This window comes from Sander lucioperca, chromosome 4, assembly GCF_008315115.2.
Source record: "Sander lucioperca isolate FBNREF2018 chromosome 4, SLUC_FBN_1.2, whole genome shotgun sequence".
NCBI classification, from domain to species: domain Eukaryota; kingdom Metazoa; phylum Chordata; class Actinopteri; order Perciformes; family Percidae; genus Sander; species Sander lucioperca.
The window spans coordinates 35435312-35507400 of NC_050176.1; the positions used below are offsets into that span (position 1 = coordinate 35435312).

General features: G+C 41.2%; 4 protein-coding genes across 4 annotated transcripts in view; all 4 read right to left on the reverse strand.

Moving 5' to 3' along the window:
• LOC116059208 (ras-related protein ORAB-1) overlaps window positions 1-6408 on the reverse strand; it is a 9361-nt gene extending 2953 nt beyond the window's left edge. The window contains exons 1-5 of the mRNA XM_031312161.2: window positions 6190-6408; window positions 4160-4232; window positions 3097-3192; window positions 2903-2998; window positions 483-614 (exon numbers count right to left, since the gene is read on the reverse strand). Of these exons, the coding sequence (XP_031168021.1) occupies window positions 483-614; window positions 2903-2998; window positions 3097-3192; window positions 4160-4232; window positions 6190-6203 (411 nt within the window). The 5' untranslated portion in view covers window positions 6204-6408. The remainder of the gene's footprint in view (window positions 1-482; window positions 615-2902; window positions 2999-3096; window positions 3193-4159; window positions 4233-6189) is intronic.
• Window positions 6409-16559: 10151 nt separating this feature from the next.
• On the reverse strand, window positions 16560-20135 carry LOC116059210 (E3 ubiquitin-protein ligase TRIM39-like). Its single transcript, XM_031312163.2, has 2 exons — window positions 20012-20135; window positions 16560-18506 (listed from the first exon to the last, which is right to left on the reverse strand). Exon 2 carries the CDS (start codon window positions 18495-18497, stop codon window positions 16833-16835), a length of 1665 nt encoding a protein of 554 aa, XP_031168023.1. The 5' UTR covers window positions 18498-18506; window positions 20012-20135; the 3' UTR covers window positions 16560-16832.
• Window positions 20136-28889: 8754 nt separating this feature from the next.
• LOC116059211 (E3 ubiquitin-protein ligase TRIM39-like) lies at window positions 28890-34792 on the reverse strand. Its single transcript, XM_031312164.2, has 2 exons — window positions 34654-34792; window positions 28890-30767 (listed from the first exon to the last, which is right to left on the reverse strand). The coding sequence occupies exon 2, from the start codon at window positions 30756-30758 to the stop codon at window positions 29103-29105; it is 1656 nt and encodes a 551-aa protein (XP_031168024.1). The 5' UTR covers window positions 30759-30767; window positions 34654-34792; the 3' UTR covers window positions 28890-29102.
• Window positions 34793-42792: 8000 nt separating this feature from the next.
• Window positions 42793-47698, reverse strand: LOC116059215 (nuclear factor 7, ovary-like). The gene is made up of 2 exons (XM_031312168.2): window positions 47545-47698; window positions 42793-44553 (listed from the first exon to the last, which is right to left on the reverse strand). Exon 2 carries the CDS (start codon window positions 44542-44544, stop codon window positions 42913-42915), a length of 1632 nt encoding a protein of 543 aa, XP_031168028.1. The 5' UTR covers window positions 44545-44553; window positions 47545-47698; the 3' UTR covers window positions 42793-42912.
• Between the last annotated feature and the right edge of the window lie 24391 nt (window positions 47699-72089).

The following is a 72089-nucleotide window of genomic DNA, read 5'->3' on the forward strand; positions in this document are numbered from 1 at the left end:
ATTAATAAATGACATGTTGAAAAAAATAAAAAAATAATAAATAATTATTGATTTTCAAATATTGCACCACCTGTCAATACAGAACGAAATATTCTGTAGCCTATTTTGCCATCAGATCAGTATATATTTATGTTTAACGTGAAGTATACTCCTGCTTTTATCAATAGGAAACGTGTCAAGACACGTTTCTGGTGTGCAAAGACATAGAAAACGCCACGCAGCCGCCATGCGACAGAAACGCCACGCTCACGCCGCGCAGCCAGTGAGCAGGCGGCCTTACACTTAGGAATGCGTGTAAATGCAAGCACAGCTCTGGCCATGCTTACGAACGCAGCGCTGTGGAGGAAGGTCTGGCAAAGCGAGACTAGCTAATGCTCAACTCATTATCCTTTTAGATAATAATATATATATATAATAATTCAGATATTTGAATACTAAAGTGAGACCAGTGGATTTTGCGTCTCACCGCTGTGTGTTAGTACCTTAGCCGTGGTGTAATCCACAACCTTCTTTGTTGTGAGGTCACACTTGTTGCCTACTAGCAGCTTGTTGACGTTCTCGCTGGCGTAGCGGTCGATCTCCTGCAGCCACTGTTTGACATTGTTGAAGGACTCCTGAGGGACACGGAGAAGAAAGACAACAGATATTAAAAACCAAATGCTAGAGCTGCAAAGACAAATCGATAAGTTGTCGTCTATTAAATTAATCCCCAACTACTTTGATAATTGATAAATTGGTGCGAGTAATTTAAAACTTGTGTGATGTTGTTCTAGTTTCTTCTCTCCTCTGTGACAGTAAACTGAATATCTTTGAGTTTGTCTGTACAGTCATATGTGCCCTTCCTTTATGTCCTAAGATGCTCTGTTGATCTCATGTTGCTTATATGTTGATTTTAAACCCAGTTCAGACCAAAGATTTGTGACGAGACGAGTTGAAAGCTGCCAGTTCACACCAATGACACAAACTCATTTCTGACTTCCAGGCTTTTTGTAGCTGGACATATCATTTGTTGCATCTATATATGAATGTGGGTAACGTTTGTGATTAGAGCTGAACGATTAATTGCATTTGCGATAATATCGCGATATGTTAAAACGCGATTTCCTAATCGCAAAGGCTGCTCCTCTCTGTGCACTGTAAAAAAAAAATACACTGTTGTGTGTGTGTGTGTGTATACTATATTTTTACTTTTTTAACTGTCTAGTGTGTAATTGTGTGTTGTTCATACTATAAAATGATTTATTGTTTGTCTTTGTTGAATAATACAGAAGACAAAGAGCTTAAAAAAATAATCAAACCGAAATCGCAATATTTGGGGAAAAAAATCGCAATTAGATTATTTTCAAAAATCGTTCAGCCCTGTTTGTGATAGTGAGATGCTCGCTACGGTTACATTGCTAGTGATGAATCGGCGAAAATACGTTTTTGTTTCTCTTTGTCCGAGGCACTCCCTCTCTTCAGTCGCCATCTAGTAGGGCTGCACAATATATCGCTTTTGTACCGCCATCGCAATATCAACTGCCGCAATACACACATCGCGAAAGGCTGCGACGTATCGCGAACAGACACCGCGTTAGTTAAAAGAAAATGACATTTTTTTAACGCTGCCTTTTATATTCAATTCAGTGTTCAATTTGTTCAATAAAAGAAAGTTGGAAATGATTTCCTTTCGTTCATTTGTTGCATTTTAGCAAAATACTGAAAGTAATAAGTAAGCAAAATGCAGAACACTTTAATATCTGTTTATTTATCGCAAGTAATATCGTTATCGCAATACTCAATGTTATCGCATTGTGCATATTCTCCCCATATCGTGCAGCCCTACTCGCTAGCTCGCTCCACCGTTCGTGCTCGTGGGCGCTCTCTGAATTCTGTTTATGGCTTTTTCTACTTAGTTTAGAAAGAATATATATATATATATTTCACCTCCTTGGCTCTGTTTTCTTCCTTTTTGAATCTTTATCTGGTCTATTTCTTGACCAATTAAATTCATCTTTGAGTGATCTGAAATCGATTAATTAAAATTCCGAAATCTCTTCAAGTCTTTATCTGCCTTTTCAATAACTGTCCTGTTAGTCTTCATCTTAGTTCAGTGACTGAAAATATCTTTTATAGCCAAGCTAAACTGGTATTGTAACTGAAATTCCCCCAAAAGCTAACTAATAGATATCAAATAGAATCGGAAATGTAATGTAATCGGAATCAAATCAATTTGGGAAATCATTGGCGATACCCAGCCCTAATAAAGAGTGTTATCAAACCTATTTAAATAATCGTTAGCTTCACTGTGTGTGTGACTTTCTGTGTGTGTGTGTGTGTGTGTGTGTGTGTGTGTGTGTGTGTGTGTGTGTGTGTGTGTGAGAGACTGTGTTCTGGTTTAACAATATTCGTGGGGATCAAAAACCGGGAGTCCAGTATGCTTGTGGGGTCCCGACAGCTTTGTGAGCCCAAAATGCTGGACCCCACAAATTTAAAGGTCTGTTTGAGGGGTTAAGACTTGGTTTTAGGATTAGGGTTAGAATTAGGTTATGGTTAGGGTGAGGGTAAGGGTTAAGGTTAGGCATTTAGTTGTGATGGTTAAGGTTAGGGTAAGGGGCTAGGGAATGCATTATGTCAATGACGGTTCCCCACAAAGATAGTGCCACGCACTTATGTGTACAAACATACACACAGCCATATCAGGACTGTGACACCACATCTGTGGGATTTGAATTTGACCCCACCACATGTGGGACACAGTGATTAGGTCATTAAAACAACCAGACTGTGTGTGTGTGTGTGTGTGTGTGTGTGTGTGTGTGTGTGTGTGACTCTGTGTGGCAGTTTTATTTAAAGAACGTGGGGGAATAAAGAAGCCATACAGCAGTAAGACAAACGGTATTCTTCGCGGAGAAGCACTGACCTGATCCGTCACATCGTAAACTACTATAATGCCGTGAGCTCCTCTGTAGTAACTGGACGTGATGGTGCGGAACCGCTCCTGACCGGCCGTGTCCCACTGAGAAACAAAGCAGAGGCGTCGTCAGGCCACAACTGACACAAAGTTCATGGCTTCTTATCTGTTTACGGCCCCCGATTACGCTGCGTTCTCCTTACAATCTGAAGTTTTATGGTCTTCCCGTCCAGCTCGATGGTCCTGATCTTGAAGTCCACACCGATGGTACTAATGTAGCTCTCTGTGTACGTGTCATCCTAAGATTAAACACACACACCGAGTCACACACACACACACACACACACACACACACAGAATCACACACAGACACACACACACAGAGTCACACACACACACACACACACACACACACACACACACACACACAAAATACATTAGAACAGTAAATATCAGATTCCTTAAGACTTTAACTCAAGTAATATTCTAAAAAGGTGACTTTCACTTCTACAAAAAGCAATTTTCTGGTAAGATACTTGCACTTTTACTCAAGTATTGCTTTCAAGTACTTATAAAAGACTGGTGTATCGTTACATCTCCACTAACAGAGCAGTAACAGTAGTAACAGAGTAGTAACAGAGTAGTAACAGAGTAGTAACAGTAACAGTAGTAACAGAATAGTAGCAGAGTAGTAGCGGTAGTAACAGAGTAGTAACAGAGTAGTAACAGAGTAGTAACAGTAGTAACAGTAGTAACAGAGTAGTAGCAGTAGTAACAGAGTAGTAACAGAGTAGTAACAGAGTAGTAACAGAGTAGTAACAGAGTAGTAGCAGTAGTAACAGAGTAGTAACAGAGTAGTAACAGAGTAGTAACAGAGTAGTAACAGAGTAGTAACAGAGTAGTAACAGTAGTAACAGTAGTAACAGTAGTAACAGTAGTAACAGAGTAGTAGCAGTAGTAACAGAGTAGTAACAGTAGTAACAGAGTAGTAACAGAGTAGTAGCAGTAGTAACAGAGTAGTAACAGTAGTAACAGAGTAGTAGTAGTAGTAACAGAGTAGTAGTAGTAGTAACAGAGTAGTAACAGTAGTAACAGAGTAGTAGTAGTAGTAACAGAGTAGTAGCAGTAGTAACAGAGTAGTAGCAGTAGTAACAGAGTAGTAGTAGTAGTAACAGAGTAGTAGCAGTAGTAACAGAGTAGTAGCAGTAGTAACAGAGTAGTAGTAGTAGTAACAGAGTAGTAACCGAGGCTTTAACAGACACTTACTGCAAACCGGAGGAGGAGACAAGACTTTCCGACACCAGAATCACCGATCAGGAGCAGTTTGAATAAATAGTCACTGTGAGAATAAACACAATATTACAATTAAAACACCTACATGGCATTAAACATCCCATAATATTAGGCCTTTCACTAGCAGAGTTTTTTAAACAAGAACTTTATTAGTCAACTAATGTTTGCACTGATTGTTTCGTCGGACTCTTAATCCTGTTAACTGTGATCTGATTTTGTTTTTATTTAAATAATATAAGTTTTATAATGTGCAAAGCAAAAGTCCAAAATATTGTGTGTGTGTGTCTGTGTGTGTGAGAGTGAGAGTGTGACTGTGTGTGTGTGCGTCTGTGTCCACGTGTGTGTATCTGTGTCTCTGTGTGTGTTTGTGTGTGTCTGTCTGTGTCTGTGTGTGTGTCCATGTGTGTGTGTCTGTGTCCATGTGTGTGTATCTGTGTCTCTGTGTGTGTTTGTGTGTGTGTGTCTGTCTGTGTCCGTGTGTGTGTGTCCATGTGTGTGTGTATCTGTGTCTCTGTGTGTGTTTGTGTGTGTCTGTCTGTGTCTGTGTGTGTGTCCATGTGTGTGTGGCTGTGTCCAAGTGTGTGTGTATCTGTGTCTGTCTGTGTGTGTGTGTGTCTGTGTGTGTGTGTGTGTGTCCATGTGTGTGTGTGTCTGTGTGTGTGTCTGTGTGTCCGTGTGTCCGTGTGTGTGTGTGTGTGTGTGTGTGTGTGTCTGTGTCCATGTGTGTGTCTGTGTGTGTGTGTGTGTGTGTGTGTGTGTGTGTGTCCATGTGTGTGTGTACATGTGTGTGTGTGTGTGTGTGTGTGTGTGTGTGTGTGTGTGTGTGTGTGTGTGTGTGTGTGTGTGCGTGTTGCAATTGCAATAAGATATTTTCCTTATATCGTTCAGCCCTACTAATTAAAACATGGTTAATAAACTCATAAAAACATCAAAGTAATCAATAAACTACTTGTTAGTTATAACCCTTGTTCTAACAACTTATGACAAGCCAAGTAGTGTAGTAATGTTTAACTATGTTGATAAAAACGTTTATTCATTCACAAAACACCAAAAAACATTCTTAGGTTGAGTTTCTCAAAGATCTGAAGTTTTTCCTTTAATTTTATATAATTGTGAACTGAATATATTCGGGTTTTGGACTGTTGGCCGGTCGAAACAGCCATTTTATGGAGTCAACGACTAATCTATTATTCCAAACAATCCATATATTGACCCATACTACATGTGTTAGCTGCTAGCTAGCCTTTACTTAAGTAAAATATATATTTATACTTTTTCGGCTGCTGGTTAAACGACTAATGTATTCATCGAAACAATCGATATACTGACTTATACTATAAATACACGTTAGTTGCAGCCCTGTTGTTGTGAAACAACACTGACGTTACCTAACCACTTAACGTTACTCCACATCATCAGGAGCAAATTCAGTAACTTCCTGTTTGCGTTGGATAGCTAACACCGAAATTACCGATACACCTACAGCAGATCAGTAAAGACATATCGATTAGCTTCGTGATTATTGACAGGACTGTAAACCATCAAACTGTTACGTATTTGCCTAACTATCTCAATAACAAAACCCCCCCAACAGTGTCCGGTAACGCTACGTAACGTTAGCTATTCGGTCAGCTAGCCTACTAGCGTTAGCTGCTAATGCTACTTCCATTCCAGTTGCCATAGTGAGCGCACAAACTCTTGTCGACGGGACATTGAATAATTTGTCGTTTTCATCGGTGTAATATTGACCAGAAAATGTTCACAAACGTGAGTTTAGAGATAAATATCAACGCTGTCATTTGATGGTGCGTACACGCTACCACAGCCCTTTAGCTCCCCGCTAGCTTAGCACCCAAGACAAAGCAGCTGACGTTCATTTTGTACACAGTCGAGCTAACGTTCGCTTAGCTTCCCTGGCTAAGCTAACGTTAGCTTAGCTTCCCCCGGCTAAGCTGACAGCTCAACCGGACCTGTCATTATCGACTTTAAAAATTCACACTTACTATTCAGGATTCATCGTTGACTACGGGTTATAAACTGTTGTTACTGTGAATGCAGCTGGATATCGTCGCAGATTAACCTTAAAGCTGGCTGCGTAGTGAAGAAAATACACCGTTTTGGGTTTTTTTGTCAGGAACTGGCTATACTGGTTGTCGCAGCCAGAACAGCATAATCGAATCAAATATGGCTGTCAGCAGTACATACCCGGACATACCAGACGCTATGAATCATGGGTAGTGTAGTCTTGTAGCAATGGGCGTTAACACAGCAGTCAGGTAAAATAATATTATGAATACGTTTATTTAATATACCAAATGTTTACAGAACAAAGTCACAAAAAGAGTAAAATATAAAATTTATAAAAAAATAAGGCCAAATAGTTTAAGAAGAGCAAGCAATAAGAAACAGTAAAATAAAAACAGAAAAAAAAATAAATGATCGTAAAATGAAGATAAATTATCGTAAAATGAAGTAAACTAAAACTTGAAATGACTATATGTAACTTTTAAATGTTTCGGAAACTGTATAATTTTTCATCCAATGACCATAAATTACCTGTAACAGCAAACTAGTCTAACAGTGAAAAGAACGTTATTTTTATATACTTGTTTAAAATTCATCTGTCCGCTCCAATTCCTTCTGTGTAGACTTAAACAGGGCTGTCCGACAGCAAAGTAAAACTGTGAACATATTCTAAATATAATGTAAATGTAAACTGATATTGTTCTTTTTAGGTGGTCCTTTTTTACCTGTAGACTGTCATCTACTGTAGCTAAAAGGCAGCATGCCTATGTTCCCACAGCCCTATGTTCCCATATTTCTACGATTATTTTCAAAATTAGGCCCTATGTTTCAACATTTCCTTTTTCATAAATTTGTATCAGAGTTTATCCCCCTAACCCAAACCCTAACCCTATAGGGCCTAATTTTAAGAACAATCTTAGAAATGTGGGAACATAGAGCCTAATTTTAAGAAAAATCTTAGAAATTTGGGACCATAGGGCTGTGGGAACGTAGGGCTGTGGGAACATTGGGCTGTGGGAACGTAGGGCTGTGGGAACATTGGGCTGTGGGAACATAGGGCTGTGGGACCATTGGGCTGTGGAAACATAGGGCTGTGGGACCATTGGGCTGTGGGACCATTGGGCTGTGGGACCATAGGGCTGTGGGACCATAGGGCTGTGGGAACATTGGGCTGTGGGAACATAGGGCTGTGGGAACATAGGGCTGTGGGACCATTGGGCTGTGGGACCATTGGGCTGTGGGACCATTGGGCTGTGGGAACATAGGGCTGTTGGAACATTGGGCTGTGGGACCATTGGGCTGTGGGACCATAGGGCTGTGGGACCATAGGGCTGTGGGAACATAGGGCTGTGGGACCATTGGGCTGTGGGAACATAGGGCTGTGGGACCATTGGGCTGTGGGACCATTGGGCTGTGGAAACATAGGGCTGTGGGAACATAGGGCTGTGGGAACATAGGGCTGTGGGACCATAGGGCTGTGGGAACATAGGGCTGTGGGACCATTGGGCTGTGGGACCATTGGGCTGTGGAAACATAGGGCTGTGGGACCATAGAGCTGTGGGACCATTGGGCGGTGGGAACATAGGGCTGTGGGACCATTGGGCTGTGGGACCATTGGGCTGTGGGACCATAGAGCTGTGAGACCATTGGGCTGTGGGAACATAGAGCTGTGGGACCATTGGGCTGTGGGAACATAGGGCTGTGGGACCATTGGGCTGTGGGAACATAGGACTGTGGGAATATTTCATCTACCCAACCGCTGGGTTATGAAATGTTTTACCCATTATGGGTTATTTATATGGAATTTTGGTTATTTTGTGCAACTCATGCACTCATGCGAGTCAAAATCCATCAACCCAACATACATCGGTTGACCCAGCACGTGGGTTGTTTGTGCTTCGAACGTCATCACATCATCACCAGAGTCCACACACCGAGCGCTCGTCACAGCAGAGAACCTGACTGGTCATCCAGCGAGGCAAATAAATAATAAAAGGCTTGTGTACACTAGCTACATGTCTAATTCACATTGTCTGTGTTGCGTTACCTATTAAAGTAGTATCTTTATATTGTCGAGGCTAGTTGGTTGGTTTGGCTAACAACGTAGCTAACGTTAGCCATTTAGCCGTCATCATGGAAGCACGGATAGCCTACAGCTTATCCGTTTGGTCTGAATTATATTAATGAATTAATGAAACAAGTTCATAATGCCCATGGGCATATGGTCATGTTTATTGAGTTCGCCAGGCTAATTTGCCAGCTAGTTTCAAGCTAGCCAGGTGATTCACCAGTTAACTAGTTTACTAGCCAACAGGCTGTCAGTTAGTTGCTTTGCTAGCTATAATATTTTAACTGGCTATAAATGAACGCGCTTGTTTTTCCTGAAGCTTTTAATGTGAAATGTGAAGGCATAAGACAGTGTTTGACTGATTAAAGTATGTAAAAACTGTGAGATAACCTGATATGTTTGACTAAATGTATCTATGTGCATTTATTTAAGTAATGTGGTGACCCACAATAGATAAGAACAAATTCTTATTTAAAATGGCGGCCTGGCAAACGACAAGGGCCACTTGAGTGAAGGGTTAAGAAATATTCAATTCAATTCAATTCAATTCAATTTTATTTATAGTATCAAATCATAACAAGAGTTATCTCGAGACACTTTACAGATAGAGTAGGTCTAGACCACACTCTATAAAGCCCCAACAATTCCAATAGTTCCCCCAAGAGCAAGCATTAGCAGTGGCTATTGCGACAGTGGCGAGGAAAAACTCCCTTTTAGGAAGAAACCTCGGCAGACCCAGACTCTTGGTGGGCGGTGTCTGACGGTTGGGGTTATGACGGTACAGGATGTAGCGTGGCACAGCAGAGCATGGGTGGACGCGGTGGACGCAGCAGGACGTAGCCGAGCTTTGCAGGGAATCGCAGAGCGTAGCAGGGTGTAGCAGGTCCATAGCCACAGCTGCACCCAAGACCCAGGTCTTGGTGTCGCCCTAATCCGAGGCGATGTTCTGGGCGAAGAAGAAACATAAGGACTCCGGGGAGTAAACTCCCCAGAGCTAGGTGAGTAACAAGCACTTCTGGGACAGGATGTGCATAAAAGGAAACAAAAGAAAAGAGCGTGTCATAAGAAGGAACTTCCTCGGCAGTCTAGAATTATAACAGCATAACTAGGAGAGGCACTATATTATTGATTATACGATAGGTAAATCTGATGACTGTAAAGAGAAGCAGAGAAAAGCAGGGGTGCTGTGTCTGCAGCTATACACCCTGCCCCGCCGGTCTAGGCGTTCACTGCAACTCCTCACTCCCTAACTATAAGCTTTATCAAGCTTATTATATATGCAATATATAATAAAAAGTTTGGGAACCACTGCTGTAGACTGTTATACTGACAGTCGTGCCCTGAAGGCTGCTGTGAGAAGCCAGAAATATTCTTGTGAAGTAAAAACATGGACAATTTACATGTATGCAATTTGTCATATGAATTGTATAGGGAGAGAGGGAGGATAGTTTTCTCTATATTTTGTGATGCTAAATAAAATGGCTGTTATCTTCACATTGGATTCCATTCTGCTGCTAGTGTGTATTGCTTTTGCATGGTGTCATCTGAATAGTTAATACAATAGTTATTGTATTTTTGCTTAAGCTCTTTTTGTGTTTGTTTCAGATCGATGGACAGCTTTGTCATTAACACTTTGACAGAGTGGCAGCTGACAGACCTTGTCGAAAATTTAAAGGTAAGAAATATTTGTTTTCCCATCCACAGCATAGCTGAGCTAGTTACTCTACTATGAGGCTGCGGGGTGGCTGTGTGTGTTTGTGTGTGTGTGTGTACGTGCGTAGCTCTGCTGTTGTCATGTTAACATTGTCAGCCTTGAATATCTTGTACAACTCTGAATATAGCACGGTTAGTTAAGGGTGTGTGTGACATGTTTACTGCCACAGAAGCGCAGTGACTGTACTCCGGTACTCTTTTAAATACTTAGATCTCTGCCGCCTTCCGGCCCAATAATAGGAGGATCAACTAAACTACAAACTAACCAGCTGCAGGGCGGGAATTAACTGCACGTAACAGTTAGCATGGGTTTTATTTTAGTTTGATATTGAATGACAAAATCACAGGTATGCCATTCCACATCTTATTGACACCTATGTCTTCCTACAGATGGCGTTGGGGAACTCGCCCTGAGGCAGCTGCCAGCCTTGCTTCCACCTTCAACTTACAAAGATGGCCGTGGCCGCGGTGCGAAAGTGGTTCGCCACACCATTCAGGAATGCAGCTTGGCCTTCATCGACCATAAGCCTGTAAGTCCTCAAGTACATCTAAAGGGGAAACTTTATTCATTTTATCAACATATCTGAGCTCAAGAATGTGTGCACGCACACATGCATATCCAGGTTTGTTTTACTATACTTTTGGGGACAGGCATCAAATATAGCCTGAAAGTATTCGGAAAATAGCCGTTCTACAAGCTTACAACGCGTTGGTCACTATCAAAGCATCCAGCAGTGCCACAGGCTGATTACCTCTGTACCACACCGCACTGATGCAGTCATTTGTTCTAAAACAGGCACCAACAAAGTATTGAGTGCAGAAATTAACATATTTATCAGAAGGTTGACACTTTTGTATTTTAACCCATTAAATCTACATAGCATTTGCAGCCCACCTATCGGACCACCTAACCTGGCTGCCTATCAGCCAGATAGGATAGTCAAATAGGTGGGCCGCACACATTTTCTGAGCATGTTTGTGATGGTTTGGACATTTCAGTTGCCTTGTTTGTAAATGTTTGTATGTATATTTCTGTTGTGTATATTTCTGTTTAGTTATCTCCCTGTTTTTTTCTGTAGGTTCTGTTCCCTGTCTTGTAAATGTATTTTGTGTATTGTGGTCTGTGTATATTTTGTTGTATTTTTCGGTTTCGCATTTCCCTGTGTATGTTCTGCTTCCTTTTTTATTTTGATAGTCTGTTTTCTGTCTTGTCTTGTCTAGTTTTACTTTCTGTGTTTTCCCTCCTTTGTTGATTGTCCTGCCCCGCCCTGATGTGTTTCACCTGTTGTCTCACCTGTTCCTGATTTACTCATCACCTCATGTATTTAGCCTCTGTGTTCCCTTTGTCTCTTGTTAGATCGTCTCGTGTTCTTCCCTGTGACCTGTGTTGTGCTTCCTCGTGTCTTGTTTCAGCTTGTGTTCCTGCCTGTGTTTTTGCCCGTCAGTTATTCATTACCTTGTGAGTTTTCCAGTCTTTGTACTGCCGCTTTTTGTTGAATTAAATCCCTGAGTTATATTCATCTCCTGCCTGCCTGCCTCATCTCTGCGTTTGGGTCCACTATTCCCTGCCTCCACATCACAATGTTTATTGTAATGATAGATCATCAATCGATTTATGGCTTTTTAGGTCAATTGAGGTCTGAATCCTTTTTTAAATTGTTTTCTGTAATGTGAGCTATATGCCATAACCATCAAGACTTAATCAAAAAAGGTTTGGAATATTTCATTATGTGCAATGAAATGTAGACTATTACAGTTCAACTTTTTGTATTAGAGATGCACTGAATCTTTTCCAAATTGTAAAGCTAACTAGACTTTATCATAAAACAATCATTTCTCTAGTGAGGACCAGGAAAATGGTCTTCACAATGTCTATATTTTAATTCTACTGTAGTAGTCGGTAGACATTTGGTCCTTACTCACTCGCACTCTCTCACTTGCTCTCTTGTATTCTTTCTTTTTTAGCCTGGAATAAACATGGTGGAGTACCTCCGTGAGGCCAAGGCATGCAAACCATACCCCTACATCCTGACGCTGGGAAATGATCAGAGCGCATTTCAGGCCTTCGTCATAATAGCTGGACAGGCCCTGGAACAAGAAGCACTGCTTCAGGCCGTTGATGTCTGCTTCAAGGCATTCTTTGTCTTTAACATTAAATACCCAAAGCAGTGTGAACATGTGTGGGATTTCATACCGACTGTAATATATGAAATGCCAGGAGGGGAGTCTAAAATGGTAAAGTTTATTCAAAGTAGAATACTTGCTTGCAAGTAAAGCTAGAGTAAAGTAGAGCTTTTTAATAGGAAATGAATTTGTTCACTATAGACCTGTTGATTGTTGGCTTATTGAATGTTCAGCCAGTTCATTCGTAATTGTTTTGCTCTGAATGTTTTCCTACCTGAGTGATATGAACTGCACCAGTTCCACTATATTGTTGATATTAATTAATGTAATATAATACATTTTTTCAAAGATTCCATTATGTTGATTTGTTTATGTATTGTTTAAGTGTTTATTGCATAATATATGCATAAATCTAGCATGTATTCTGTTCTAGGTTTGTAGTTTAACAGTTTTATAGCTATGGGTAGTCTATTGCAATTTATTTTCTTAAATTGTACTGTAATGTGTTAGAATTAATCTGGCATATGGGTTAATTTTACCCAGAATTTGGGTACACTATATAACAAATATGTAGTTGAATCAACCCAGAATTGTAATTAATTTGACCCAGCATTTGGGTAGAATATTTAACTCATCTGTTGGGTTAAAAATGACCAACCCATCTTGCTGGGTCAAATTAACTACTGCTGGTCTGGTGCAATATTGATCCAGCGGTTGGGTTATAAAACAACCCAAGTTGGGTTATTTTTAACCCATCATTTTTCTGTGTAGGGCTGTGGGAACATAGGTCTGTGGGAACATATTGCTGTGGGAACATATTGCTGTGGGAACATAGGGCTGTGGGAATATAGGTCTGTGGGAACATAGGGCTGTGGGAGACCCAGCTAAAACAATGGCTATGGAGAAGTAGCTATAACCTCACTTCAAAAGATCTGAACTATCCCTTTAATATTGCAGCTAGTAAAGTGGAGCTCATTTTAATCTGGGTTGCTTACCATATAATGTATCGTCATGCATTAGTTGATGTAGGCCTGTGTTATGTATTAATCTAAATCTACAAAGTAACTCAACTAAATGCACTAAAAAGTACAATATTTATCTCTGAGATGGTAGAAGCAGCATAACATGGAAACACATTGTACTTGTAGTACAGTACTTTTTACTCCACTACATTAATCTAATACCTTGAGTTACCTTACAGAGTCATATTAATAATTCAACTCACGTCCCAGATTTTTCTAACTGCTTTTATTTAATTCTAACAAATGTAATTAATGTGAGAAACACAGATTATAAAAATAATTGATCTGTTACAATCCAGCATTTTTATATGTACACTGATCAGGCCATTTAAAGTACTGTATGCATACATTACACCTTTCATTTCTTGTTTCTGTGGAACTTTATGTCATGATGTTTTGGCGATCTCGCAGACAGTTAATGCAGTATTTAGATTAGATCAGATTAGACTATAGCCCTGATTTTTTTAAGATCATTTCATTCATTGAAAATACACAACAGATAAACACAAATTGAACAAGAACAAAAACCCTCTCCCGCCCCCCACCCTCTGCGGTCTTGAGGAAAACAAATAAACAAATGGAAATCACACCTTGCCTAGTCACTGTCCTCTATTTCTTGTGGCACTGAGGTCATTAGGGTCAGTGTAACACTCATCAGTTCAATTTTCTAAGCACAAACGGACATTTGGAAAAACAGAAAAATGGGTTCCAATATCCAATTTTTCATTTTTTTTTTCTGCCTTGACAAATTAAAAAATTGGATGGTAATCACATCATAGCCACGCCCTAAAACACCCCTTGCTTTATCGCCGATTTTAAAATCAACGAGACCATAATTCAAAAAATTAACATCATTCTGTGTTGCAGAAGACTTAAAACTAGCGATTGAGACCATAAACTCTTAATTGAAATGTTTACTGAGGTAATAAATCAAGTGAGAAGTGGGTCATTTTGACTTCTGTAGAAACCGACCTCCTTTTTGCAACCGCACGTGTCGCCTCCTGCTGGAATTCAGATAGATTGCAGGTTTAAGGCACTTCCGTATTTGCCGCATTTTGCTGAACCGGATGCGCTGTCCACTAATATATACAGTCTATGGTTAAAATATCCAATTTTTCTTTTTTTTCCCACCTTGACAAATTAAAAAATTGGATCTTTAAACTGTTTTTCCAATTTTCTGTTTTTATTCACGGGATCAGAAATTTAGAAAATTACAAAATTGCATCTGAGCTCCAATTATTCAATACTGCGATGATATTCTCTCCCTCGTTCCTCCTAGCTACGCCCCACCCCCCACTCGAAACCATCAGTTGCACCTCTGACCCCAAAGTCTATCAGTTTTTAGTTTTTTTTGGTCCATATGCAGTTAATGACCTGCATATTCCACAAAGTAGAGGAAGAGAATATCATTACAGTATTGAATAATTGGAGCTCAGACGCAATTTTGTAATTTTCTAAATTTCTGATCCTCTGAATAAAAAACAGGAAATTGGAAAAACAGTTTAAAGATCCAATTTTTTAATTTGTCAAGGTGGAAAAAAATGAAAAATTGGATATTTGAACCCATTTTGCTGTTTTTCCAAATGTCCGTTTGTGCAAAATTGAACTGATAAGCGTTACACTGACCCATTAGGTCTGATATTTGTGCTGCTGTGTTTCTCCATAGCTCTATAGTCGATGACTTGGCTTTGTTAATCCTTGCTGTAGAGAGCTCAAGCATAACTATGTCCAGAAAATACGCCAACCACTGTTTTATACAAAGTGAATGGGGGGGAGAAGCCAGCGTTGGGCTATCATTTCGTGGTTGCAGTTGAGCCCTGTTTTCCCCTTCAGAATCTTTAAAGTTTTAAAAAACACACAATGTAAGACACATTTATCAGACGCAATAATAAAGCTACGTGAAACTTATATTGAGTAAAATATGCAAACCCTGCACCCATCATTCTAGGATCTACACCTCAGTACTCTAAATGTCCATCATTCAAACACATTTCAACTCACTTCCAGACACATTATGAGCCTTGCAAGGTTTGCAGGGGTTAAAACCTATGTGTTGCAGCAGTGAGTAACAGTGGGATACATTGAAGGTAGTCTCGCATTGCCAGACCTTCCTCCACAGCGCTGCGAAGGAGGGTCTGGCTAGTCCACACAGCATTCCTGGATGGAAGAAAAACGTGCTCTGGTTTATTGGCATTTCTTTAAACCAATCACAATCGTCTTGGACGGCGCCGGACAGAGCAACGGTGCCTCTGCAAAATAGCCTCGTTTTGGTGGAACATGTATGTTCAAAGGTTGAAACTCATATTGGACAGATAGCCTAGCTAGCTGTCTGGATTTGCCCTGCAGAGATCTGAGGAGCAGGTAACCATAGTCCTCATAAATCTACTGGAGGTTAGAACGCCAACACAGAGACAGAGGAAGGGGATCCGGCCGAAATGAGGGACATCCGGCGGAATTTCAGGCGGCACCTGAACATTCCTGGAAAAAAAACGTTGTCGATATAGACTACATTGAAGCTAAACATGCAGGCTGTTGTTATTAACCATTCGTACATCATATAGCTACGAAAAGTACTACTAAAGCACTGTAATTAGTATGTGTTACATGTATTTTTGCTGTAAGGACCACATTAACTGCTTCTGTATAAAACGTTCATTATACTCGCCATTCCCGACCTGTTGGGCGACAGTGTGACGTCATGGGAGTGCTGTAACTATTTATACTCGTGCGTGGTGGTCGCGACACTAGTTGCAGTCTTCTCCTGAACAGAGGTGTCGCAACTGAGCAAAAGCTACCGACTTTGCTATTTCTACGGACTAGAAGAAGAAGAAAAAGGTAAACAGTGGCAGAACTGGCAGCAGCAGCATTGACGTCAATGTTAACAGTGGCTAAAATGAGATTGGAGTCAATGGATGAGGAAGAACAGCTGCTTTTGAGCCTGCTTGCAAAGAAACGAAGAAAAAGAATAATGCCAGACATAAATATGGTGAGTTCAATATCCTCGTGAAACAAATGAGGATGATAGACGAAGAGAAGAACTTCAGAATGTCTGCACAACCATTCGATGACCTACTTCCTCAGATCAAGCCTTTCATTCACCATAATAGAGCTCATCTTAACCCAGTAAGTTTACAAGAAATAAGTCGTCCAATGCTTCTGTTTCTGCTTTGTCGTGCGCCGCTGAAAAAAATAGAGTGGTGTGCAACCTCTGGCGCGCCAGCGAGATCTACGTGATTTTTACGTCACATTGTCGCGTGAAAGGTCGGGAACGGCGACTGTAAAAAGGCCTTAAGAGTGCTGAAATGACCGGCCGCTCATGGTGCCATGTAACCAGCTCAGTCACCTTTTGTCAGCTAAACTCAACTAGCAACGGCCTCTGAAACGACTGACAGCTCACGGTGCTCTGAAGCCCACTCTTAGTAACCTTTTGTCAGCTAAATTGAACTGTAAAGGCCGCTAAACTTAACCAGGTTGTCACACGACCAGCTGGTGGATGCCTAAATTCGTAGGAGATCGTACGGCTGGGTGTGCATAAGTTTCTATACAATATCATACAAACTTGTTCATATGCGTTGAAATATGATGTAATATCAAAAAGCCAAAATCAGAAAAAGCCAAAATACAGTGACCGTTACTAAATAATATGTACTCTTATTTAAAGCTGATTGCTTTCATACAAAATCAAATAATTGTTCTACTCGGTCTCAGTGCGATTGACAGGAGAGAGGATCAGAGGGGCAGAGTTTTTACCACCATCATTAGGACAAGGACCGAGGTATAGGAAGAGCTTCTCAGTGAAGGAGCAGCCAGTAAAGAAGTAGATAAGAGCTGCAGCATCTACGTCATAAAAGGAGACCAGACCCTCCAGACAATCCACAAACACCCCCACCTTCTGAGGCTGGGACTTCAGAGAGAGAAGGACTGGAGGCTCAGCATTAGCTTTGTACTCATTTTCATTTCTCAATCCTATAGTCCAGTAACCATCCTCAGGGCTCAGTGGGATGTTCTCTTTCCTGTTGATCGACTCTCTGACCACTCCTAAAGTCCATTTAGTCTTTTCTTTAACTTCAACCTCGAAGTAAAATCTGCCTGAAGAGGAACTCTGCTCTGAGAAACTCTGCTTTCCAAAAACACAAAGACAATTAGAAAATCTCTCTGGTTTGTCAGGGAGATTTTTCTTCACGTCACCATGATACACTTGTTTCCCATCATCAGACAGGATGAGTGTAGGATGTGCTGTATCAGGATCAAGACTCACATCCACTGCATACCGCTGGACCCCCTTTAGTTCAGATTTAAACAGTTTCTTAATGTCTTCACTCAGTGTCTCCTCCAGCTGAGCCAAAGCTCTTGCCACAGTCCCCACATATGATTGTGGACAGACTCTGACTTTTGCCCAGTCTTTGGTGGGTGGAACAGCTTTCATAGACTGGATGCTTTGGAGAACATGAAGGTGGTCTTCAGAGCGTGAGAGCTGCTCCACCTCAGTGCTTCTCTTCATTAGCTCAGAGATTTCCTGTTCCAGCTCTTTGATGAAAGCTTGGGCCTGTTTTTCTATTGCTTTCTGCTTCTCTTGAATTGTATCAATGAGGATGTTCATGCTTCTCTCAATCAACTTCACCAGAGCTGTGAAGGCCTCAACACCTTCTGCTATCTCTGACTCTGCATTTTTCCTGCTGGAGTTGACCCTGCGATTGATATTCCGAATCCTTTGTTGTCTCTCTTTGATCATCTGCTGAATTTCAGCCTCTGTCTTCCCCAGCTCAGCCTTCTTTTCTTCATATTCTTCTTTCAGAGGAACAACATCATGCATCTTGTGGTCTAAAACAGTGCAGATCATGCAGACACATGTCTGGTCGATCTTACAGAACAGCTCCAGAGGTTTATTGTGCTTCATACACATCCTGCCTTCCAGGTTCTCCACAGGGTCGATCAGCTGATGTCTTTTCAGGCCTGACATGGTCAGATGAGGCTCCAGGTGAGTCTCACAGTAGGAGGCCAGACACACCAGGCAGGACTTCAGGGCCTTCAGTTTGGTTCCAGTGCAGACGTCACAGGGAACTTCTCCTGGTTTGGACACATGTTGCTCTGAGCTGCTGCTGCTGGCTTTCTGTTGAGCTGACTCTCTGAACTGAGCGACCATCTCAGAGATGAAAGTGTTGATGAGCAACTCAGGCCTTGTGTTGAAAACCGTTTTACACATCGGACACCGGTACCGGTTATTACTATTCCAGTGTTCAGTGATGCAGTTTCTGCAGAAGTTGTGTCCACATGATGTGGTGACAGGATCAGTGAACACATCCAGACAGATGGGGCACAGAAACTGATCTTCAGACAGTCGACAACTAGCTTCAGCCATATCTACACACTGGGAACACAAATGAAAGTGTGAAATAATGTCTGTTTTTTTGTTTGATGAAATGTTTGAGGAATTCAATCTTTTTTCTTAGGGCTCCTGCACACTGGCTCCGTGGTGTGTCTGTTTTTATTTCGGCTCCCATGTTAACAGGTTAGAGCTGCACAGTGCCTGCCTGACACGCACGTCTCAGAAAATGCGTGCATGCTAGAAATAGAACCGACGCCTATTTTCAAGCGTGTTGGAAGCGTTTCCAGGTGAAATAGAATACGAAAAGATGTTTATATGTCATTTTGACATGAATACATTTAATAAATGACATTTTGATGTTTGAAAGTCTCTAGGTTTGACCATAAATGTAATTTAAAAATTAATAATAAATAATTATCGATTTTAAAATATTGCACCAGCTGTCAATACAGAATGAAATATTCTGTAGCCTATTTTGCCGTCAATACTGCCGACGTTGTCTTTGCTGTAATCAGATCAGTATATATTTATGTTTATGTTAATGGGAAACATGCATGTGTACAGACAAGGCTAGCAGCAGCAGCGCTACGTCAGACACCTTTCTGGTGTGTAAAGACAGAAAACGCCACGCAACTGACACGCAACTGACACGCCACGCTCACGCCACGCAGCCAGTGTGCAGGAGACCTTATACACTTGGAACACTAGAGACCACAGTAGCTTAGCGGTGAGCAGTAGCTGACTTTGCAAGAGAAGATGTATTTATTTTTATTTATTTATTTATTTGATTAGGACAATGCACATTAATCAACATTTCTGTAAATGCGCCAGTGTTAGCCAGTCGGCTAATGTTCAACTGTAGTCCTAGTTGCATGCATGTCTTTAAATGCATGCCAAAAACTGAGCCAGGCTTACTGCTAAAAAAGGTGTGACTAAGTTCCTGTTTGGAATTTACCAAAAATACTCGCATGTTGAAACACTAGTTATGAGTCAAGACAGGAAAGTCCCAAGTCTTAAGTTTTGGTTTTCAAGTCCTTGACAAGTTGTATTGTGTTTTTAATTACAGTTAATGGCAATGCAAAATGTAAACACCAACAGTGTTACAGTTGGTGTCTGTATATACATTATTCAACATTTTAAAAGAGGATCTTTTTTTAACAACAGCATGTGACAACTGTCAATTAAAAGTATCGTGTGCATCTGAATGACTTATGATATTATTTGAAAGTTTTTCACTGACAAAACCTTAAGGATAACAACATTAACTGAATAATTTACTTCACAAAAGTTCCTGTTTGAGAAGCGTTGACTTTGGTCACGAGTCGTATTGCTCAGCTGCTTGACAGAAGACACATACTAACATTAGAAAGTGAAAAAAGGGGGAGGCTCCACATGTAATCTAATTATTTGTTGTGTGTTTTCCATACTTTACGTAATTAAAGGACACATATAAATATATTGAGAGCTCCCAAACGTGGCAGACATTTCTTTTGCTTTTTAATGTAACATTAAACATTATATATTCATATTATTACAGTTGTACTCACCAGAGAAACTGCTATGTTGTGGAGAAAGCCCCGATGTACTCTTGAATCTTTCTTTAGAGAGAAACAAAGAGACTCAACTTCTGACAAACTTTACGTTTCATTTGAGGAAGTGAAGTTGAACTCTGCCTCTCTTTGCTGTGACGTTCCTATCAGGAAATAAATCCCACCAGGCAGGATTTCCTGCATAGTTACCCTGCCTCCTTTACACATCTTAAACACCAGTGGCCTAACCCAAACCTCACCAGCAGCAGATATGATTTGATTTCTGTAGCTTGTTGTTGGTTGTGCATAGCTAGAGAGAAAGGGCTGCCACAGCATTTTCACACTGAGGGCCCTATTTTAACGATCTAAGTGCACGGCGTGAAGCGCCTGGTGCAGGTGCGTTTAGGGCGTGTCCAAATCCACTTTCGCTAGTTTGACGGAGGAAAAAAGGCTCTGTGTGCCGGGCGCATGGTTCTAAAGGGTTGTACTTAGTGTCTTCATTAATCAGAGGTGTGTTTTGGGCGTAACATGCAATAAACCAATCAGAGATCATCTCCCATTCCCTTTAAAAGCCAGGCACGTTTGGACCTTGGAGCATTGCTGTTATGATGAAGGATTTGCACCGTAATTTTTTTATTTGTAATCTTCTGCATGTGTGTGTGCTGCTGTGCGTCCCTGTGTGTGTAACAAGCATAGTGTGCATGCGCTGTGCACGAGCCTAGGAGCATTTTACTAATATTCTGTTAAAATAACAATGAAATGCTGCGTTATTGACTTTAGACCAGGTTTTTGTTGGTCAATGGTGCCATCACTTCCCGCTGCCTCAAGATAGCAATACGCCCAGAATGCACCTGAACACACCTCCCTGTAAGACCAGCACGCCCAGAATGCACCTGAACACACCTCCCTGTAAGACCAGCACGCCCATGGGCGCAAAGATGGGCCTATAGGTGCATTTGCTATTTAAACGATTTGGGCGCTGGATGGGAAATTGACAACTGCGTTGGTCTTAAACTAGCAAAGAGACTTGCATCGGGCTTTGCGCTGCGCTGTAAAGAGACGACTTCAGAGACGAACGTGGCAGTGCTCGAATTACGTGGGAGCCAGAGGGAGCCGAGCTCCCATAGAGTGAGGACTGGCTCCCATGAAAGCAACAAAGTCAAAAATCTGAGGGGGTCTCTCATATCTGAAGGTGTCTGCCATATGTGGCATTGTAATTTAACGCTCATTATCCATCCCTGTGCGGTCTCTTACCATTAAAGACGTTAAATTAAAATATAAAATATAGGCTACAACGGGACATAGACCTGAGCCTACCCTACGCTCATGAACGCAGCATGACTGCACTTCACCACCACACCACTAGGATATGTGAGCAACCCCCTTAAAGACAAATGATAATTCGAGCACTGGAACGTGGGTCACTTTGTAACACACGTTATAATGCTCGCCTAGCTGCTAGCGTGGCACGCCCTCATACTCTGCTTCTGACTGGCTAGTAGTCCTTACCTAGGGACTGTCAGGGCACGCCCTCATACTCTGCTTCTGACTTCTAGTCTAACTGAAACCTGGCTGGGCCATGAAGAGTATGTCAGTCTAAATGAAGCCACTCCTCCCACTCATATTAATACTCAAATTCCACGAGGCTCAGGCCGAGGAGGGGGAGTTGCAGCCATATTTGACTCAAACCTGTTAATTAATCCTAAACCTAAACTAAATTATAACTCTTTTGAAAATCTCGTTCTTAACCTTCAGCATTCAACATAGAAAACAGTACAGCCAATTATATTTGTTGTTGTCTACCGAGCTCCAGGTCCATATTGTGAATTTTTATCGGAATTCTCAGAGTTTTTATCATGTGTAGTCCTAAAATCAGACAAAGTACTTATTGTAGGTGATTTTAATATCCATGTGGACGTTGACAGCAATAGCCTTAGTACTGCTTTCAACTCACTACTAGATTCAATTGGTTTCAGTCAGAGTGTGCACGAGGCCACGCACTGTTTTAACCACACCCTTGACCTTGTGCTGGCATATGGCATCAAAATTGAAGACGTAATAGTATTCCCGCAAAATCCTTTATTATCAGACCACTTCTTAATAACTTTCGAATTCTTACTACCCGATTATACGAAATTAGATAAAAGCTTCTACGCTAGAAGCCTATCTGACAGTGCTATAGCTAAATTTAAGGAAGATATTCCAACAGCACTAAACTCATTAACGTGCTGTAATATAACAGAGGATCTTTATGTAAACTTTAGTCCCTCTCAAATTGATCATTTCGTAGACGGTGCTACGGCCTGCCTACGGACGACTTTAGACTCTGTTGCTCCCCTTAAAAAGAAGACGATGAAGCAAAGGAAACTAGCACCTTGGTATAACTCCCAAACTCGTAAATTAAAGCAAATCTCGCGCAAACTTGAAAGTAAATGGCGTTCCACCAAACTGGAAGAATCTCGTTTAGACTGGCAAGACAGTCTGAAAACCTATAGGAAGACCCTAAGAAAGGCCAGATCAGACTACTATTCATCACTAATAGAAGAAAATAAGAACAACCCAAGGTTTCTTTTCAGCACTGTAGCCAGGCTGACAGATAGCCACAGCTCTGTTGAGCCATCTATTCCTATAGCTCTGAGTAGTGACGACTTCATGAGTTTCTTTAACGATAAAATTATAACAATTAGAGATACTATTCATCACCTCTTTCCCCCAACCTCTAATGGGTCACCTTTAACTGACAGACTGCTAGAAAGAACGACTAGACCTGACATATACTTAGATTGCTTTTATCCTATAAACCCTCAACAACAACCCTCAGCTAAGCCATCTACCTGTCTCTTGGACCCCATCCCAACGAGGCTACTTAAAGAAGCGTTACCCGTGGTTAACACTTCATTGCTAGATATGATAAATATGTCTTTATTGACAGGTTATGTACCGCAGTCATTTAAAGTAGCTGTGATAAAACCTCTACTGAAAAAACCCACCCTCGATCCTGAGGTCTTAGCCAACTATAGACCTATATCTAACCTTCCCTTTCTCTCCAAGATCCTTGAGAAAGTAGTCGCTAATCAGTTATGTGATTTTCTACATAGCAATAGCTTATTTGAGGACTTTCAGTCAGGATTTAGAAAGCATCATAGCACAGAGATGGCACTGGTGAAAATCACTAACGATCTTCTAACTGCATCAGACAAAGGACTTGTCTCCGTACTTGTCTTATTAGATCTTAGTGCTGTATTCAATACTATTGACCATACCATCCTCTTACAGAGACTGGAACATTTAGTTGGCATTAAAGGAATCGCACTAAACTGGTTTAAGTCCTACTTCTCTGATCGATCACAATTTGTTAATGTTAACAATAAACCCTCCAATTACGCTAAAATTAACCATGGCGTTCCTCAAGGCTCAGTGCTTGGACCAATTCTATTCTCCTTATATATGCTTCCTCTAGGCAATATTATTAGGAAACACTCAATTAACTTTCACTGTTATGCGGATGACACCCAATTATATCTGTCAATCAAGCCAGACGAAACCAGCCAGCTAGCTAAACTTCAAGCTTGCATTAAAGATATAAAATCATGGATGGCCTACAATTTCCTGATGTTAAACTCAAACAAAACCGAAGTTATTGTCCTGGGCTCCAAACCCCTACGAACCTCATTAGCCGAAGATATAATTACTCTGGATGGCATTGCCCTGGCCTCCAGTACTACTGTCAGAAATCTAGGAGTTATTTTTGATCAGGATCTATCCTTTAACGCCCATCTAAAACACACCTCTAGAACAGCCTTTTTTCACCTTCGTAACATTGCTAAAATTAGGAACATCCTATCTCAAAACGATGCAGAAAAACTAGTCCATGCATTCGTTACTTCCAGGCTGGACTACTGTAATTCCTTATTATCAGGATGCTCAAATAAGTCCGTTAGGACTCTCCAGCTGATCCAGAATGCTGCAGCGCGTGTTCTGACAAGAACTAAGAAAAGAGATCATATTTCTCCTGTACTAGCTTCTCTCCATTGGCTTCCTGTAAAATCCAGGATTGAATTTAAAATCCTTCTTCTGACCTACAAAGCTCTAAATGGTCAAGCTCCTTCATATCTTGAGGACCTCTTAGTACCTTATTGTCCCACTAGAGCACTACGCTCCCAGAATGCAGAGTTACTTGTGGTTCCTAGAGTCTCTAAAAGTAGAATGGGAGGCAGAGCCTTCAGCTATCAGGCTCCTCTCCTGTGGAACCAGCTCCCAATCTGGGTTCGGGGGGCAGACACCGTCGCTACATTTAAGACTAAACTGAAAACTCTCCTCTTTGATAAAGCTTATAGTTAGGGAGTGAGGAGTTGCAGTGAACGCCTAGACCGGCGGGGCAGGGTGTATAGCTGCAGACACAGCACCCCTGCTTTTCTCTGCTTCTCTTTACAGTCATCAGATTTACCTATCGTATAATCAATAATATAGTGCCTCTCCTAGTTATGCTGTTATAATTCTAGACTGCCGAGGAAGTTCCTTCTTATGACACACTCTTTTCTTTTGTTTCCTTTTATGCACATCCTGTCTCAGAAGTGCTTGTTACTCACCTAGCTCTGGGGAGTTTACTCCACAGAGTCCTTAGGTTTCTTCTTCGCCCAGAACATCGCCTCGGATTAGGGCGACACCAAGACCTGGGTCTTGGGTGCAGCTGTGGCTATGGACCTGCTACACCCTGCTACGCTCTGCGATTCCCTGCAAAGCTCGGCTACGTCCTGCTGCGTCCACCGCGTCCACCCATGCTCTGCTGTGCCACGCTACATCCTGTACCGTCATAACCCCAACCGTCAGACACCGCCCACCAAGAGTCTGGGTCTGCCGAGGTTTCTTCCTAAAAGGGAGTTTTTCCTCGCCACTGTCGCAATAGCCACTGCTAATGCTTGCTCTTGGGGGAACTATTGGAATTGTTGGGGCTTTATAGAGTGTGGTCTAGACCTACTCTATCTGTAAAGTGTCTCGAGATAACTCTTGTTATGATTTGATACTATAAATAAAATTGAATTGAAATTGAATTGAACCTAGGTACTGTCAGGGCACGCCCTCATACTCTGCTTCTGACTGGCTAGCAGTCCTTACCTAGGTACTGTCAGGGCACGCCCTCATACTCTGCTTCTGACTGGCTAGTAGTCCTTACCTAGATACTGTCAGGGCACGCCCTCATACTCTGCTTCTGACTGGCTAGTAGTCCTTACCTAGATACTGTCAGGGCACGCCCTCATACTCTGCTTCTGACTGGCTAGTAGTCCTTACCTAGATACTGTCAGGGCACGCCCTCATACTCTGCTCTGACTGGCTAGTAGTCCTTACCTAGATACTGTCAGGGCACGCCCTCATACTCTGCTTCTGACTGGCTAGTAGTCCTTACCTAGGTACTGTCAGGGCACGCCCTCATACTCTGCTTCTGACTGGCTAGTAGTCCTTACCTAGGTACTGTCAGGGCACGCCCTCATACTCTGCTTCTGACTGGCTAGTAGTCCTTACCTAGCTACTGTCAGGGCACGCCCTCATACTCTGCTTCTGACTGGCTAGTAGTCCTTACCTAGGTACTGTCAGGGCACGCCCTCATACTCTGCTTCTGACTGGCTAGTAGTCCTTACCTAGATACTGTCAGGGCACGCCCTCATACTCTGCTTCTGACTGGCTAGTAGTCCTTACCTAGGTACTGTCAGGGCACGCCCTCATACTCTGCTTCTGACTGGCTAGTAGTCCTTACCTAGGTACTGTCAGGGCACGCCCTCATACTCTGCTTCTGACTAGCTAGTAGTCCTTACCTAGCTACTGTCAGGGCACGCCCTCATACTCTGCTTCTGACTGGCTAGTAGTCCTTACCTAGATACTGTCAGGGCACGCCCTCATACTCTGCTTCTGACTGGCTAGTAGTCCTTACCTAGGTACTGTCAGGGCATGCCCTCATACTCTGCTTCTGACTGGCTAGTAGTCCTTACCTAGCTACTGTCAGGGCACGCCCTCATACTCTGCTTCTGACTGGCTAGTAGTCCTTACCTAGCTACTGAGCATGTGCGACTCCCAACAAAGATGTTACAGCAGTGAGAGGTCTCACTCTGTAGCTAAAACAGAGACCTGAACACAGGGTGAAAAGAGGAGCTGCAGCAATGTGCAGTACGACAAAAATATGGTGTTTTTTGAAAATTAAACCATGTAAACATATTCTGGTACAACCTCTAAATACAATAATGAACCTGAAAATGAGCATAATATGAGCACTTTAATGAACGTCGTTACATTTTTGTGATCTCTCTCTGCTGTCACTATACGACAAACTTTCAGTTTCTCTTTGAGGCATGTGACGTTGCAACAGGTATAACATCATGCCAGGTAAGTCACCTAGGAGTGCCAGCAAATGTTTTTGGTTGTCATTGAACATGTTATTATTAATTTTTTGCAGAGATTTATAACTCATTGCAGACAAGCCAACACCTGACAAGATAGCCCCCTCCCAAATAAAAATCAGCCTACATGAACATGTTTTTTACACGACTCAAATTAATAAAACTTTCTTGAACAGTTGCAGAGAAGTTCTTCTTCCCTACGAAGAGTTTATATTTTTATTAGCGGTGTTATGTGCACGTTTCGTCCAGATTGGCATCAGTGAGTGAAGAAGTAGCTTTTTAAGGCACCTCCAGGTGTACTTCCCAAGGGGGTAAGCCAGCCTCCACAAAGTGTACCTCCTATGGAGCCATTTTGATGCTAACAAGCCATCACCCGCCATTAGCATCCCATTGACTCCCATTCATTTTAACGTCACTTTGACAGCGAATAACTTTACATCTGAAGCATTTAAAGACTCTATTTGTTCATTGTTTATTTCTAAAGAAGCACGACAATGTATAAAAGGCTCCATTACCTTGTCCCTCACGTTATGGCTCCGTAGCAGACGTTTTTATAAAAATAGGCTAACGATTGTGTCATAACCACGCGACTTTCTGTCGTACAGTAGAGGAATTACTGTATGGTACAGGAGAAGCTCTCAGGCAGTTTCGACTCACATTAGCTGTTTAAGTGTAATTACTAATGTTAACTAGCATTTTAGTGATCAATAATTAGCCTGTGTCTATGTTATCTCCTTACATATACCTACGCTCTCCGTCTCTGCTAGATTGGGAATGATTGAGATTTCTCTTGGCACAGCTACCAGAAGACTTCCAACTTTCAGACAGGTTGCTCACGTCACATCTACGTCTTCAAGCTCAGTTGGAGGCTGCTCAGTAACGCTCAGCCATCACCGGGAAACATCTTCCAATATCCTTCACTGGTCTCCGTCCAGAGACACGGGAACTGTTGGTCCATTTTATATACAGTCTATGGTACACTGAGTCTGTCTGACTCCTTGCAGAGTCCTAAACTTCCTGAGTTTTTACTTGTGCTGCAAATACAACTTCCCCTTTCCCCCTCTGCTCAGGCTTGGAGAAGCAAAAGACAGTTCCTTCCCCCTCCCCTGCAAGCTCTCTGCAGTGATAGTCTCAAAAAAGGAAGCAGTTTGTTCTAGAAAAAACATGTATTTGGCTCTTAGCCAAAATCTCTTTTATTTGTGAAAATTGAATAAATCAGATATTTTTTTTGAATACAGATATCTTTATTATACATGTAAAAATGTACAGGTTAAGCAAACATTAACACAGCCAGCTGTTCAGCTTTCCCTTTTATTGTTTCTTGTATATATATATATATATATATATATAAGTAGATATGTTTGATTGTCATGTAGAATATGAATAAAAGACAAAACAATCTCGTATATGAACGACAAGAAATCTGCCCGTTTCAGACTCTTTTCAACCCAAAGACCAAAATATAAAATTAATACATTTAATGCAAATTAAATGGTTTAAAATATGTATTTGGATGTTTTAGAAACCTCACTGAGAACAACGCAGACCCAACACTTGTCCATTTGTAAAATTTATGAGAATTTGTATGAATAAGCACTGGTGAAATGTTGTCTCTCTCACTGTAACAACACTACGCTTTCACTATAATCAATGAAACAGGCTGCACTGGGCACGAGAGCAGCCCCTAAGTGCTGCATATGAAAAATAGGACAGTCTTCTCCTTTTATTGTTACACAAGGTGAAAATAAAAAGTAAACAGCAAGTTTTTTTAACTTTATGATCATGCGTAGTAACCTTCAGGAAGTTAAGTATTGTCTGATTTTAACGAGGTACCTGCTCGACTCGCCTCCCGGTGCTCTGAAGCCCACTCCTAGTAACCTTTTGTCAGCTAAATTGAACTGTAAAGGCCGCTAAACTTAACCAGGTTATCACACGACCAGCTGGTGGACGCCTAAATTTGTAGGAGATCATACGGATGGGTATGCATAAGTTTCCATATGCTATCATACGAACCCGTTCATACGCGTTGAAATATGATATAATATCAAAAAGCCAAAACCAGGTAAATCAGAAAAAAGCCAAAATACAGTCACCGTTACCAAAAAATATGTACTCTTATTTAAAGCTGATTGCTTTCATACAAAATCAAATAATTGTACTACTCGGTCTCAATGCGATTGTGGGGCTTTAGCCTAGAAATCTAGACGCACCCTAGCGGCAGCAAATGTAATTTGCAGCCAGGGTCGTCTAGTAACTCTCTGTTGGCTTGTGAGCTGAAAAAAACAAATTCTGGTCAGGCCAATCACATCATGTATAGAGTCGGTGGGCGGGCAACATAATGACGGCAGAGTTGCGATGGTTCCGCGTGAATTCCCTGCTACTTGAAAACAAAGACGATGGCTGCTGCTGTTGGCGAACAGCGGTCTTTGGAATCGACTTTGGCCACGACTCTGGAAGACTTGGAGTTCAGCTTTTCTTTGAGAAAAGAGCTAAGGACGGCACTGAAGTCATTCTTAAAAAAGGAAGATACGACCGGATACAGCAAAAGTTTAATCTATCAACTAGCGTTGCTCTCGTTGGTTGTAGTACTATCCTATTGTGTGCAGAGGGAAATTGAAAGACAACCATTCATCCCGCCCCTCGGATTGAGCCCTGCCAATGGTGAGTTCCCAGACCTAACATCTGGATGTGGGTCTGGCTTGTCAGGCTACTATTCTGTCTCAATGCAACTTGACAGGAAAGAGGATCAGAGGGGCAGAGTTTTTACCACCATCATTAGGACAAGGACCGAGGTACAGGAAGAGCTTCTCAGTGAAGGAGCAGCCAGTAAAGAAGTAGATAAGAGCTGCAGCATCTACGTCATAAAAGGAGACCAGACCCTCCAGACAATCCACAAACACCCCCACTTTCTGAGGCTGAGACTTCAGAGAGAGAAGGACTGGAGGGTTAGCATTAGCTTTGTACTCATTTTCATTTCTCAATCCTATAGTCCAGTAACCATCCTCAGGGCTCAGTGGGATGTTCTCTTTCCTGTTGATCGACTCTCTGGCCACTCCTAAAGTCCATTTAGTCTTTTCTTTAACTTCAACCTCGAAGTAAAATCTGCCTGAAGAGGAACTCTGCTCTGAGAAACTCTGCTTTCCAAAAACACAAAGACAATTAGAAAATCTATCTGGTTTGTCAGGGAGATTTTTCTTCACGTCACCATGATACACTTGTTTCCCATCATCAGACAGGATGAGTGTAGGATGTGCTGTATCAGGATCAAGACTCACATCCACTGCATACTGCTGGACCCCCTTTAGTTCAGATTTAAACAGTTCCTTAATGTATTCACTCAGTGTCTCCTCCAGCTGAGCCAAAGCTCTTGCCACAGTCCCCACATATGATTGTGGACAGACTCTGACTTTTTCCCAGTCTTTGGTGGGTGGAACAGCTTTCATAGACTGGATGCTTTGGAGAACATGAAGGTGGTCTTCAGAGCGTGAGAGCTGCTCCACCTCAGTGCTTCTCTTCATCAGCTCAGAGATTTCCTGTTCCAGCTCTTTGATGAAAGCTTGGGCCTGTTTTTCTATTGCTTTCTGCTTATCTTGAATTGTATCAATGAGGATGTTCATGCTTCTCTCAATCAACTTCATCAGAGCTGTGAAGGCCTCAACACCTTCTGCTATCTCTGACTCTGCATTTTTCCTGCTGGAGTTGACTCTCCATTTAATATTCCGAATCCTTTGTTGTCTCTCTTTGATCATCTGCTGAATTTCAGCCTCTGTCTTCCCCAGCTCAGCCTTCTTTTCTTCATATTCTTCTTTCAGAGGAACAACATCATGCATCTTGTGGTCTAAAACAGTGCAGAGCATGCAGACACATGTCTGGTCGGTCTTACAGAACAGCTCCAGAGGTTTATCGTGCTTCATACACATCCTGTCTTCCAGGTTCTCCACAGGGTCGATCAACTGATGTCTTTTCAGACCTGACATGGTCAGATGAGACTCCAGGTGAGTCTCACAGTAGGAGACCAGACACACCAGGCAGGACTTCAGGGCCTTCAGTTTGGTTCCAGTGCAGACGTCACAGGGAACTTCTCCTGGTTTGGACACTTGTTGCTCTGAGCTGCTGCTGCTGGCTTTCTGTTGAGCTGACTGTCTTAACTGAGCAACCATCTCAGAGATGAAAGTGTTGATGAGCAGCTCAGGTTTTGTGTTGAAAACCGTTTTACACATCGGACACACGTACTGGTCATTAGTATTCCAGTGTTCAGTGATGCAGTTTCTGCAGAAGTTGTGTCCACATGATGTGGTGACAGGATCAGTGAACACATCCAGACAGATGGAGCACAGAAACTGATCTTCAGACAGTCGACAACTAGCTTCAGCCATATCTACACACTGGAAACACAAATGAAAGTGTGAAAAAATGCAAACATAATGTCTGTTTTTTTGTTTGATGAAATGTTTGAGGAATTAAATTTTTTTTCTTATACACTTGGAACACTAGAGACCACAGTAGCTCAGCTGTGACTTGCCACCGGCTTAAAGGAGCGTAATCAAATGGAATAATTCTGAAGAAAACTAAAACTGGGCCAGGCTAACTACTAAAACAGGTGTAACTAAGTTCCTGTTTGGAATTTACCAAAAAGACTCGCATGTTTAGACACTAGTTATGAGTCAAGACAGGAAAGTCCAGAGTCTTAAGTTTTGGTTTTCAAGTCATTGACATGTTGTATTGTGTTTTTAATTACAGTTAATGGCAATGCAAAATGTAAACACCAACAGTGTTACAGTTGTGGTATCTGTATGTACATTATTGGCCTCCTTAACATTTTAAAAGAGGATGTTTTTTTAACAACAGCATGTGGCAACTGTCAATTAAAAGTATTGTGTGCACAAACACTGGTGCATCTGAATGACTTATGATATTATTTGAAAGTTTTTCACTGACAAAACCTTTACGCCACCTTCCCACTGGCACTTGAAATCAGCTCCGATACGACTGTGAAATGACCAGAAGTCATTAATTTCCTGTGGAGATTTGCACACCGCATGCGAATGGGTCCGAACGAGTGCGGTGCAAAAAAAGCCGTGTCCGTTGGTCATCTGCATGCGTTCAATTCAATTCAATTCAATTCAATTTTATTTATAGTATCAAATCATAACAAGAGTTATCTCGAGACACTTTACAGATAGAGTTCAAAAAATTTAACTTTTGCGACAGGCAACGGACGGTTGCTATCCGACAATTCAAGCGGAAGTTACTATGGTACTGATAAACAAATCTGAATTCTTAACTTTTAATAAAATAAATAATGATTTCATAACGATAAGTTGTCATGTAATGTTTTAATTTTCATGATTTTCCTAATGTTATTAGGGCAGTTAATACAATTGCTCGCGTTAGCTAATCAATGCTTACTAGTTAGCGTTAGCTAACGTCAGCTAGCCTGAGTTTGATAGCTGACGTTAGCTAACGCTAACTAGTTAGCTAGCCTGAGCTCGCTAGCTCAAGTGAATTTATGTTATTCATTCAGACAGCATTCAGAGCAATACTTTTCTCCATGCAGCAGCCTTTCTGTTTATATCTCTATAGCCCTCAGAGGAGAGGTCATAGAGAATTGGACATTCGGACACTGACAGAATGAGTCATTCTCTCCTGATTTCTACTATTCTGACGCTTTCAACGGTGTAGTACGACGTCCACTGGGGGCGTTTTGCGTATTACGGAGCTGATTTCAAGTGCCAGTGAAGGTGGCGTAAGGATAAAAACATTAACTCCTGCAATGCAGGAGCTAATGAGGATCCTAAATAACAGGGGCGGACTGGGACCAAACTTCAGCCCTGGCACTGTAGTCACACCAGCCCACATTACCATGCAGCCCCACCCACGGACACGTGCATTCACTAATTACATTTGTGTACAGATGGTGAAATAATATAAGCAGTACCTTATGTAACAGATTTTTAAACATTTAATGTAAGTAACTGGTAAACAATGCTTACTACTTTTTAAAGAGCACACGTTTATAACAAATGTACACATACTGTCTGTCTGTTGATGCCATTTGTGCTCAGAATTGGCCTTTGGGAACACATAAAACAGGGGGTCTGGTCTAAATTTTTGGGCACCAATGTATGGTAACAATGTCTATATTTATGGCAAGGAAATCACAAAATTCTGGCGGCAGGTTAACAATTTAAAATACAAAATATAATGGAATATTATTATATTCAGTAGTCCAGTAAGGGGGCTTTCACATCAGGGACATGGGCTGTTGTTTAATTAGCATGAACAGGGCTTTATGGTCTTTTTTTTCCCCAAGGAGCACGTTTTGCTCCCAAGTTGAAAAATGTAGGATTGACTTACAGAGACTACTGCTTTTACTGCTAAATTGTACAATAACACAATCATGTTATGGATACAAAACGTTATGAAGTGTAATGTTTTCTACATTCTATTGATCAAAAATGATCAGGGATTTTGAGACTACAGTGTAACGGACCCCCACAGTTCATGCATACATGTGAACCACGGATTAATTGCAGAGTTTAACCTACATAGTGTAAAACGTGACACTACGTGAATGGGGCACAGCAGAAAGACGGAGCAGAGCGACGCTGCTTGTTCAGGGTTGTCATGTGTACTCCTATAGGCCTACACTTCGCATTAGGTGTTAAAACCAACTGTACCACAACACTGAACTGGACTACTATTTAACGCGGCAATGAGACGTTTTTAACCGGTAATGAAACTGTCTCAATTTAATACTGATGCCGTCAGACGGCCGAGCGGGTGGACAGCAGTCAGACTGCCCGTCAGCAGCAGCTTCTTGCTGCTGCAGCCGTTCCCCCAGAGCAAATGCTTGATTTTGACTGAATGTCCCAATTTGAGTAACTTTTGATTTGGTCGGTCGGCCCATCTCGGGACCAGCCCGGCCGTTGCCGACTGGCCAAATGCTTAATATTTATTATTATTAATATTATTATTATAACCATAGTGAAATCGTGCAAGCGATAAAAACCTGTCCTCTGCGCTGTCGGCCTGTAAAGACAATTTATTTGTATATATAAAAAAAAAAATAATCAGATTGGCCCACATTAAAAAAAATGGTCCGGTGTTATAGCCCTACTGGTTTCCACACTAACTGGTTTCCGTATGTTGTGTTTACCTAACAGCTGCCGATGTGGTCCGCCTCTGTCACCAGATTCGTCACACAAACACAAACATCACATTACTGGTGATTTTCAAATCGTTTCCAAGATCTACTGTCGCGGAAATGTTTGTCTAAGTAAGCACCACATCACAGCCACCTACAAAAAAAAAATCTCTAAAAACAATATAATAATTTTAGTTCAGGTCGAGCTGGTTTCGATCTTGTGACATAAATATAATAACTAACCCCTGAGTCCATAGCTCTACGCAGTGAGCTATCAAAGCTCTATATCAAACAGGTTCCAGTCACATATTTATCAACTACGTCAGCAACCAGGTAACATTTTGTTTTGAGCTGATCTTAAACAACTGGTTACCTGGGCTTAGTTGAGGAAATACCCGATGATAGTTTCCACGTTTCTTTCCTCGCATCTACGGCCATATGGACTACTACTACTTCATCACAGCCACCTACTAAGCTACACGTTGTGACTGATACATATTTTTTAACAGTAACGATAACTTGTGGTCTAATATTGTCGATAAACACAAGTGTTACCACCGAGTCACAGAAAAGTGGTACTACACGACTCAGTTTGAATGCATGGTCTTCATGATTTACAGTCATTGTCTCTCCTTTTGTGTAGCCTATATGGTAGGCTATGGGATATAGTAATATATACCTCAGAATCGGCAACACAACATACGGAAACCAGTTAGTGTGGAAACCAGTAGGGCTATAACACCGGCCCCTCTGGCATTTGCCAGAGTTGCCAGATGGCCAATCCGCCCCTGCTAAATAAACAAACAAACTGAATAATTTACTTCACAAAAGTTCCTGTTCGAGTAGCGTTGACTTTTGTCAAAGGAAGTTTCGCTCAGCTGCTTGACAGAAGACTCATGCCAACATTAAAAAGTGAAAAAATGAGGGGCTCTCAATGTTGAAAAACAAGGAAGTAATTCATTAATTATTTGTTGCGCAGTTCCCATACTTCATGTAATAAAAGGACACAAATATGATATAATAATAATTATATTGGGAGCTCCCAAGTGTGGCAGACATTTATGTTGCTTTTTAATGTAACAACAGTAAACATTATATATTAATATCATTACAGTTGTACTCACCAGTGTTTGTCAGAGACACTTCTATGCTGCGGAAAAAGATCTGACGTACTCTCGAGTCTTTCTTTAGAGAGAAACAGAGAGACTGATCTCGACTTCAGCTCGGCAGTCACTCTGACAAACTTTCAGTTTCATTTTAAGTGAAGTGAAGCCGAACTCTGCCTTTCTTCGCTGTGATGTTTATACAAGTAAAGAAATCCCAGCAGGCGAGCAGGATTTCCTGCCAGGATGCATTGCAGTCCCGCCTCACCAGTGGCCTTACCCAAATCTTCCCAGCTTACTTGTTGTTGGTTGTACATAGCTATAGAGAAAGGGCGGCCACAGCATTTTCCTTCCCTTTTCACTGAGTATGTTTACATGCACACTATGTAATATTCCTGTCTCATTCTGAATATGACAATATTTCCAATTTATGCGGGTCATGTAAACAGCATATTCTGTTCGGATATTCCGAATTAGGTCTTATTCAAAATGTAGTATTTTTGTTATGGTTTGGTTTTCTGTGTGTGTTTTCTCTCTCTCCACTCCCTCCTCTCTTCTGTTTTTCCCTGCAGTGTGTGTGTGTGTGTGTGTGTGTGTGTGTGTGTGTGTGTGTGTGTGTGTGTGTGTGTGTGTGTGTGTACGAGTGTGTGTGGCAGGAGGCGTGGCTGGCTTTCCTGTTATGAGCTGCAACGAGGCACACATGCGGATTCAATCATTCACAATATTTTAACAGAGTGAGAGATGTTCACAGCTACTCCACCAGGGGCAGCTCTACCGATTTTGTACCTCCTAGAGTTAAGAGTAATTTAGGAAAGGAGTCCTTTTTGTATGTAGCAACAAGCTACCAGGAAATCTAAAGATGGTCAGAAGTTTAGGAGGTTATAAGCAGGCACTGAAAAAATGGCTCAGATGCCAATATTAGTATGTTTTTTTTATTACTGTATTGTCTTGATGGATCTATTTAATATATGTATGGATGTGATGATTGATGCTTGATCTGCTAACACTTGCTCTGCCCCAGTATGTATGGTGCAAAGCTGTATCGTATCTTATAACGAAAGGGTCAAAATCAATCAATCAATCAATCACCTTCTCCATGTAAGCCGGTCATGTCTTTACCAGCGCTAGTAATTCCGTCTTGTTTAGTAGTGCTCCAGTGTTTGCGCTGCCTTCGACATTCTCTAGATCTTGTGATTTTTGCTACACATATATATTTTTTTTTTAAAACTCAAAAAAGCAACAAAAACATCACAAAAATTGTTGAAAAAAACCTCACAACTAAAGGCTAGAAATATCCGAAAAGGCGCAAAAAAACTTTGGAAAAATAACCTCAAAAAGGACGACAACAAAAACACCAGAAAGGCAACAAAATCGTCGAAAACATGGTCCAAAAAATACATTAAAAATAGCAATAAAAACCTCAGAAAAAAGCTCAAATTATGCCTATGGTAAAAGCACATTACACCAACGTGTTTTGCTAAATCCCAAAGTGCCGGTTGTTATTAGTCTGGTAGTTATTACCTTTTTTACCTGTGTTTTCTAGCGTGTGTCCAGCTGTTTTCCAGACGTCTTGTAGTCTTGTTGTGCCAGCCTGTTACCTGCCATAGCATCCTGTGTTTTTGGTTCCTTCTTTTGCATCATCAACCTGCTGAATTTTTTCAGCAATAAACTGTTGAAGAGCTTGCTTAATCTGTCTCCGCCTTAGTGGACCCAGAACACAGAAAAAAAACAACTAGCCAACTGTCTGTAAGGCTAGTTTGGACATTACTTTTTTCAGCCCATGAAAAGTTTAATTTGTTTGAGACCAAACATCAAAGATGTGTAATGGTGTAGTTCGGTCGCCTCTGTCCAATAGCCTCAAACAGACAATGTACATCCACACATAGGGTCCTATTTTAACGATCTAATAACACGGCGTGAAGCGCCTGGTGCAGGTGTGTTTAGGGCGTGTACTAATCCACTTTTGCTAGTTTGACGGAGGAAAAAAGGGTCTGTGTGCCGGGCGCATGGTTCTAAAGGGTTGTACTTAGTGTCTTCATTAATCAGAGGGGTGTTTTGGGCGTAACATGCAATCAACCAATCAGAGATCATCTCCCATTCCCTTTAAAAGCCAGGCGCGTTTGGACCCTGTTATGATGGAGGATTTGCACCGTAATATTTTTATTTGTAATCTTCTGCATGTGTGTGTGCTGCTGTGCGTCCCTGTGTGTGTAACAAGCATAGTGTGTGTGTGCTGTGCTCGAGCCTAGGAGCATTTTACTAATGCTCTGTTAAAATAACAATGAAATGCTGCGTTATTGACTTTAGACCAGGTTTCTGTTGGTCAATGGTGCCATCACTTCCCGCTGCCTCAAGATAGCAATACGCCCAGAATGCACCTGAACACACCTCCCTGTAAGACCAGCATGCCCAGAATGCACCTGAACACACCTCCCTGTAAGACCAGCACGCCCAGAATGCACCTGAACACACCTCCCTGTAAGACCAGCATGCCCAGAATGCACCTGAACACACCTCCCTGTAAGACCAGCACGCCCAGAATGCACCTGAACCGACGTGGGCGCTGGACGGGAAATTGACAACTGCGTCGGTCTTAAACTAGCAAAGACACTTGCGTCGGGCTTTGCGCCGCACTGCACCGGGCGCAAGATAGAGTCCATAGTGTCTTTCATTTGGCCATTTAAAAAAAAAAAGTCAAAACATCACATAGGCGGGGTTCAACATTAACTTTTTCGTCCACCAGCCAAATCAATCAATCAATCAATCAACATTTATTTATATAGCACTTTACAGTAACCAACAGGTATCCAAAGTGCTTAATATCAGAATCAAGACTAAAACACACATCATGTAACATATCATACAATAAAAAGAATGACACATAGAAACAATAAAGTCAGAAGAGGTTACATATAAATAGGAGAAGGAAATTGTCACACCACTACTATGTATTAAAAGCCTTTCTAAACAGATACGTTTTGAGTTTAGACCTAAAAAGAGCTACATCTGTAGTCGTACGAATTTCAAGGGGTTAATTTGTTCCAGAGTCTCGGGGCAGCAACTGCAAAAGCCTGATCACCCCAACGTTTGTACTTTGACCTTGGGACTTCTAAAACCAGCTGATTTGAGGACCGCAAGGACCAGTTGTGCTCACGCAGAGTTAAGATCTCGGACAAATACTCCGGGGCCAGGCCGTTTAAACATTCTGGCAGGACAACAATTATACAAACACATTATATTGTCTGTTTCTTAAAGGACTGACACCACAACATACTCAATATTTAATAACAATGGTGGATCTGACAGGATTGGAGAGTTAATTATCAGATTGGAAATTGTTGCAGCAGTTTGCAGCCAAGTAATGGTATGCATAAAGGTTGGGACATGTCAGTATACAACAAAAATATACTTATAATCAGTGTCATACTGACAGCTAGCGTTTAAAATGGGTACTGCAGTCCAAATTCAAAATACAGGAGAGAGTCCTCTACCCTGACCCCCCCTCCCCTGACTCGATGTTCACGTGGTTTGCCAGGTTGATAACGCTGAACAACATTTCAAAAGGTGAAGCTGCCAATGATGACGTTAGCAACACGAATATTATATAAAGTAACATACCATACATTGCAGTGCGACTTGCAGAGAACGTAAGCTGTGTCCCAGTTCAGGCTATGACTAACTAAATAACTAACTAACTAACTAACTCTAAAGATGAACTTACCGAAAATGCCTTATTCCTATACTAGTAGCCGTGATAAATTAGTTAAGCTGAGTGCTTACCTGTTGAGGAGAAAATAAACCATCTTAAAGTCCTTTTGGGCTCTAAGCCGTCTCCATCTTTCAAAAACATCTCCACTATTTCTTCGCGTTTCACCACATCTCTAGTCGTGCAACTCTTTAGAAAGATGCCAAGGTTTTTTAGGTCGGGATGAACAAATCTATCTCTTTTGATCCAATTTGTTTGGTTGCTGCTTTTCATGGCTGTCCAAAACACACACACACACACACACACACACACACACACACACACACACACACACACACACACACACACACACAAAACCAAGACAGACATTGCAGACTGGAATGGGAATTCCAAAGGAGAAAATACTGGTGTTGGGTACTCGTAGGTGTACAGGTCCAATTATTGGCATATTATCAAAGATGTTTATCAATATTAATAAAGTTATGAATATGGTTATTCATAACTTTATCAAATCAACAAACAATCAAAACGGGGCACCACCCTGAAACTTCAGGGGCCACTATTGAACTGTGGAATAGTCTCATTAATGGTGTTCCCTGTAAAATACCGATCTTAACTTGGTTAATCTATCTGATATTCTTTAAAGGAACAAAGGGGGAAGAGTGAAGTTCGAGCACTGACCTATGTTCAACCAGCAATTATTACAATAAGTACACAAATGATCACAAACAACTGCTAATTAAAGTATAGTAGAATTTATTAACTTCAAAATTATCAATTGCCAATCAATAATTCTTCGATCAATTAAAACCAATATACGTTTCTTTTAAGTACAACAAAACAAAGCAACTGACAAACCAGCATGTGATGTGATCTGGGTGTGTGTGTGTGTGTGTGTGTGTGTGTGTGTGTGTGTGTGTGTGTGAGAGAGAGAGAGAGAGAGAGAGAGAGAGAAAAGGAGCCGTTAGCTCATTGGAGCTAGGCTATGTGTTAGCTGCACAAAAGCTATTTAGCCCCAAGAGGGCGGCAGTGGGCTGGGTTAGGGTTAGGGTTTAATTTTGCAGTGTTACTGTGATATATATATATATGGCTATAATTATCATTTTAGGCTAATGTAATAGCCAATGTTAGCAGCAGGGTTACCCCTGAGTGTACCCCTATGGTTGGTTTATGCCTTAAAATAATGGCCAGGATTTCCGGGAAAAGGTACGATATGTGTGTCTCCATTTCAAACATCACTGCAGGTTGACTGTTTTTAGCAGCAGAGGTTGATTGTGGGCGAGAGGGCGACAACACTGTCGTGGTTAGCTCGCCGAAACTCTACTGCCGCTGCCTCGGCAACGTCCGCTAGCATATAGGCTAACTATAGCCAGTTAGCTTTGTGTGTAACGTAATAAAAACCCACCTATCTCGTAGGAGTGAAGCTTAATATTTCATTCAATAACATTATGGTACAAAAGGAGCTCTAACGCCACAGGTCTTATGTTGACAACGTGGACGCAGATATAAGAAACTACGAAGGCAGTCGTAATATTTACCTAGCTAGCAGGCTAGGCTAACGCTGTTGCGCTAACGTTAGCAAAACAGCGGCGTAGCTTTAGCTAGCAGTCTAAACTTGTCTCGAGTACGGACCTTTAACTATCTACGGTCCGGACTCGAGTACTACAGCCCTGACAGGTAGATATCACTTAGCTGAACAACTGAACAAGCTCCAACTTTTGATTGATCCAATGGGAGCCTGACTCTTACATATGACCCCAATCTGCCCTTCTTATGGCTTGAAGCCATAACCTCTGCCGGTTTTTGCCAAAAACATGCTTCCCCCTAGGTATGTTAAACATCAGGCACCCATCACTGGCTCTGTTTGTACAATTTACCACGCAACAACTCCTTGGCATTTTGACTTACGCTATGCTGCTACTACTACTAGCTACACGAAACACGTCTTCTTTCTGCCCCCCGGTTGCGTGCGCAAGCAGTGATGACGTTGCCGAGAAATCCATGTATAAGACGACCAGCCACGCTGAGGCGGTACTAAAATCTGCAATGGAAAACGGATGCACAGTGTGTCGAGTCGAGTCAAGGCGAGTCGAGCAGGTACCATGTAATGGAAAAACGGCATTACTAACATGTGGCAAACAAAGGGACACACAGGAGCGCCGTTGTGGAGCGGTGCGCGCTGCGGGTTATGTGACTCGCTGTTTGGTCAGCTGTTCACCTTAGCACCTTGTGTGTAGCTATATGTCCGTGTAGTGTGTGTGTTAGCGAAAGGGGAAAGAAAGCCCCTTAGAGAAAGAAAGGCACTTTGAAAAAACAGATTCTCTCACTCAGTACAATAACTAAAACTCCGTGAAAGGGGAGTTAGCAGGTAGCAATTACAGTTTTAACAAACTAGCTGCAATATTCAACACAACATATCAACAATGCACTGTGATCAGAGTACATTCACACATTTCTCTGCCCAGAAAACCTCAAGCCTTCTTACTGTGTGTTCAGTCCGTTTGGTTTGTCCGGCGGATTTCCCACGTAGGACAGAAACGGGTCCGTGTCTGCTTGTCAGCTGATCACGGAGGAAACTTTCCCTCCAAAAAGGCAAAAGGAGGGTAAGCTAGGTCGATGTTAGGAAGAAAAAAGTGAACTCTGTGTGGTCCGATTTCCTTGTAGAGAAGCGGTGTTCTCTTCTGCAGTTTTGAAACATTATGTGTGTTACAGGATCCAGTAGTGTTCCTTCAGAACACCGAGAGATAAATCCACTTTCGCCAGAAATTTTTCGCACAAGCGCTTGTGCGCTTCCTTCAGCAACGGGATTGCAATGGAAGACTGAGATTTTTGTGTGTCAGTGGGTTTTATAGTTTAAGGCCGGTTACACACTGGATGCGTCACGCGAGCGTGTCAGCCGCGTGGCGTGTCCGTTTATATTTCGGCTCCCATGTTTTCTCTGCTTCTCTTTACAGTCATCAGATTTACCTATCGTATAATCAATAATATAGTGCCTCTCCTAGTTATGCTGTTATAATTCTAGACTGCCGAGGAAGTTCCTTCCTTCTTATGACACGCTCTTTTCTTTTGTTTCCTTTTATGCACATCCTGTCCCAGAAGTGCTTGTTACTCACCTAGCTCTGGGGAGTTTACTCCCCGGAGTCCTTATGTTTCTTCTTCGCCCAGAACATCGCCTCGGATTAGGGTGACACCAAGACCTGGGTCTTGGGTGCAGCTGTGGCTATGGACCTGCTACACCCTGCTACGCTCTGCGATTCCCTGCAATGTCTGGCTACGTCCTGCTGCGTCCACCGCGTCCACCCATGCTCTGCTGTGCCACGCTACATCCCGTACCGTCATAACCCCAACCGTCAGACACCGCCCACCAAGAGTCTGGGTCTGCCGAGGTTTCTTCCTAAAAGGGAGTTTATCTGCTAATGCTTGCTCTTGGGGGAACTATTGGAATTGCTGGGGCTTTGTAAATTATAGAGTGTGGTCTAGACCTACTCTATCTGTAAAGTGTCTCGAGATAACTCTTGTTATGATTTGATACTATAAATAAAATTGAATTGAATTGAATGTTAACAGGTTAGAGCTTACACACGCTGCCTGCGTGAGACGCGTGCCTGCTAGAAATAGCACCGACGCCTATTTTTCATGCAAGACGCGAGCGTGTTGGAAGCGTTTCCAGGCAAAATAGAATAGGAAAATATGTTTATATGTCATTTAGACACGAATGCATATTAATAAATGACATCTTGATGTTTGAAAGTCTCAAGGTTTTGACATCAATGTAGATATAAATGTAATAAAAAATTTCAGAGAAAAGATTTTCAAATATTGCACCTGTCATACACAACGAAATATTCTGTAACATATTTCGCAGTCAATACTGCCGGCGTTGTCTTGCTTTAATCAAATCAGTAGGCTATATATTTATGTTTAACAACTCTCTCCCCGTACGTCGAACAAGCCGATATATAAAGGGTAGGATAGGCTACAATAACAACGTAGTGTGTGTTCTGAGTGACGGTCCAACATCAGATAGGCTTATAGGCTCTTTACAGCTAAACTAAGTTGTTATAAACAGACAGCCCACTTACCCATTTTTCAGAGTTTGAATGTGTAGGCGCTACGTCCCAGGATCAGCCCTCCCTGTACCTAGCAGCAGGAGCAGCGCCGCGTCAGACACGCTTCTGGTGTGTAGGACACAGAACAATCCACGCAGCCGCCACGCTTCTGAGACGCAACAGAAACGCCACGCTTGCGCGACGCATCCAGTGTGTAACCGGCCTAAGGCCTCATGCTGTGTTTATGGTCCCGCTGAACCAATAGGAAGACTCGAAACTCTTGAACGTATTTTGTTTGAAAGACCACATGGTCTCTGAGTCTTTTGTCTCTGAGTCACATGTTGGCCGAAATCCCTTTGTTTGAAAAAGATAATGTTTAACTCACTCCTGGACGGTCCCAACACTGACTTTAGCATTAGTGTCAGAAAAGGACTATTTAATACAGTAACTATTTTACATGTTGCTCCTTTAACATTGTCAGGCTCAAATCCAAGTGAAGTCTTAGAAACTAAAGTCAGGGTTTATTTAAAAATGAGTGATGATCAGAGGTGCAGAGTTTTTACCACCATCATTCAGACCAGGACTGAAGTATGGGAAGAGTTTCTCAGTGAAGGAGCAGCCAGTAAAGGAGTAGATAAGAGTTGTAGCATCTACGTCATAAAAGGAGACCAGACCCTCCTCATAATCCACAAACACCCCCACCTTCTGAGGAGGAGACTTCAGAGAGAGACGGACAACATAATCATCAAGAGCTTCGTATTCATTTCCATTCCTCAACCATATAGTCCAGTAACCATCCTCAGGGCTCAGTGTGATCAGTCCCTTCCTATTGTTCAACTCTCTGGCCACTCCAAAATCCCATTCGGTTTTTCCTTTTACCTGAAGCTCATAGTAAAATCTGCCTGAAGGGAAACTCTGCTTTCCCAAGACACAAAGACTGTTAGAAAATCTCTCTGGGTTGTCTGGGAGATTCTTCTTTACATCACCATGATACACTTGTTTCCCATCATCAGACAGGATGAGTTCAGGATGTGCTGTATCACGATCAAGAGTCACATCCACTGCATACTGCTGGACCCTCTTCAGCTCAGACTCAACCAACTTCTTCATCTCTTTACTGAGTGTCTCCTCCAGCTGAGCCACAGCTCTCACCACAGTCCCTTCATATGATGATGGACGGACGCTGACCTCTGTCCAGTCCTTGGTGGGTGGAGCAGCTTTCATGGACTGGAAGCTTTGGAGAAGGTGGAGGTGGTCTTCAGAGCGTGAGAGCTGCTCCACCTCAGTGCTTCTCTTGGTCAGGTCAGAGATTTCCTGTTTCAGCTCTTGAATTAAATGTTCGGCCCATATCTCCTGTGTTCTTTGCTTTTCCTTTATTGTGTTGATGAGCTCATTCAGGCCTCTCTCAACAGACTCCATCAGAGAAGTGAAGACCTGAACACCTTCTGCTATCTCTCTGTCTGCATCTTCCTCACTGAGGTCGACTGAGTGTTTGATCTCCTGAATCTTCAGTCGTCTCTTCTGGATCATCTGCTGAATTTCAGCCTCTGTCTTACCCAGCTCTACCTTCTTTTCTTCATATCCTTCTTTCAGAGGAACAACATCATGCATCTTGTGGTCTAAAACAGTGCAGAGCATGCAGACACATGTCTGGTCGGTCTTACAGAACAGCTCCAGAGGTTTATCGTGCTTCATACACATCCTGTCTTCCAGGTTCTCCACAGGGTCGATCAACTGATGTCTTTTCAGGCCTGACATGGTCAGATGAGACTCCAGGTGAGTCTCACAGTAGGAGACCAGACACACCAGACAGGACTTGAGGGCCTTCAGTTTGGTTCCAGTGCAGACGTCACAGGGAACTTCTCCTGGTTTGGACACTTGTTGCTCTGAGCTGCTGCTGCTGGCTTTCTGTTGAGCTGACTGTCTGAACTGAGCAACCATCTCAGAGATGAAAGTGTTGATGTGCAGCTCAGGTTTTGTGTTGAAAACCGTTTTACACATCGGACACAGGTACTGGTCATTAGTATTCCAGTGTTCAGTGATGCAGTTTCTGCAGAAGTTGTGTCCACATGATGTGGTGACAGGATCAGTGAACACATCCACACAGATGGAGCACAGAAACTGATCTTCAGACAGTTGACAACTGGCTTCAGCCATATCTACACACTGGGAACACAAAAGTGAAAAAAATGAAAAAAAGTGAAAAGTGTGAAAAAATGCAAACATAATGTCTATTTTTTTGTTTGATGAAATGTTTGAGGAATTCAATCTTTTTTCTTATACACTTGGAACTCTAGAGACCACAGTAGCTCAGCTGTAAGCAGTAGCTGACTTTGCAAGCGATTTTCTTCTGGTGAATTGCCACCAGAAGAAAACAACGAGCCACCTGCTTAAAGGAGCGTAATCAACAGCGATGGGAATAACAGCGTTATAAATAACGGCGTTACTAACGGCGTTACTTTTTTCAGTAACGAGTAATCTAATTGATTAATCTTCCCATCTTAATAACGCCGTTACTGTTACTGCCAAAAAATACGGCGCGTTACTATATTTGAAGCTGTTTTTTTTAATCAGACCAACTAGATCTCTGATCGGTTACTTTCATAATTTGTAACTGAATAACTAATTTAGTTACTTTTTCGAAGACGTAACTAGTAACTGTAACTAATTACTTTTTGAAAGTAACTTGCCCAACACTGGTAATCAAATGGAATAATTCTGAAGAAAACAAAAACTGAGCCAGGGTAACTAGGCTACTAAAAGAGGTGTGCCTAAGGATGTTTTCACACCAGCCTCGTTTAGTTCGGTTGAATCGAACTAGAGTTTGTTCAACCCGTTGGTACGGTTCGTTTGGGCAGGTGAGAATACAGCAATCGCACGTGGACTAAACAAGCGTACCGAGACCTGCTTGAAAAGGTGGTCTCAGTACGCTTTCAATCCAACTCTGGAGCAGTTCATTTGTGGTGAGAACGTGATCCGTACTCGAACCACACCGACTATATATTCTCCTCCAGTCTGATGTCTCCTGTAGTCAGGTGTGTTCAGCAGTCTGAGCTGATGTCTCCTGTAGTCAGGTGTGTTCAGCAGTCTGAGCTGATGTCTCCTGTAGTCAGGTGTGTTCAGCAGTCTGAGCTGATGTCTCCTGTAGTCAGGTGTGTTCAGCAGTCTGAGCTGATGTCTCCTGTAGTCAGGTGTGTTCAGCAGTCTGAGCTGATGTCTCCTGTAGTCAGGTGTGTTCAGCAGTCTGAGCTGATGTCTCCTGTAGTCAGGTGTGTTCAGCAGTCTGAGATGCAGCAGAGCAGCTAACTGTAGCAGCTTGCAGTGTTTCTCTCACAGAAACAGACTGTGGTCAAGCTTGGCGTCCGTCACTCGTATCTCCGTGGTCAAACCAGCGGCCGCTAAAGTTGGAGACAGACGCCGGCCGAGCAGAGCGAAGTCTCGAAGACCAGAGCAGACGTAGTCACGTCTCTCACCAAACAATGTCTGACCATTTTAATGAAATGAGCTGGTTTAACCACTAGACCAGAACACAGGACCTTCTTCCTGTGTTTACTTTCTTGCTCCCGCCCCCCAGACACATCTGACCAATAAGAGGAGTGGACATTCTTGCGTGATTTGTAATGACGCATTTTGGTACGTTTGGATTTTTCCAGGTGTGAAACCAAACCAAACCGAACTGACCGAGGGCAAATCGCTCCAAGTTTACAAACTCACCAACTGATTCGGACCAAAGCAAACGAACTACAGGGGTGAAAACGCACTAAGTTCATGTTTGGAATTTACCAAAAATAATCTTGAGACACAGGAAAGTCCCAAGTCTACAGTTTTGGTTTTCAAGTCATTGACAAGTTGTATTGTGTTTTTAGTTATAGTTAATGGCAATGCAAAATGTAAACACCAACAGTGTTACAGTTGTGGTATCTGTATGTACATTATTGGCCTCCTTAACATTTTGAAAGAGTATGTTTTTTAACAACAGCATGTGGCAACTGTAAATTAAAAGTATTGTGTGCACAAACACTGGTGCATCTGAATGACTTATGATATTATTAGTTCTTCACTGACAAAACCTTTACGCCACCTTCCCACTGGCACTTGAAATCAGCTCCGATACGACTGTGAAATGACCAGAAGTCATTAATTTCCTGTGGAGATTTGCACACCGCATGTGAATGGGTCCGAACGAGTGCGGTGCGAAAAAAGCCGTGTCCGTTGGTCATCTGCATGCATTCAAAAAATGTAACTTTTGCGACAGGCAACGGACGGTTGCTATCCGACAATTCAAGCGGAAGTTACTATGGTACTGATAAACAAATCTGAATTCTTAACTTTTAATAAAATAAATAATGATTTCATAACGATAAGTTGTCATGTAATGTTTTAATTTTCATGATTTTCCTAACGTTATTAGGGCAATTAATACAATTGCTCGCGTTAGCTAATCAATGCTTACTAGTTAGCGTTAGCTAACGTCAGCTAGCCTGAGTTCGATAGCTGACGTTAGCTAACGCTAACTAGTTAGCTAGCCTGAGCTCGCTAGCTCAAGTGAATTTATGTTATTCATTCAGACAGCATTCAGAGCAATACTTTTCTCCATGCAGCAGCCTTTCTGTTTATATCTCTATAGCCCTCAGAGGAGAGGTCATAGAGAATTGGACATTCGGACACTGACAGAATGAGTCATTCTCTCCTGATTTCTACTATTCCGACGCTTTCAACGGTGTAGTACGACGTCCACTGGGGGCGTTTTGCGTATTACGGAGCTGATTTCAAGTGCCAGTGAAGGTGGCGTAAGGATAATAACATTAACTCCTGCAATGCAGGAGCTAATGAGGATCCTAAATAAACAAACAAACTGAATAATTTATTTCACAAAAGTTCCTGTTCGAGTAGCGTTGACTTTTGTCAAAGGAAGTTTCGCTCAGCTGCTTGACAGAAGACTCATGCCAACATTAAAAAGTGAAAAAATGAGGGGCTCTCAATGTTAAAAAAAACAAGAAAGTAATTCGTTTAATTATTTGTTGTGCAGTTCCCATACTTCACGTAATAAAAGGACACAATTATATTGGGAGCTCCCAAGTGTGGCAGACATTTCTGTTGCTTTTGAATGTAACATCAGTAAACATTATATATTAATATCATTACAGTTGTACTCACCAGTGTTTGTCAGAGACACTTCTATGCTGCGGAAAAAGATCTGACGTACTCTCGAGTCTTTCTTTAGAGAGAAACAGAGAGACTGATCTCGACTTCAGCTCGGCAGTCACTCTGACAAACTTTCAGTTTCATTTTAAGTGAAGTGAAGCCGAACTCTGCCTTTCTTCGCTGTGATGTTTATACAAGTAAAGAAATCCCAGCAGGCGAGCAGGATTTCCTGCCAGGATGCATTGCAATCCCGCCTCACCAGTGGCCTTACCCAAATCTTCCCAGCTTACTTGTTGTTGGTTGTACATAGCTATAGAGAAAGGGCGGCCACAGCATTTTCCTTCCCTTTTCACTGAGTATGTTTACATGCACACTATGTAATATTCCTGTCTCATTCTGAATATGACAATATTTCCAATTTATGCGGGTCATGTAAACAGCATATTCTGTTCGGATATTCCGAATTAGGTCTTATTCCAAATGTAGTATTTTTGTTATGGTTTGGTTTTCTGTGTGTGTTTTCTCTCTCTCCACTCCCTCCTCTCTTCTGTTTTTCCCTGCAGTGTGTGTGTGTGTGTGTGTGTGTGTGTGTGTGTGTGTGTGTGTGTGTACGAGTGTGTGTGGCAGGAGGCGTGGCTGGCTTTCCTGTTATGAGCTGCAACGAGGCACACATGCGGATTCAATCATTCACAATATTTTAACAGAGTGAGAGATGTTCACAGCTACTCCACCAGGGGCAGCTCTACCGATTTTGTACCTCCTAGAGTTAAGAGTAATTTAGGAAAGGAGTCCTTTTTGTATGTAGCAACAAGCTACCAGGAAATCTAAAGATGGTCAGAAGTTTAGGAGGTTATAAGCAGGCACTGAAAAAATGGCTCAGATGCCAATATTAGTATGTTTTTTTTATTACTGTATTGTCTTGATGGATCTATTTAATATATGTATGGATGTGATGATTGATGCTTGATCTGCTAACACTTGCTCTGCCCCAGTATGTATGGTGCAAAGCTGTATCGTATCTTATAACGAAAGGGTCAAAATCAATCAATCAATCAATCACCTTCTCCATGTAAGCCGGTCATGTCTTTACCAGCGCTAGTAATTCCGTCTTGTTTAGTAGTGCTCCAGTGTTTGCGCTGCCTTCGACATTCTCTAGATCTTGTGATTTTTGCTACACATATATATATTTTTTTTAAAACTCAAAAAAGCAACAAAAACATCACAAAAATTGTTGAAAAAAACCTCACAACTAAAGGCTAGAAATATCCGAAAAGGCGCAAAAAAACTTTGGAAAAATAACCTCAAAAAGGACGACAACAAAAACACCAGAAAGGCAACAAAATCGTCGAAAACATGGTCCAAAAAATACATTAAAAATAGCAATAAAAACCTCAGAAAAAAGCTCAAATTATGCCTATGGTAAAAGCACATTACACCAACGTGTTTTGCTAAATCCCAAAGTGCCGGTTGTTATTAGTCTGGTAGTTATTACCTTTTTTACCTGTGTTTTCTAGCGTGTGTCCAGCTGTTTTCCAGACGTCTTGTAGTCTTGTTGTGCCAGCCATGCCAGCCTGTTACCTGCCATAGCATCCTGTGTTTTTGGTTCCTTCTTTTGCATCATCAACCTGCTGAATTTTTTCAGCAATAAACTGTTGAAGAGTTTGCTTAATCTGTCTCCGCCTTAGTGGACCCAGAACACACAAAAATACCAACCATAACAATTTTCTGTTGAAGACGTGTGGGATATGCTGATATTATTCAGGTTTTAGGAGCATTCTTTGGACATGTATACAGCACTTTCAGAATATCCGTCTCAATTGGGATTTTTACTGCAGTTTGTGACACACGGCCTATTGCCTGAGTACAGTCAACTCTGTGCATTGTGAACAAACCAACTAGCCAACTGTCTGCAAGGCTAGTTTGGACATAACTTCTTTTCAGCCCACGATAAGTTTAAACACAGTATTTTCACCCAGGAAAACAGCTGTTTATGTCCCGGGTGGTGAAACCAAAAATCAACGTTGACTTGTTTACGCAACGTAACATAGTGCACTATGCGTTCCTGCATGGTTTTGTGGTGTCTTAAATAGTAATGCTGTGATGCTGTATGAAGAGGAATCCGCCGACACTGTTCTTGATTATAAAAAGGTTTATTACAAACAAAGATTCAGCATCAATTTTACAGACCCATGGATATCTGGAGAGACGACCGACCCAATCTTCAAAATTTGTCGCTCTGCCGTTCTGCTGTTAACACAGGGTATATATTCTATGCATTGTATGACCTAAAGTGGGAGGGTGTATGTGTGTTCCTGGGGCCCCTCTGCTAATGTAATCAACCTCATAGCATAATCTTATAACAAACATGTTCTCATACACTGTTGAACATAGGTTTCCTGTAGGCCTCTCCAAGGTCATTAGTTGACTGTGCCTAAACTGGTTATTCGCCATAAAATGACAGAATACACATTTACCAGGATGTATGGACCCCTTTCCTGTCATTGTTCCAGACCCAGCATCTGCATCCTCTCTTATACACAGGGCCCCAACTCCACCATAACCTCAATAACATAGTACAATATGGAATACATTTGAATTGAATATATGTAGGCATAATTAAACATAAGTCAAAGTTATATATCATCAGATACAACATATTTCCCCCCTTCGAGACTTAATAAAGTCTCGAAAAACAAAAAGAATATAATTACTACAGAATAACACTTCTCATATCAGGTTCCTTATAGTATAACTTTCGGGGTGTAAACAAACTTATAGAGTGTAACAAAATGAAATTGTTGGAGTGTGAGAGCGAAAAACCCATCTGGCAGCTGTCTTTCAAATAACCATCAATCAATCAAGATAGGAAAACTCTCTCCCGGTCCCTCTGCCTAGGCGACCACCTTAGTACTCCAGATCAATTAGAAAATAAATCTTTATCAATTTACGTAGAAGTATGGTTTAAGCAAATACATGTGAAAACCTCAGAAAATGAAATAAAATCAAAACAATGTCCAAATTCAGGCAGGTCGACCCTTCGGATCTGAAAAAGGACTTCTATTTCCTAGACCCCATTTTCCTAAGCGTCAAAAAAAAGAAAAACATCTGAGGTCTCCATATATTCACTTCATGACAGAAAACATCATTCTTCAAACAATCAATGCAAGAACAAATTCAAAGTTTATGTTACACAAATTATGTATGACTCTACAAACATGTATATATATATCAGACAAACACAGGAATGTAGTCCACTACATTGCAGCTTCTCAGCAATGTTGAATATCAATGCAGTGTTGGTGTGGTGAAATCTGAACAGATCCACACCGTCCTAGTTCAGAAGTCTCCTAGTTCCTTCATATTGTCCATATTTGTATCTGTATCCCCTCTGCACATTACCCCATATGCTCTGGAAGAAAAGAAAACACTGACCAGTATCGTTTGCAAAACAACACATGAAAATTAAAAACATCAAATAAGAATAAAATTAATAATATCAAAAATAATATATGATAATATGAATCACATTCCATTTCCCCCCTTTGAGTAATAAGAAGACACTAAATACCCCTACAAAATCATAAAGAAATGTGAAAAAACATACAGTAAACCAAACCCTTAGTTTAAACAAAATTTAGCCAATCATTTTGTAGCATGTAATTACTTGCTTTCTACAAAGTACCACACAAAAGTCTCTCTTCACTGTTTGGTTACCAGATAGTGGGTGTAATAAATCTCCTCATGTCCAACTCTGTCAACCTCATCTATGTGACATTCCTGTTTAAATTAGACACAAGACAAACCAAGTCTGCTTGCTAATCTACTGTGCAGAATAATCGTTCCTCTCCATTAAATTGTAATCACAATCAAAATTCAATAAACTACAGAGCTTCACTCTGGAGTTTTTGTAAGTTATTATTATTTATTTTTTACCCTTTAACATTTACAAGCTTAAGTGACACCACTGCAACTTATGCAGAATAGTGAAATTCAAATCAGATTTCTAAACCTCTATATAAATGACAAAAGATGCTGATCCATCATTGGGCTATAATAACTGATTTCCATTCGCAAATCTTAGAGAGAAGTCATGAACAAATGACTGGTACACTATAAACAACAAATAAACCAATGCAACAACTTTTAATTTGAGTAGACTATATCTGTGATTGGGAGTTGTCTTATCTTTTCTCACATTATCACTGCTAATGTTTTTATGCATTCTCTATGCATTCCTATTTTACTTATAGTAACACAATTGTTCTAAGCTTACTTTTAACCAAATTCTGAGAACAGCACTCTCAATCTGCTGTTTGTAACAACTTTACATCAATCCAATTCAAATTCATACATGAGATTACTTCCCAATAAATTAACTGGGCAACACTCAAATAATAGAAACATCTTCAAAAGTTGCCTATGTCATTATAGCACAAAAATAAAACAGTGAAATGTTCTTTTAACATTTCCTGACACAGCAACCAAAGTAGCATATTTGTCACTAGTCTTGTTAGAAGCTGTCACAGGAAAGTCATTACAAATTTAACAGAATAGATTTCACCAGATACTGACAAAATGTCAGGTTTTCATACCAAGTTGCTTAATTTATATGTCTTAACCCTTCACATAGGTGTGTTCACATAGGAGTAACTCTATTTTAAAAGCAAAAATAATTACTTCTTTAGAGCAATTGTATTTTCAAATTGTGTGTTTGTTGGTGCATTACCCTCTTTTTATGTGTTGATGCGTCAATGCGTCGATGCGTCGATGCGTCAGAGCAAATCCGATCTCTCTCACTCCTCCCTCTTTCTCTGGTCAGACGCTCATCTGTGCAGATCTGTACCAACTTGTGACTGTCCTGATCCTCAATTGTTGGATCTCTGTCCGGTCCTGATGACACCAGCTGACACCCCCTTTCAGATCTTCTGGGCATCTCTAGAATCCTGGTTCCAGACTCCTATAAGGGTTCACCGATCCTCCTCTGTAATTTCCTCTGGAGTTTCTTCCTGGTCTATTACACTCACGGGCAAAGTGTCCATCCTGTCCACAATTAAAACACGCTTGTGGTGGTTGCATAAAGTATGAATCAAATCTTCTTCCTCTTCCTCTGCCTAAGCTTCCTCGTCCTCTTCCTCTCCAGTTCTGTATCTGTCCAAAAACTGGCTGTGGATATAAAACAACTGGAACCACTAGTGGTGGTTGGGGCAATTGCGGTTGGACGTTGCTCGGCTGAAGTTGTGGCGGTGACTGTTGATTTGGTGGGCATTGATTCTGCATAACCAAAACCTGCTTCTTCTTCTTCCTCTTATTCTCCACCAGTTGTATTTGATTGAGTGTTCTGGGAGTTTCTTGGTCTTGTTCTTTCTGCTCATTTCTATATAGCTTCACTTGACGGGCTATATGATCTGTATAAGCACATTTTGCCATGCTTCCAAGTCCAATCACCTCTCCTAGTTTACTCCTTACTGGTAGGGGCAGCCCCTCCTGCAGTTTGGTTCGCAAAATTGACTGCTCCAGTTGGCTCAGATCTGGATCATTTCCTGTAATATTTCTCCACACTCGATAAGCTCTTGACACATAAACTCTCGGTTTTTCTTCTTGTCCCAATGGCTCAATCAGGACGTTATCTGGATGTACATTTGTTGGATACTCATCTCTCAGCGCTCTCCACAGACGACCTCTACTTGCAGCCAACAACTCAGGATCATATACAGAAGTCCTCACATAACGATTAAGTCCTGCTCTCTGGAAGATTTCTCCCATAGCTGGGATCCCAATGAGATTAGCCAAAAGTCTCTTGATATCTCCTATGGCAAACTGTGTTCCCGTCGTAATTTCTTCCAACTTTGCAATCCAAGGATGTGCTCCCTCTTGAAGAGTAGGCAATTTATCAAGAATATCTGACATATCAGTGTTCTGCAAGGGCTTGTACTCCAAATCTTGAATGATCACTGGAAGCCTCTTCTTCCTTGTGCCCCTTTGTCTTGGGCGCAATGTATACTTCTTCTCCACTTTCTGGGATCCTTTTTTCAGCAATTTGTTCCTCTGTATCTTCAGCTTCTCAAAGTGCTCTTCCAATTGCTCCATGTCTCTTTCAATCTCTTCTATGCTAATCGCTGCAGGATGAAATCCTGTAGCTCCTCTGCTCTCCAAATCTTCATCGCTGTCTCCATCTTCACTTTCATCACACTCTTCTGAATCACTCTGATCATCATCATCCTCATCATCCTTTTTCTTGCTAATCCTCAGTCTGCCCTTAGTTTCCAGATGTTTCATTTTCTTCTTACTTTTGGAGCTTGGATTCATCTTTATGGTTGTTTCAGCTTGTCCTCTCTCAATTATTAGTTCATCTGTGAATGTTTCACCAAAGTACTTTGTAGGCATGTGTAACGTTACTTCCTTAATGTCAGTCTCTGGTCATGCCCTGAGAGCCATCTGGGTGTCCACTTCAGTCACTTAACCATGGACAGTTGTAAATCTGTCGCCCCTCCTTCTCTGCTGCTCCAGCTCCAGATGCAGTTTCTGGTGCAAGTATGTGGGGGATGGGGCCAAAGTTGACTACCAAATCAGCTTGTAGAGGAGTGAGACAGGTCTGCTCTGACATCCATCGAGGCACACTGAATAAACACAAAACACAACACCTCCGAGAAGCATTACTTGTACTTTTAATCATACTCATGACATCATTGATTCAAAATGTTGCTACAAAAATATTACCTAAGTAAGAAAAGTATCATAAAATATGTACTCCAAGTATCAAAAGTAACAATGTAGAAAAATCCTCACATTTCTGAAACTAGAAATGATCCCAATAGTCCTGTCAACTAACTAAGCATTTAAACAGCTAATCATTTCAACCAAACTTGTAGGCCTATATATTTGTTGAACAGTCTAACAACAATAAAATATCATATTTATAAACATATGTTTGTTCTACACAAATCCTAATTCATTTCTTATGATATGTCAGATTACAATAATATCCAAAAGCAATTTGTCTTGAAAATTACCATTAGTCATTCCTGAAAATTACATAATTTATCTCTTTTTCCCTAGGTTTTGGTGCTTGTGGTATAGCAGTTTTTACTATTCTCATCTAAACATTTACCCTCCTGTAGATTGTAACCCCAATGCTACAGTTGTCTCTGTAACAACAATATTAGTATGAACTCCAGTATCCTAATTCAAAAGTACATTTATCTCTTTCTTTGTCTTTCTGTCACTTTCACAACACTCTCTTTCTGTCTTTAACCACCTTAGTACCTTATTGTACCCTTAACTTTCTCTTAAAGTCATGCCTTTTTCCATTGTCCTACAGCATACACTTAACATCTTCTCTCAGCTTTCCTGACCATCTTTTGTAACAATAGTTACCCATTATTAACACAGTCTGTTGTTTCATTAGGATTGAATTGACTCGCTGTTTCTTCACAGGAATCAGATTCATTAATTCTGTTTTCCACCTTCACAAATGTCACTCATTTCCTTGGTGCAATGACATAACCACATGTGACAGTGGAGAACTTTAGCAAAATCAAAAACCTTATAGAATTATCAAATTTCGAATTGTTTTATTCAAAGTAAAATCATTTTAGATGCCTCGCCACTCAAAACAAGTGGTCCAACATTTTAAAATGGCAGAGGTGACAATCCTGAAGCCCATCAATCAGTCCTCTCATCTCTTACTTTCAATAGAGGTATAGAGGCTGGACTTTTCTTAATCCAGGGTGATCAATCACTGATATGAGTTCCAGCAAATCACCTATGCCAACTATTAATCTCTCTTTTTCCTTTTTCTTTCAGGCCTGAGCCTTATTTATCCTACTTTTGTCCTCAAATCTTTCTCCCACTTTTTCTTTTCATGCTTCAGAAGCAAGCATAATTAAGGCTTCCTAATTAGAAGGACATTTTAAATTCTAATGCCATTTCTCTAGGTGTTTATGACATTTTCTCTCTCTTTTTTATCTATCAACATAACTCTCATTTATAAATTTGATGGATCCCAATCAAATAGTCACATAGTCAAGCAACAGCCACTTTAATGTTTTACTGAGCTACACTCAACCCCCCTTCTCCTTTAGCTGCTCCGTCTCTGCCCTTTAGTGCAGGCAAGGAGTGGCCTAAACTTTCTGTGAAAACTTGAATTCCTAGCATTCTTGGGCATGCGCAGATCAGTCAGCAGTGTGATTTCACAGTGAGAGGAACTCCACTGGAGTTAAGGAACCTAGGCTCACACTCAACCAAAAGAATAACTAAAGAATCACTCAGCTTACTTCAACATAAAATTTCTTAATCTCACTAGTTTCAAAGCAGCAGATAACGCAAATAGCAATATGCTATCATAAAGCAGTTTAAACGATCTCAAAGAAATCAGAGAGAACTTAATGATTCTTACAAATTCCCTCAACAGACAGACCTATCGTCTCTCCATTTTTCCCTTCAACAGATCACATTAAAACAACAATGACACAGGACAAAACAAACCAACACAAAACATAAAACACAAATACTACTTTTGAAGCTTCTTATTTTTACTATAGGTTAGCCTAATCTATTTTCACATCCTCCAAAAGGGCTCATAAGTTTTTAGCAATTTTTGAAAACGTTCTCCTTCTAAGAAGACTCATAAGATTACTAAACAAAAGTCCTCCCAAAGAAGGCTCATACATATTAACACTTTGAAAACGTTCTCTTCAAAAAGAGACTCATAATTTTAGCCATAATGAACAGAATATCTTAACCTTACAGATAACTAAAACTCCTGTTTTCAACCAAAACATATATGTATATATCTATATATATCTATCTATCTAATATAGGATCCTTATGACACATGCACAGGCTATCACACACAGCAGAAACACCACTGCTCACACACACCGCTGTTCACACACACACACTCTCTCTCATACACACAAAAGTCGACATCATTCATGCATGTAATTCGTAAAAAGAGTCTGCTTTCCGCCGTATTGTTTTTTTTTTTTTTTTGTTTTTTTTTAGTTATTTTGCTACCTAGATATAGACGTCCAATGGGAGTCTGCTTCGGACATTATTCGTCAACAATGAATCGATTGGGAAACCTACCATTGAACTGTTAGTCTACACCTCAGTTCTCAGAACTGGCTCAAACTTTTCATCTAATAAAAGTTCAAGACTACGGCCCATCCTATGATCGCCTTTTTTCAAAGGGCTTTTTATCAGATTAACGGCGTTATCCTGTATTCTTTGTTCCTGTTGTTTTCTGTATTCTTTTATTTTCTCTTATTTCCTTTTATCTTCTCCTTATTACGTCTTGTTTTTATTTTCTCTTGTTTCCTTTTTCTTTATGTTGTTTAAGCCAAATTGCCCTGGCCAGGGTTAAACTGTTTTCTTTAATCCAATTTGCCTATTCCTTAAAATCTTTTCACATCGTCTATGTGAATATTCCTTAATTCCTTACTTTTTTCTCCCTTTTTCTCTATTTCTTCACTTAAATTTCCTTTTCCTCTGTTTCTCTAACTTCCTTAAGCCTTTGCTTCATTTGTCTCATATTCCTTTTTCTCTATTTCTCTAGCTTCCTTAAAGCATTTGCTTTGTTTTCTTCTTATTTCTCATATGTTAACTCACACTTCCCTCTGTCTGCGTTGATTTTAACGCAAATAAATTTAGGACGAACCTCCCCCTCACACAGCAATCACTACACAAAACACACACAGGTTCGACACGGTGCAATCCCTCAACGCACACACAGAGCCACACATGAACTGACCAGCGCCCAAATAGTGAGAAAGCTCACCTCATAGTCGACCAATGAAGCGGGAGTCAGTCCCTGGGTGCCCATGATGAAACGATGACCTGGGAGATGCAACCGATCCCATCCTCGTCGCCAAAATTGTGGTGTCTTAAATAGTAATGCTGTGATGCTGTATGAAGAGGAATCCGCCGACACTGTTCTTGATTATAAAAAGGTTTATTACAAACAAAGATTCAGCATCAATTTTACAGACCCATGGATATCTGGAGCGACGACCGACCCAGTCTTCAAAATTTGTCGCTCTGCCGTTCTGCTGTTAACACAGGGTATATATTCTATGCATTGTATGACCTAAAGTGGGAGGGTGTATGTGTGTTCCTGGGGCCCCTCTGCTAATGTAATCAACCTCATAGCATAATCTTATAACAAACATGTTCTCATACACTGTTGAACATAGGTTTCCTGTAGGCCTCTCCAAGGTCATTAGTTGACTGTGCCTAAACTGGTTATTCGCCATAGAATGACAGAATACACATTTACCAGGATGTATGGACCCCTTTCCTGTCATTGTTCCAGACCCAGCATCTGCATCCTCTCTTATACACAGGGCCCCAACTCCACCATAACCTCAATAACATAGTACAATATGGAATACATTTGAATTGAATATATGTAGGCATAATTAAACATAAGTCAAAGTTATATATCATCAGATACAACAGTTTCAGCACAATTTCATTTTTGTCTCAAATCGTAGGCATCTCTCCTTGATCCGCTAGCTGCCTGGCCCCTGAACACACCGTGAAAAAGCCCGGTCTCGGGAGACAACACAGGGGTCGTAAACGTCAAACAAACACTAGAGGCACAGGATAGGCACCAAAATACAACAAACCACGTTCCAGCCAATCACCGACATGATGGTTGGGGGAGGGGTGGGGGTTAGTGACAGTTACAGAAACATGGGGGGAGGGGCGAGCTTGCTCTGTTTTGTTTTGAATTTACTTGGAAAGTCAACAGAAGTGACCATGCAGGAACTCACAGTGCACCTTTAACCTAGCCAAGTAGTTTTGTTGCACAAACATAACCAAGTAGTTTTGTTGTAATTCACAACTCCACGTTTATAACAGTGGCCGTGTCACAACATGCGACAGTCATTGGAAAATACGTTTCCCTGACAACGTAATTGAGAATGCAAGTTCTTAAATGGGAACGTCATTTTTAGGAGACAGGGTTGACAGAGCAGTATATGAGCAACCTAAAATTAAGCCACAATAATTTTTTTGCCAATGCAATAATTACAGCGCCAATCAGGTTCCAAGTAATCTCGCTTTGCCAGACCCTCCTTCAAAGGGCGCTGAAGGAAGGTCTGGCTACTCCAAATAGCATTCGAGGATGGGAGGAAAACATGCTCTGGTTTAATGGCATTTCTTTAAACCAATCACAATCGTCATAGGCGGTGCTAAACGCCGCACAGAGCCGCTACAAAATACTTGTGCGAGAGAAAACTCAGATTGGACAGATAGTCTAGCTAGCTGTCTGGATTTACCCTGCAGAGATCTGAGGAGCAGTTAACCATAGTCCTCACAAATCCACCGAATTTAAAATTCCAACACAAAGAAAGCGGAAGCAAATGGAAAATACATGCATCCAGCTGTAATCCTGGAAGTTGAACGTTAAGGATATAGACTAGGTCCAATGCTACTGTACCAAATTAAGTGTTACATCTTGCTAGCAATTAGTGAGTTTTTACTTATCGCTGAACTTAATATTATTAAGCCTGCAGGTGCAAAGTAGATTTCAAATAAAGTAATAAAAACTCAATGATAACTTAGATTTCTTTTATTAAAGATACTTACAGTTACTGTACATGTCAAAATAAAATGTATACAAATTCATCTTGGTACCCCTTCTTATCCCCATGAGTATATATTATGAAAACAATAACCAAACCCAAAGAAGCAACCTTTTACCAGTTTACAGGACAAAATAATAAAATATCAACTATGACCAACAAAAAAAATGGAAATCACCCCATTCTGAACAGTATTAAAGGGGAACTATGCAGTTTTTTTTTCAGAGTCATTGGAATGGTTATATGACTTTTTTTCGGGTTGAATGGTGGTCGTCTCGCTCCCCCCTAGCGCCTGTGAGCAGAAAAACCACCCTTGCAACTCAACGTCAGGAAGTATGGCGTGATATCAGGTCTCGCCGTGTAACGAATTGCTTCACGGCACTGCACACATACGCCAATTCAGGAACCGGCTAACAAGGTAGCGATGGAGTTTTCACACTATCGTCATGGCTGAGCCGGAAGCTAGGAAAGAGTCAGACACGAGTGAACATCGGAGCTGCCAAATATCTATTCTGAAGCTGTAGGGGGAGCTCTATAGAGAAACCTGCAGGGGAGCTCTATAGAGAAACCTGCAGGGGGGCTCTATAGAGAAATGTGGTATATTTCAGTTGCAGCACTGTGTTTCACAATGGTAAATAGTCAGATACCACAGATTTCCCCCCTACGAGACTTAATAAAGTCTCGGAAAATAAAAAGATAGGATTACAACAGAATAACACTTCTCATATCAGGTTCCTTATAACATACCCTTTGGGGTGTAATCAAACTTATAGAGTGTAACAAAATGGAATTGTTGGAGTGTGAGAGCGAAAAACCCATCTGGCAGCTATCTTTCAAATAACCATCAATCAATCTAGATAGGAAAACTCTCTCACGGTCCCTCTGCCTAGGCGACCACCTTAGTACTCCAGATCAATTAGAAAATAAATCTTTAGCAATTTATGTAGAATTATGGTTTAAGCCAATACATGTGAAAACCTCAGAAAATGAAATAAAATCAAAACAATGTCCAAATTCAGGCAGGTCGACCCTTCGGATCCGAAAAAGGACCTTTCCCTGCCTGGACCCCATTTCCCTAAGCGTCAAGGAAAAAAAGAAAAAACATCTGAGATCTCCATATATTCACTTCATGACAAAAACTTCATTATTCAAGCAATTAATACAAAAATATGATACAAAATATGCTTTACTTATGCAAACATGTATATATCAGACAAACACAGGAATGTAGTCCACTACATTGCAGCTTCTCAGCAATGTTGAATATCAATGCAGTGTTGGTGTGATGTAATCTGAACAGATCCACACCATCCTGGTTCAGAAGTCTCCTAGTTCCTTCATATTGTCCATGTTTGTATCTGTATCCCCTCTGCACATTCTCCCATATTCTCTGGAAGAAAAGAAAACACCAACCAGTATCTTTTTGCAAAACAACACATAGAAATAAAACATCAAAATAAGAATAAAAAGAATAAGTAATTAATAATATCAAAAATAATATGAACCAAATATCAAAAGTAGTATAATAAAGTATAATATGAATCACATCACATTCACATTCCATTTCCCCCCTATGAGTAAAAAGGAGGCACCAAACAACACAATAACACTCGAGAATGTGAAACCATAACACAATCAGATATTCAAAAGGGATACGCTTCCATCAATACCCCATCTAACATTGCTCCATCTCTATCCAAATCAGTCACATCTAACAAAGGCATCTGAGTGCTATCTCCAGGCATTACCACTCCAACCCATCTCAATATCATAGCCTTCGCAAAAGTCAACAGCAAAGTACAAAAGCAAAACATCACACATAGTGCTAAAAGAGCCGCCACCAAAATCTGAACCACTACTGCTCCCACTGGTCCTAATTGATCTTGCAGCCAAACGTTTGCAGACCATCCAGCTCCTTCAGATCGACCAAATGCATCCCTTATACTTTTCAATGCATCTATAACACTCGTGATATTATCAGTACTATCAGGAATCAAAGTATAACAATCATCACCCGTCAAGTTCAGAGCTACACACAAACCACCCTGTTTGGCTAAAATATAGTCAAGAGCCATGTCATGTTTCAACAGCGTCAATCTGTGACTTCTTTGAGTATTTGACAAAATGTTAAAACCTCTTATCGTCTCATTTGCAAAACCTTGCAAAGTATAGGTAATATTATCAATGTGATCGGCCAAAAATGTTACTCCATACCAAGGAAAAAGTCCTAATCCCCATTTCTCTCCCAAACTGATTTTCCAATGATAAGCTTCTAGGTTGTGAAATTGTGCCATCTCTCTCTTCACTCTACTTCCAAAACTAGCATCAGTTTGAGCTGTCTCAGGCGCTTCCCCTTTTTGAATGGTATAAACCTCATACGGAAGCTTCAACGTCGCCATATAACAACATCCTATCCATCCATAGGGTAAAATAAATAGGCTTTGTTATCACAAACCCACCAGATATCTTGAAAATTCCCTATAGTCACGTTACCAGGCAAAAGCTGATCTCTAACCATCACTGTTCTACCCTTCTTACTAGATGGTATAGAAAAAGTTACTTTATACATATCTTCACTAACCTTGCGTTCATGCTTATCCAAAGTCATCATATAATCATCACAATCTGATATTCCCATAAACATTCCTGGTCCATCATACGTCTTATTTGAACAAAAACATCCTTTTGCCCTCGTAGGTGTCACTTCCATTGCTTCTGGAACTGCTGTTAGCTTATTCTCCTTCTGATCTAACAAGTTTACATAAGGTAATCCATTCAACCAAGAACAATCATATTTAGGTCTAAACAGCTGTGTTGACAAAGACATCACTACATCTACTGCAGATCGTTGATGATACAACAACCATGATAGAGCGTAAGATTGACATTTAGTAGACAGAGGTTGAGCCACTGTCTCTAAAATTGAGTCCCACGTACCAGGTGGAGGTACTTTCAACAGACATGGACCATTCAATTTCTTAACTGACCTCACAGAATGAGTTAACTGCTGGAACCATAGATTCCTACTTGCCCATCTATCTGTGATTCTCAAAACAGAAGAATCAAATCCATATGCTTTCCATGTAGTTTCTCTCTTCCTTAATGAATGGTATTGATCAATCATATCTACTAGTGTTTCACCAAAATTAGAGAACTCATTTTCTGATGCGTCAAGGATGCCATTCTGAACTATTTCAGATGAATCTACATCCTTCTCTTCTACCATCTGTTCACTAAAGTCAGAAATATCCTTACTGCTATTTGTACCTAACTCCGTCTGTAACACAAGCTGGGTTACATTTACTATATTCTTCTCTATTTTCTGAAAAATCGTACTAGGTGTTGGCGTCACATTTACAAGGGATGTTACTACTGTCGTAGCATTCATTTCTTTTGAAGTTACCACCAAATTCATTGCTTTAGTTGAGGTATCAACACTTTCAATTGTTTCCAAGAGCAAATTGACAAACGTCCTCTGTGTATTATTCACTCTTGGAGTAAGTACTGTAGTATATGGTTCCTGTACTCCTTTAGTGACTGTAGAAATTTCAACAGACTTTAAATCTTCCGTCACAAGTGTCACTTTATGAGACACACGACTTGCTATCCAATAATTTTGAAATGGAACTGTTTTAAACTCTGGCTCTGAATAAGTACACACATATTCCCCTAGATCTTCCCATGTGGTATTTAACAAAACAAGTGAACAATCACCTGAAACTTTCCACCATCTCATATCATTGAACAAAGAATACTTCCTTTGACTATAAGATATATCATCCACTTCTGGTCCTCGTAATAATACAACCTCACCACGATTATTTCTCCATTCGGGAAGATTATTACCACCACTGTTCCATCTCCCACATTTACAAGGAAGAATAGTTGTTGTTCCCAACTTGACTTTCATCACAGTCTTCAATACAGTTGGCATTGGCGAAGTCATCTGAGGCGCCACTGTAGTCAACTTTGATACATTTATACCTTTAGCAACTACCAATGCTAAAAGAGTTGAATTACCACTCATTGTTCTAATGTTAGGCTGAAGTGTTGATATCAGTGTTGTTGATTCTTTTGTTTCTTCAACAACTTGGACCCCCATGCTTTTGTTCCCATCTTTTACTACCAGCGTCACCACATTAACTCTGAGTCCTGACTCTATTCCATCGCTTTCAAACTGTGGATCATAAAAAATACATTTATAATCACCTTGATCCTCCCGTTGGGAATTATACACATAAAGACTACAATCCCCTTCAATTTTCAATCTTCTCTTATCATTTAATAACGCATACTTTCTTGATGTCATTGTTCCTAACAGGTCTAAAACTCCACCATGACTGTTTTCCCACCAAACTCTAAATTCTCCTTCACCGCTATTCCCTCTCATACACTGGCATGGAAGCTGAGCTGGCTTTCCTAGAGATACTTCGACTCTAATCTTCGTAGCGTCTTGGTTTGACTTTTTTCCTGACTGGTCTTGGGCTATTTCGTCTAACTGAATCACCGGCTTCTCCTGTAACGGAGTTACAGCCCTCGGCAACCTCTGTGGTTTCACCTTCCACTGGGATAGTCCCTGCTGTATCTGGGACATATTGAAACTCAATATCCCCAAATCTCCTTTCCTGTCCATCAATTGCTGTGTCATGTCTGGCATCCTCAAAAGTATACACATGATCATCAGCATTGTCCACATTATGGACAATCTCTCTTTCTGCTGGCTGTTCTTCCCTACTTTCTTCTGGCTCTTTTGAGCCCTCAACATCTTGATTCCCTAGCCGTGGTGTTTCTTCCCTGGGAGCTTTAACACAATTCGATAAATGATACCACGTTGGAGACCCTTTAACCTGAACGGCTGTTCCCGTACTGCGAACAACCTCAAATGGTCCTTCACGGCGTTCGTTATACCATTTCCTTCTAAATACCTTCACGAACACCTTGTCCCCAGGTTGCACTGTACTCCTTTTTTGCTCATCGAGCTTCTCCTGCACCTCTTCTTTTCTTGCCTGTCAGAACATATGTGGATATTCTTTTATGGAAATTAGCCATATATGTAACATATGCTCTCATTTCATCTTCCAAAAAGCCAAACTTGGACCTTTTCCGCTTGTTCGCAAACAAGGCGTAGGCATCCGTCTTCCTGTGATCAATTCATGTTCACTGATGTGTTTCTGCATTTTAGGCTGTGATAAGAAGCAAGGACTGCACTTTGCATTATTAAATAATAAATAATTGCCAAATATTTTGATTTCAGATATGGGGAAGCTATTAAGAGTGCACGCTTCAGGAGTGTTAAGATTAGGTGGCGAGGAGGTGTATCGCTGGCCGTGCAAAGGTTTACCTTAGTCAAGGTCTGGAAACATAGATTACAATCCAAATATAAAAACATAATGGAATATATTACAAAAGGCTGTCATGCATTGTGTATTGCTATTTATTCTCCTGTAGATGGACTGTCCTAATTCTATCTGAGTCAGCACACATGTAGCCTCTAGAGGCATCATTTACTCTTCATCCTCTTCTGCATCTTTTGTTGAGGAAGTAACCTCCTTAAATGTGCACATGACAATTATTCACCTCAATGACACATGAATTCATTTTAATGAATTAATAAACTCCTGGACTGTAATATTTCAGATGTTTGAGCAAGATTTCTGCTCATGTTCAAAACTTTGTGCACATTCAAAATATAACTCATCTGTGTTCTCTGAGATTTGGAGGAGTCGTGATATTTTGAGAAAAATAAAGTTATAATAGGCTATTACAAGAATAAAGTCACAATATTTCTGAAAATAATCTACCTGCACCATAGTCTGCTGTGCATTACGTGATATCTCTGCTGATACGGTAGATCTCAGACCTCCTGACTGACTCAGAGCCCCGTTTGGGTCTCTGGTCTCTGAATGAGACAAAGTTTAGGGAAGAGGCTGAACGCTGCTCTACATCGGAGGTGGAAACCTGAAACTACAGCAGAAATACACGGAGCACAAACGGGACACATCTGCTGCAGCATGTCGACAGCAGAGCGCGTCCTTTATAACCTGGACGTCTGATTTTAGACATTTCACTCATTAAATGGAGATTTCAGCCTGAAAACTTTCTCCACTTCGGAGCACCGTCCAACCCTTTATCTCCTGCATTCTGATTCAGATGTCTTCATTTACTGAGTTACAATTGTGTGTGTGTGTGTGTGTGTGTGTGTGTGTGTGTGTGTGTGTGTGTGTGTTAGGTGGTAGAAGGTACATTCTGCAAATGTCTTCATTTATGTAAAGGAAATTATAATAGGTGTTGCAGCGGTCAGTTGTGATTATTAAACTAGTCTATAGGTTGACATGATGAGGTCTCAGTTGTTAACACAGTTAAACATATAGTCTGAGAGAAATCCTTCATTCTGATTAGAAATGGTTCAACATGTGCAGAAATGTTTGGTCTTTTTAATCTGAACTAGATTATTTTCAGGGAGTTGTGCTGTTACAGATATCCTCACGGTTCTTCTGTTTCTGCTTTGGTTTTGTTTTAATATCTTTCTTTTTTTAAATCATAATATTAGACCTATATATCTCACTCTCTGATGTGGTTCTCAAAGTGTGGTCCGGGGACCCCAACGCAGTCACGGAGAGAATTCAAGAGGTCAGAAGTTAAAAAACTAAAACTAATCGTTGATTATTATTCTCTGCAAGCTGTCATAATGAGATCTCAGTTACACAGTTAAGTTATGAGGATGGATGAGGGTGTGTATGTGTGTGTGTGTGTGTGTGTGTGTGTGTGTGTGTGTGTGTGTGTGTGTGTGTGTGTGTGTGTGTGTGTGTGTGTGTGTGTGTGTGTGTGTGTGTGTGTGTGTGTGTGTGTGTGTGTGTGTGTGTGTGTGCGGGTGTTTGTGTGTGTGTGTGTGTGTACATGTGTATGTGTGTGTGTGTGTGTGTGTGTGTGTGTGTGTGTGTGTGTGTTTGTGTACGTGTGTATATGTGTGTGTGTGTGTGTGTGTGTGTGTGTGTGTGTATGTGTGTGTGTGTGTGTGTGTGTGTGTGTGTGTGTGTGTGTGTGTGTGTGTGCGGGTGTTTGTGTGTGTGTGTGTGTGTGTGTGTGTGTGTGTGTGTGTGTGTGTGTCTTGAAAGTTTGGACAAATTATCATTAAATGTATAAATTACAAATGTCATAAACTGTATTTTGTAGAGTTATAATACAGTTAGAGATGAATATTATGTTTTAAACATCAGATGAGTCAGTTGAAGACTTCACTGTGATGACAGCAGAGTTGTCAGACTGACTGACGCCGTTTTAAATTCATATTAAAAGTAACTGCAGTTTTATTTTATTGCTTTCATACATAAAAGGAATCTCTTAAAGTTCTCACACATAAGTCCCGAGAACCATGTCCATAAACACATCACTGTTACGTAACAATAGACGCATCTATAAACAGATCAGTGCTGCAATTCAATTTTGTATTATATTATTTGTATTATCGATTAATCTGCCAATTATTTTCTCGACTAATTGATTAATCGTAGTCATTGAATTGTGTAAATTAAATTCACATTCACGATTTCTCAGAGCCGACAATGATGTCTTCAATGTGATTTATTTATCGGACTGTCAGAAACCTTAAAATATTACATTTACTGTCATGTAGGACAAAGAACAACACATTCTCAGCCCCATCTCGTAAAATACGGACGCTTGGTCTGTTGTCTTTGGTGTTTTTATTGATGCTAAAAGTCTCCTTTAGCGTCAGATCTAAACACTCTTTATCTAAACGCGCTGGGTCGGGACTATTGGCGTCACTTTTGACTAGGGATGCACCGAATCCAGATATTTGGGGTTCAGCCGAATACCGAATCCACTGGTTAAGATTCTGCTGAATCCTCGTCCCATCATCAGTCCATGAACACAGTCAACACAGTAATGAAGTAAACAGTGACTCTCCTTCCTTTGCCGTACCTGAAGTTGCTGCATTTTGGCTGCTGTCTGTAGATTCCTTCATGCACAACTCGTATTCTTTCAGATGTTTCATACCAGATGTTGTAACAGTGGTGATGTTGTGTATAGTTTAGGGTCCTCGCCACCACCAGACTAATCGGCATTGCAAATTGAACATGTAGCTGGACTTGAATGGCCTTCTTTTGACTGAAAGTACTGCCAAACTACACTTTTTCTGCTCACCAGTTCCATTTTCACTTTCTCACAGCCAGCGTAGCGCACGTAGTCCAAGCGTAGGGTTCGGTTCGGTGGGAAAAAAAAAAAAACCCTGTCAAAAAGCCCAATATTCGGCCGGATCCAAAGCCGAATCCTGGATTCGGTGTATCCCTACTTTTGACACAGTTAGGTTTAGAACTACTAAAAGATAGTAGGTGGGCTTATAAAAGGTACGTTTACGTGACAAGAACGGGAAAGTTGGGTTTAAGTAAAGAAGAACGGGATAGTTGGGTTTAGGTAAAGAAGAACGGGACAGTTGGGTTTAGGTAAAGAAGAACAGGACAGTTGGGTTTAGGAAAAGAAGAACGGGACAGTTGGGTTTAGATAAAGAAGAACGGGACAGTTGGGTTTAGGTAAAGAAGAACAGGACAGTTGGGTTTAGGTAAAGAAGAACGGGACAGTTGGGTTTAGATAAAGAAGAACGGGACAGTTGGGTTTAGGTAAAGAAGAACGGGACAGTTGGGTTTAGATAAAGAAGAACGGGACAGTTGGGTTTAGATAAAGAAGAACGGGACAGTTGGGTTTAGGTAAAGATGGTGGGTGGGGTTATAAAATGTACATTTCAGTGACGCGGGACAAGAGCGGGACATGAACCCCGGTCTCCTGGGTGAAAGTCTTCTGTTGTTTGACCCATCCACCCCCCCAACCAACTTCTCTACAAGGTATTTCGGTCTTTCATACTACTCTATACCGTTGTCTCTCTACATACTACTCTATACCGTTGTCTCTCTACATACTACTCTATACCGTTGTCTCTCTACATACTATATACCGTTGTCTCTCTACATACTACTCTATACCGTTGTCTCTCTTAATACTACGTCATCTTATGGGCCGCGTAGCTGCTGCTCTGCCCGGTGCGTTCCATACAGACGCTGAAGGGAGATTTTTACTTTGTATCTGACGCTGAGAGACACTGACCAAGCGTCCGCATTTTACTATTTGAGAACCGGTTGGAAAGAACAGCAAATCCTCCTACAAGAAGCTGGAAATGTGATTGCATTTTTTCTTAAAAAAGACTGAAAATGATTAGTACTTTTACTTTGTGAATCCCTCCAGCTCTGCTGTCCTTTGATCAGCGGTGATATCTGATGCAGCTGCACGGTGCAGTTTGGTAAAAAGCTCTTTTGTCGGTGAAGTAAAAGAGTTTTTCAGAAGTCAGAGCTGAGACGCAACATTCCTCAACCTGCGGACAAATCTAACCCATAGACTACACAAACGCTGTAACCTGGCAACGCCATCAGTAGAACTATGAAAATGATGCATCCAAAACATTTCTGAAGTTACACGGAGCGGCCCAATCTCCTAACAAGGGTGTGTGTGTATCACAGCCTGATATATTGTAAAAACTCATCAGTGAGTCACGCTGTTGTTCCTTCATCACCATGAAAACACACACACACACACACACACACACACACACACACACACACACACACACACACAGGGGCGTAGCACAAAATTCTGGGCCCTGTAGAAAGGCATTTTCTATGGGCCCCTCCCCGCATCCACAGCTATTCAATTCACCGACACGTCATACACAATATATATATATATATATATATATATATATATATATATATATATATATATATATATATATATATATATATATATATATATGCTGGTGAAATAGAACAAGGGCTCAGAGATATGATCGCTACTAACAATATCAATAGGAACTCCATTACACTAATTTAAACTATTTCTGTCTCGGATTTTGTGAAAAGGTAGGAATGGGAAAACTACGCAGGCCCCAGTTCAGTAGGCTGAGGATGAGTGAATAGCAAGCTTGACCAGAGACCCATGCCACTGAGGTGCTATTTTGAAGAAAATTTAGTGGGGCAGCAGGGTTCTCTGGACAGCCTCACCAGGGTTGTGTCTATTGTGGAGCCCGTTGGTTTCGGCACCGGGGGCCCTGTTGGCTGGGGGAAAAAAATACACGCCCTGCTGCACTGAGCCCTGCGCAGCCTGCCTGTTGTTTGGACAGTGTCTGCGGAAGTGCCCTAGGTTACCACACGCATAACACAACCCTGGCCGGTTGTGCTGGTCCTGTGGCTGTCCGTGGTTTTGTGGCCACTTCTGATAGCCGCCTTGCAATCCACCTCTCCCTCTACCACGCCCGCGGAACTGACCCTGAGGAGGCTGATAAGCGTTTTGAGCTGGAGACCCATAAGGAGGGGGCTGATACTGGGGTGCCTGCTGTTGAAAGGGGGGTGGCATCTGAGGCTCCACTAGTGGGGCCTGAATATGTATTTTTAGCGCTTTAAGTTTTTGTAGTAACTCATCCTGTTGCTCAGGAGTTTCAGCATTTAAAATGAGTACGGTTAACATGTCCCAACCTCAAGTGTCTTGAGATAATTATTGTTATGATTTGATACTATAAATAAACTGAATTGAATTTTATTTTTTTGCCAATTCAAGTTATTAAAAAAAAATAATAATAATTATCGTGTGTGTTACAGTTCAATCTGTTATGTTCGTGTGCTGAGCTGCACAGAGACAAAAGGCCTGCAGCAGGCTCCTCCTCGCTGCTGCAGCAGTCTGTAATCTGGTCCACTCACTCGCTAACTGCTGCCTGACAAACTTCTTTCTCTCCAGACAGCCAATTGTCCCGTAAGCTTTTCACAGTCTTCCTATCTCTCTACACCTCACCAAAAACTGATATCAGTGATATTGGTTTATTCGTCAATTGAGGCTATAGAAAACACCTTATTGAAGATATTTAACCGTACATTTAACTAAGGCGTCCTATGACTGTAAAGGACACCTTTATAGCAGTGTTAAACAACGTCTACGGTGTCTTATAGTTGTGGGGGACACCTTATATCATGATGAACTATCACTCTGGTGTTTCATAGGATTTTAACCTTATGTTACCCGTATCACAATGATCATAATGAGAGTCAGGTGTAACAGTTTATAGAAATGACACTCAGCAGCAGTCTAAAGTAGATTATTGTATTCTCTTAACAGTCATATAGGTATTATTCTATTATATATAAAAATTAGATGATTCGATCAGTAGTGTACCGATCTTAGACGGGGAGTTATCAACCTCTCCCCGGAGTATCTCCTATGATATTATCTACTTAATATACGCAGTTAACCCCAAACTACAAAACCTCACACGTACACAGAGAAACAGACAAAGACAACCAAAACAGCTCAACCACAATCAGCACATGTAGAACAATCAGATATCACACAAGCAAAACAGACTATAAAAATGACACAGAAGAACAAGTAAAACCGACAGACAGCACCAGATGTTACACAAAACACAGCAAGCAACCATAAACCAATACACTGCCACCAGAAAAGGCGTGAGCCCCTGGGTTTAGAGACAGGAGTGCCCAGAGCTCAGTTTCTAAATAATTTTACAGTCGTACAAGTCAATCTGAGTCCTTACTGCGTGTTCAGTTTGTTGTGCATTTCTGATTTATCTGAAAAAGGCCAGGTAGCGTGTATAGACTTCACTCGAGCCGCGTACCCTTGTCTGATGATTGTTATCACACCAGAGACACCTTTGTCAGACTTCTGTTTGTTCTCATAAAAAGCCGAGCGGTATGTATGGATTTCACCCGAGCTACGTGCTCCTGTCAGTGATATTACACACTGAGACACTTTTCAGAGAACAAAACAGGGAAACTTTTCACTAGAGGTAATGCCCTCAATTCCTCAAAAGATGTTGCTCTTGCAGCAAGATACAAAACCCAGACATGCAGTGGGTCACACAAGAAAACCACAGAGTATGTAACAACTATCCGAATTAGAATTTTAGTGGTACCAGTCGAATTTAGAGTCCAGCCTACTATATAAAGTGCACCAAGCTGTGTTGTCAGATATAAAGCTCGTCCGGAATCAATAGACTGTCCTTCACCTCTGAAGGAAAGTTTAAACTGTCTTTTTCACTCAAAGACCCAAGAAACGTCATTATTAACCGTTTAATAATTCTTCATCAATTCTTCTTTTCCAGCTCTCAGCGAAGGCAGTCGCTTTTTTTCTCCCTCTCCCTCCCAGGCCTACCCTGCTTGCTATCTTGTCTTGTGTTGTCTGTAACTTTTTAGAGACTCTCCCTGCAAGGCTCTACAAATACCTAAAAATCATGGAATTGCTTAACTGGTCTCTCAACGCAATTGACACTGTATTCTCGAGGAGGAACGCTGGTTCGGGTGAGCCAGCATGTCCTGACGGGACGTTTGCTGCGGGGTATACGATGGACGGCTGGGAGAAATGGCGTGTCGTGTGTCTCTCTGCTCTCTCCGTGGAGGACGTTGAGGATCTACCTATTTGGAACCCTGATAACTGGAATGTTGCTGATTGGAGGACGCTTCGCTCTGGTTTATCGAAAAATTGGAAAGACTTTGGTAGCTGTCCAAAGCCCAAGGAAGCTGCCTGGCCTGACTGAAGCTGTCGGAAAAGCGATTAGTTCACAAACTGGAACTATTAATCGCGTGATGGATAACAACATGGTAATGACCCGCGGCTTGGATACCATCATGAGGAAGGTCATGGATTTGGAAAGAAAAATTGACCAGTCGAGCAGTGTGTAGTTGGACAATAGAATGAATGTTTAAATTAGAGCAGCCATTCGTGTAGTCAAAACAAATTTAATCTTTCGGCTCCCTTATCCTGAACGGCCTTGCCAAGGCCGTCTCTTGGAACAAACAGTCACACTGTTGGGGCTCTGCAAGCGAGACTCTCTTGGTTCCTCCCCCGTCTTCCCCACTGCCTGCTGATTGTCGTATCGGCTCTGGACTGTTCAAGGGT

Bases quoted from the DNA above. Each gene is read 5' to 3' on its own strand.
- LOC116059210 (XM_031312163.2), bottom strand. From the start codon at position 18,497: ATGGCTGAAGCTAGTTGTCGACTGTCTGAAGATCAGTTTCTGTGCCCC.
- LOC116059215 (XM_031312168.2), bottom strand. From the start codon at position 44,544: ATGGCTGAAGCCAGTTGTCAACTGTCTGAAGATCAGTTTCTGTGCTCC.
- LOC116059211 (XM_031312164.2), bottom strand. From the start codon at position 30,758: ATGGCTGAAGCTAGTTGTCGACTGTCTGAAGATCAGTTTCTGTGCTCC.